The sequence below is a fragment of the Gossypium hirsutum genome, chromosome D09, assembly GCF_007990345.1.
Source record: "Gossypium hirsutum isolate 1008001.06 chromosome D09, Gossypium_hirsutum_v2.1, whole genome shotgun sequence".
Classification (NCBI taxonomy): Eukaryota; Viridiplantae; Streptophyta; class Magnoliopsida; order Malvales; family Malvaceae; genus Gossypium; species Gossypium hirsutum.
Genome location: NC_053445.1, coordinates 32,059,032 through 32,131,120, shown reverse-complemented (window position 1 = coordinate 32,131,120; position 72,089 = coordinate 32,059,032). Strand labels below are relative to the sequence as shown.

At 32.9% G+C, this 72,089-nt stretch overlaps 6 protein-coding genes and 1 long non-coding RNA gene across 7 annotated transcripts in view; 5 read left to right on the top strand and 2 right to left on the bottom strand.

Moving 5' to 3' along the window:
* The window catches only part of LOC107892107 (acetate/butyrate--CoA ligase AAE7, peroxisomal), a 3,606-nt gene extending 1,341 nt beyond the window's left edge, over positions 1-2,265 (top strand). The window contains exons 2-3 of the mRNA XM_016817100.2: positions 189-779; positions 1,249-2,265. Coding sequence (XP_016672589.1) covers positions 189-779; positions 1,249-2,148 — 1,491 coding nt within the window. The 3' untranslated portion in view covers positions 2,149-2,265. The remainder of the gene's footprint in view (positions 1-188; positions 780-1,248) is intronic.
* A 15,456-nt stretch (positions 2,266-17,721) lies between these two features.
* On the top strand, positions 17,722-19,665 carry LOC107892719 (uncharacterized). The gene is made up of 5 exons (XM_041100205.1): positions 17,722-18,081; positions 18,205-18,696; positions 18,981-19,275; positions 19,378-19,514; positions 19,606-19,665. The coding sequence occupies exons 1-5, from the start codon at positions 17,722-17,724 to the stop codon at positions 19,663-19,665; spliced, it is 1,344 nt and encodes a 447-aa protein (XP_040956139.1).
* Positions 18,730-21,243, top strand: LOC107892106 (uncharacterized). The gene is made up of 6 exons (XM_041100326.1): positions 18,730-18,864; positions 18,981-19,275; positions 19,378-19,514; positions 19,606-19,681; positions 19,776-20,875; positions 21,115-21,243. Exons 4-5 carry the CDS (start codon positions 19,672-19,674, stop codon positions 20,840-20,842), a joined length of 1,077 nt encoding a protein of 358 aa, XP_040956260.1. The 5' UTR covers positions 18,730-18,864; positions 18,981-19,275; positions 19,378-19,514; positions 19,606-19,671; the 3' UTR covers positions 20,843-20,875; positions 21,115-21,243.
* A 71-nt stretch (positions 21,244-21,314) lies between these two features.
* On the top strand, positions 21,315-27,628 carry LOC107892998 (uncharacterized). The gene is made up of 7 exons (XM_016817993.2): positions 21,315-21,629; positions 21,724-21,767; positions 23,529-23,591; positions 23,665-23,712; positions 26,636-26,698; positions 27,293-27,355; positions 27,455-27,628. The coding sequence occupies exons 2-7, from the start codon at positions 21,732-21,734 to the stop codon at positions 27,461-27,463; spliced, it is 282 nt and encodes a 93-aa protein (XP_016673482.1). The 5' UTR covers positions 21,315-21,629; positions 21,724-21,731; the 3' UTR covers positions 27,464-27,628.
* Positions 27,629-28,015: 387 nt separating this feature from the next.
* On the bottom strand, positions 28,016-29,561 carry LOC107892105 (3-oxo-Delta(4,5)-steroid 5-beta-reductase). The gene has a single exon (XM_016817099.2). It carries the CDS (start codon positions 29,411-29,413, stop codon positions 28,271-28,273), a length of 1,143 nt encoding a protein of 380 aa, XP_016672588.2. The 5' UTR covers positions 29,414-29,561; the 3' UTR covers positions 28,016-28,270.
* A 23,495-nt stretch (positions 29,562-53,056) lies between these two features.
* Positions 53,057-54,041, top strand: LOC121220812 (uncharacterized). The gene is made up of 3 exons (XR_005917996.1): positions 53,057-53,121; positions 53,706-53,768; positions 53,868-54,041. It is a non-coding gene; the product is annotated as an uncharacterized lncRNA (long non-coding RNA).
* A 579-nt stretch (positions 54,042-54,620) lies between these two features.
* Positions 54,621-56,196, bottom strand: LOC121220811 ((S)-8-oxocitronellyl enol synthase). Its single transcript, XM_041100325.1, has one exon. The coding sequence runs from the start codon at positions 55,820-55,822 to the stop codon at positions 54,680-54,682; it is 1,143 nt and encodes a 380-aa protein (XP_040956259.1). The 5' UTR covers positions 55,823-56,196; the 3' UTR covers positions 54,621-54,679.
* Positions 56,197-72,089: the final 15,893 nt, after the last annotated feature.

The window sequence follows — 72,089 nt, the reverse complement described above, 5'->3', positions numbered from 1 at the left end:
TCTGCGTATCATAAATTATTGGATGTTTTTGGCTGTCTGTCAGACATTCTTCAATTCATATTTTTAAGATGGAATTAGGATATGCTTCCGATGATTTTGCATGAATGGTTTACAACTTTACATAATGGACTGTTGTATGCAACTTGAATGGTTATTTACTGTTTTTCTTTTCTTTCTACTACCGGCAGGTAGCAGTAATCGCGCCAAACGTCCCTGCTGCATACGAAGCTCACTTCGGAATTCCAATGTCTGGTGCTGTTATAAACCCTGTCAATATTAGGCTAAATGCATCAACCGTTGCATTCCTTTTGGGTCACTCTCAATCAGCCGTCGTCATTGTCGACCAAGAGTTTTTCACTTTGGCAGAGGATTCTTTGAAAATCATGAAGGAGAAAAGCCAAGGCAATTTCAAGCCCCCACTTTTGGTTGTTGTTGCCGATGAAAGCTGTGATCCGAAAACACTCAGGTATGCTTTGGGACAAGGAGCTATTGAGTACGAGAAGTTCTTAGAAAGCGGTGACCCTGAGTTTTCTTGGAAGCCTCCACAGGATGAGTGGCAAAGCATTGCTTTGAATTACACTTCTGGCACGACAGCCAGCCCTAAAGGGGTCGTGTTACATCACCGTGGTGCATATCTCATGTCTTTGAGTAATCCTCTTATATGGGGCATGAATGAAGGAGCCATATACTTGTGGACACTACCCATGTTCCACTGTAATGGATGGTGTTTTACTTGGGCACTTGCAGCTCTTTGCGGAACAAACATATGCCTTAGACAGGTAATTAGTAGGCAAAATAATTTTGTCACTTTCACTTTGGTTTATGAAACAGATTGGCTTATTTGTTCTCGAATCATCTATCGATCTAGCTCAAGGCATAATTATGTCAAAATCTGGAAGGTGTATATTCGGTATAATCCTACCGTGCTACAAGGCCTTCCGATTTTCTACTCTCATTCATGTCATCATTTGAGACTCGGAGTTATTACATCCCTTGTACTTCGATGTTCGATGCTAATGTGCATAACTATGTTGAAACCTGGAAGCTGTGTATTCAGTATAGTCCTATTGTGCTATGAGGCCTTCCGATGTTCTGCTTTCATTCATGTCATGATTTGAGACTCTGAGCGTTCTTTCATCCCTTATAAATTCAGTCTTGATGCTAATGTTTTTGCTCTTAAATCTCCATTAGCTATGGTCATCGCGTCTTACTTGCTTATGTCCGAGTTTGTTCCTTTTGCATTTGCAGGTAACAGCAAAGGGCGTCTACTCAGCCATAGCGAAGTATGGCGTGACTCACTTCTGTGCTGCACCTGTGGTGCTCAATTCCATAGTTAACGCCCCATCCGAGGACACAATTCTGCCCCTTCCTCATGTGGTTCACGTAATGACAGCCGGTGCTGCCCCACCCTCTGCTGTTCTCTTTGCAATGTCTCAAAAAGGTTTCCGTGTCACCCACACATATGGTCTCTCAGAAACCTATGGTCCTTCAACGGTGTGTGCATGGAAGCCTGAATGGGACTCGTTGCCACCTGAAACCCAAGCTCGCTTAAATGCACGTCAAGGTGTCCGATACATTGGCTTAGAGGGCCTAGATGTCATCAGTAGCCAAACTGGTGAGCCCGTCGCCGCTGATGGAAAAACGATCGGAGAAATAGTGATGCGCGGTAATCTCGTGATGAAAGGTTACTTAAAGAACCCAAAAGCTAACGAGGAAACATTTGCTAACGGATGGTTTCACTCCGGGGATCTGGGTGTGAAGCATCCAGATGGCTATATCGAAATAAAAGATAGGTCAAAAGACATAATCATCTCCGGAGGCGAAAATATCAGCAGCGTGGAGGTAGAAAATAGCCTCTACTTACACCCTGCAGTTTTGGAGGCATCGGTGGTGGCGAGGGCAGACGAGCGGTGGGGAGAGTCTCCTTGTGCTTTCGTGACATTGAAGCCGGGAGTAGCGGATAAATCCAAGGAACAAGAGTTAAGTGAGGAGATAATGCAGTTTTGCAGGTCAAAGATGCCTGCTTATTGGGTTCCAAAATCAGTGGTATTTGGTCCATTGCCAAAGACAGCCACAGGGAAGATTCAGAAACATATATTAAGAGGCAAGGCAAAAGAGTTGGGACCTGTGAAGTTGAGCAAGTTATAACATATAAGATAAGGTCTCAACTACTTCAAAGTAATACAACATTGATTGTCTCTATTCACATCCGAAACTGTAAACTACTATATTTTATGTCAATTATTTTAAATTTGCTACTCATAATTATTAGTGTTGACACCATTTTTTGGATAAAACGGGGTCAACTTGGGTTTTGAAAACAAAAACGAAAATGGGAGTCGTCACCAATCCTTTTTGATAAGATGTGGTCGGATCATCTCGTAAAGTAGTTATTTTAAAAAAAATTAATTTTATTAAAACAACGGTTTTGGTCTACGAAATTTAGAAAAATAGGTTCGAGAGTCGGTTACGTACGAGGAAGGATTAAAATTCTCGTAACGCCCAAAAATTGGTACCTAGTTGATTAATTAAAGTCTTAGTGTCGAAAGATTGAAAACTTTGAAGAAATTTAAAATACGATCCTTTGTTTTAAAAACTTATATGAGACGAGATACTCGTTAAGATCCTCTCATTTCGGAAAGAGAAAATGTCACACTCAATGCATTAGGGCACGATATTTTACCTTTTCAAAAATGAGCTGGTCTAAAGACTTGCACAATAAAATTTAAAAGAGTATTCAATTGTTTAAGTCAGATGAAAATATTGCAACCCAATATGTTAGGGCACAATTTCTCAAAATATTAAACATTAAATATTACCTTTATTATTTTTTAGAAAAATTCTCATCTCGAGAAAACGTGTCATGTCCAATGCGTTAGGACACAACATATTGAATTCCCGATAATGAGCTTATTATTTTTTTTTAAAAGAGTAATCTCGATTATTTAGATTCAACGAAGAAGATCGAAACCCAATACATTAGAGCTCGATTCTCTCGAAAATCTCAAATACCGAGTATTACTTATATTTTTAAAATTTCTTTTTTTGAATCTAGGTAAAAATTGATGTGGAGTAACGATTGTGATAATATAAAATATAAATAGCATGAGCAAGAACAAAAATAATAAAACGATAAATAAAAACAAATCAATTGTGTATACATAATATCAAGTAAATAAACAAATAAAACAGAAACATTTAAAGAATATAATAATGATAATAATGAACATGTAAATAAATATAATAATGAACATCAAGTAGAACAATAATAATAACAAAAAAATAGATAAAATTTATGAAATATAAAAATATGTATATGTACATATAAGAAAAAATGTAGATGTATGTGAATTATAATAAAAAATATATATATACATATTTTAATATGAGAAATTATAAATATATAAGTATGTACATATAAATATATACTTATAAAAATTTAGAAAATATGTATATAGATATAAGTATGTGTATGTATTCATGAAAATAAAAGATATGTATACGTATATTTAAAAAAATATACAATATAAAAAAAATATGCACATATACATATGTATGTATGTAAATTTAGATACGTATATGTATATAGATATATATAAGAATTATGAAATATATGTAAGTATATATATATAGGTTTATAAAAATTAGAAATATAAGCGTATATAGATATATAGGTTATAAAATATGAAGTGCACATATAAGTATATACATGTATATAGATATGTGTAAAAAAATATAAAATATAAATATACATAGATACGTGCATGTATATATAAAAATAAATTATGGAACATACACATGTACATATATATAAAATAAAGCTTAGAATTAAAAGATATGCATAATAATAATAACAACAATAATATTTATTATTATTAATAGCAGTAAATAATTGATTTTAATAGAAGAATAACCTAAAGCAGATTGAGGATTAAATTAAAAAAATAAACAAAGTTTAGGGTCGTAATTAGAAAAACAAAAGCACATAAAGGACCAAATCACAACACGCGTGAAACGAAAAGGACTGAAAAGGGAAAAATTCCCTCGCTGATCAAACGGCGTCGTTCCAGTGAGGCGTGTGTACATGGTCTGGGGACCCAATTAAAACAAAAGAAAATTTTGTGGCCAAAATTGCAAATATAATAAAGAAACCGCATTGAATATACCGCAAAGATGGAGGGGCTTCTCGCGCAAATATCCCCTGAATACTAAACACGCGGATCCCCAACGGTCGGGTCACCGTGCGGGTCAGGGCCAAAACGACGTCGTTTTGGCACCTGACCCCGAACTACAAAACGGCGCCGCTTTCCCTTATTATTTAAACCTAACTACAAAACGTCGTTTCTCTTCTTCCCTTTTTATTTCTTTTTAGTTTTTTTTAAATAGATTTAAAAAAGAGAAAAATGATAAAAAAATAATTGATTGAAAAAAAAACGAAGAACAGTAACCTTTTTTATTTTTGATGTTCGTAAAAAAATGAAAAAAAAGGCAGTTACAAAGATGATATTCGGCCTCTTTATAGCTGATTTTGCTTCTACTTTTCTCTGCTATTGCTGCTTGCGTGTTTGCTTCTTTGTTGCAGGCAATTGATGGCGCAAGTGGGGTGATGGGACGGCGTGGAGAGTAGGTGAGCGGCGATGGGACTAGGCAGAGGCAGGAGGCGTAGCAGAGGAGTGGGTACGGCGCCAAAAACCCTAGGGTTTTTGGCCTTCTGCAGTATTTGGGCCGTTTGGCATATTGGGTCTATTTTTTTTGGGCTGTGAAATTTTTGGATATTTTTTTCTAATCCTCTTAATTTTTTCTTTAGTAAAGAGAGGGATTTCTGTTAATCCTCCTCTTGTATCTTTAGCGACTGTGTTACCGTTAATTTTTTCTATATGTCTCTGAGTCCATATTTTAAACTTAGAGATCTTATATATTTCTTCTTTAGAAATATGATTTTTATTTATCTTTTCTATCATTTCATCAGAAAAGTCTTTTTCTTCTCCGATTAAATATGACTTCTTTTTATTTCAGTAAATTATATAGTAAGGTCAGTTCTGTAGAAGAAAAAGTAAATAACTTAAGTAATATAAAAGAGTTAGACTTAAATCATGAGTCTAAAGAAATATTAACTAATGTTAATAATAAATTAGATCAGGTTTTTAATAATAATAATATTGAGTCCGATGTAGATTTAGGTCCTTTATATTATGGTAATGGTAAAGATCATATTTTAGTTTTATCTGAAGAAGAAAACACTTCTTCTGATGAGTCAGCTATTTGATATGGCTGAAAAAATTTTTCTTTTTCAGAAATACCAATAAGAGTACTTATTTGTATATAGAAATAATAGAAAAAGTCATCGTTTTTTACGATGGTTTGTAATAAAGATTTTACTACAGCTGGAAAATCTTTTAAAAGATGAAAAGAAAAATTTTGTATTACAATTTCTCTAACAAAACCCCATTCGATACTTGTTATATCAAACGGTTCTGTTGGAACATTTTCAAATATTTATAGTATTCCAATAACTATAAATGAATGGGTGTAATTAATCAAAAGATAAATCTTTTGGTCATTGGTCAAAAGTTATATCATTTGATTTTTTAAAAAAGAATTATAATTATTCAAAAAATATTATTTGAATAGTTACAAAATTAAATGAATAATTATTATTATATATTTATTCGTAAAGACACCTATTGAAAGATGTCTCTATGAAGAGACAAGAAAATTCCTATAAATAGGAATGAGTTTTCATTTGGAAATATATCAACAAATTCTAATATTATTTTCTTCTCTTCCTTCATTTTCTAATATTATTAGATTATTCTATAAAGTATTACTGCAGAAATCCTTTGTAGAAATTGAGTTTTTGTTACACATTACTCAGTGCATAGTGGACTATTCTCGTCAGTGCAAAACGCAAATAGTCATTGGCTTCATTGTATCCTCGAGGTTAATTTGCTTGGAACTCATTTGCACACTGAAGATAAGTGGGGGCGAATATAACCTTAAAGATAGTGTCTTGATACACGCCTTGGAGCCTTGTCCTATTTCTTCTTTTTCTTTTCGAGTTCCGATCGTGTGTTCGAGATTTTCCTTACTGGAGTTTTGATAATAACAATTTTAAGGTTATAATTCATGATGACTACCACAACACATGAAAGTGGAACACTAAGGGAGTTGGCTTCTAACTTAGTTAAACTTGATCGTTTTGATGGTGGCAATTTTCGACGATGGCAGAAAAAGATGCACTTTTTGTTATCAACTTTGAAGATTGCTTATGTTTTGGATACTCCAAGACCTGAAGAGAATGAAAACGAATCTGTTGCTGCAACCCGAGAAAGACAAAAATGGAACAATGCTGATTACATGTGCATGGGCCACATATTGAATGGTTTATCTGATGGTTTGTTCGACACCTACCAAAACGACGTCACCGCTAAAGAATTATGGGACAAATTGGAGGCAAGATACATGACCGAAGATGTTACAAGTAAGAAATTTCTTGTCAGTCATTTCAATAATTATCAAATGGTTGATGGTCGTTCTGTTATGGAACAATTTCGTGATATTGAAAAGATGCTGAATCAATTTAAGCAATATGATATGAAAATGGATGAAATGATTGTGGTATCCTCTATAATAGACAAACTTCCTCCATCTTGGAAAGACTTTAAAAGAAGTCTAAAACATAAGAAAGAGGAAATATCTCTTGAGGCTTTGGCAAATCATCTTCGTATTGAAGAAGAGTATCGAAAACAAGATCAGAACCTAAATTCTGAAAATGCCAAAGTACATGTTACGGAGGAAGTACAGACTACTAAACCATTCAAAAGAAAGTTCAATCAGGCTGATAGAGCACCTAAGTTCAAAAAGAAATAAAAGGGCTCATGCTATCATTGTGGAAAGTCGGGACATTTCAATAATGAATGTCAATTTTTAAAGAAGAAATCATCTTCTAAGGCTGATAATAACGAAAAGTTCGTTGCAATGATATCTAAAATTAATATGGCACAAGATGATAATACATGGTGGATTGATACCGAAGCAACCAAACATGTGTGCAAAGACAAAAGCATGTTCACAAAGTTCACACAATGTGAAAATGACAATGTCTTGTACATGGGAAATTCTTCCACCGCAACAATTAAAGGCAAAGGGTCCGTTGAACTACAATTCACTTCTGGAAAGGTTTTAACCTTAAATGATGTATATTATGTACCAGAAGTTAGGAAAAATTTAATGTCTGGAAGTCTGTTGAATAAGTTTGGTTTCAAACTTGTTTTTAAGGTAGATAAGTTTATTTTGTCTAAGGGAGGAATTTTTGTGGGAAAAGGGTATATGTATGAAAGCATGTTCAAACTTAATATTATTAATAAGAATAAAAATACTATTTCTGCTTATATGGTTGAATCATTTTGTTTGTGGCATTATAGATTAGGTCATTTGAATTATAGAAAATTGAATGACATGTATAAATTAGATTTAATTCCTATTTTAAATAATAATATTGAAAAATGCAATACCTGTATGTTGACTAAAATTACAAGAAATCCTTTCCCTAAGGTTAAAAGGAAAACAAAATTGCTTGATTTGATACATAGTGATTTATGTGACTTGCATAATACTCCTACATTAGGTGGAAAGAAATATTTTGTTACTTTTATTGATGATTGTTCTAGATATTGTTATGTATATTTATTGCATTCAAAAGATGAAGCGCTTGATAAATTTAAAGTTTATAAATCTGAAGTTGAACTTTAGTGTGAATCATTTATCAAGTGCTTAAGATCGGATAGAGGTGGAGAATATTATAGTCCAAGTTATTTTGAACTCACTAGAATTGTCCATCAAGTTTCAGTCCCTTACACACCACAACAAAATGGTGAAGCTGAAAGAAAAAATAGAGTCTTGACTGAAATGGTAAATTCAATGTTATCATATTCAGGTCTTGGACAAGGTTTTTGGGGAGAAGCTGTTCTAACAGCTTGTCACATATTGAATAGAGTTCCTAATAAGGAAACTAAAATAACCCCTTATGAACAATGGAAGAAAAGGAAACCAAACCTTAATTATTTGAAGGTTTGGGGTTGTAGAGCTATTGTAAAAGTTCCAACACCTAAACGTAAAAAGTTAGGTGAAAGAGGAATTGAATGCATATTTATAGGTTATGCACATAATAGCAAGGCATATAGGTTTATGGTAATTGAACCAAATGATTCAATTTCAATTAATACTGTTATTGAATCAAGAGATGATATTTTTGATGAAAATAGATTTAATTCTATATCAAGACAATTACAACCACAACAATTGATTCATTCTTCAAATGAGAATGAGATTCCATTGAATCAAATTGATAATAATGATGAATCTTGTCAAGAATTAAGAAGAAGTAAGAGGATTAAAAAGGTAAAAGATTTTGGACCAGATTTCATTATGTTTCTTGTAGAAGGAAAACATGAAAGTATATGCAATAAGATACCTTATTGTTATAATACCGAATCTGATCCTATTACATTTGAAGAGGCAGTGAAATCTCAAGACTCTGCTTTTTGGAAAGAAGCAATAAATGATGAGATGGATTCAATAATGGGAAATCAAACTTGGATCTTAGTTGATCTTCCACCAGGTTCCAAACCAATAGGTTGTAAATGGATCTTCAAAAAGAAAATGAAGGTCGATGGAACCATTGATAAATTTAAAGCAAGGTTGGTAGCAAAAGGTTTTACACAAAGACAAGGTATTGATTACTTTGATACCTATGCTCCAGTAGCTAGAATTGCTACAATTAGACTATTAATATCATTTACCTCTATATATAATTTGGTTGTTCACCAAATGGATGTTAAAACTGCATTTTTAAATGGTGAATTGGAAGAGGAAGTGTACATGGAGCAACCGGAAGGATTTGTTGTTCCAGGACAAGAGCATAAGGTATGTAAGCTTGATAAATCTTTATATGGGCTTAAACAAGCACCAAAACAATGGCACCAAAAGTTTGACAAGGTTGTTTTAGCTAATGGCTATAAAATAAATGAATCCGATAAGTGCATATATAGCAAATTTGATAATGGAAAGGGTGTCATAATTTGCTTATTTGTAGATGACATGCTCATTTTTGGCACAGATTTGGAACAAATAGAAAACACAAAGAAATTCTTGTCAAACAACTTTGCTATGAAGGATATGGGTGTAGCAGATGTTATTCTTGGGATTAAAATAACTCGAGATGAAAGCACTATAGCTTTATCACAATCACATTACATTGAAAATGTGCTTAAAAAGTTTGATCTCTTCAACTGTATACCAGCATCTACACCCATGGATCCTCAATTAAAATTAGTATCTAATGCTGGTAGGAAAATTGATCAATTGAAATATGCAAGTCTAATTGGTTGTCTTATGTATATAATGACTTGTACAAGACCAGATATTGCATATGCTGTTGGAAAATTGAGTAGGTACACAAGTAATCCAAGTAGTTTGCATAGACAAGCTTTGAATAGAGTACTTAGGTACTTAAAGAAAACTATTAACTATGGATTGTGTTATAATGGATATCCTCCATTTTTAGAAGGGTATTCGGATGCTAGTTGGATTACAAGTTTGGAAGATCATGCATCTACTAGTGGATGGATCTTCATTCTTGGTGGAGGAGTCATTTCTTGGGGTTCCAAGAAACAAACATGTATTATTGATTCCACCATGGCAGCAGAATTTATTGCATTAGCCGCTGCATCTAAAGAAGCAGAATGGTTAAGAAATTTGTTGTATGATGTACCTTTATGGCCTAAGCCAATTTTACCTATTTCTATCCGTTGTGATAGTGAGGCTACTCTAGCAAAGGCATATAGCCAAGTATATAATGGAAAGTCTAGACACATTGGATTAAGACATAGTTATGTCCGACAATTAATCTCTGATGGAGTGATCACTATTAATTATGTGAGGTCAAGTGAAAATTTGGCAGATCCTTTGACAAAAAGTCTTGCTAGAGATGCAGTAAAAAAGACCTCAAAAGGGATGAGACTCAAGCCTATTAATTAGAGTCACCCATGATGGAAACTCGACTCAATGCTTGGTATAACGTCAAGTCTTGAGTTCAATGAGACAAAGTACATCATTAGTATGTGACTGTTAGCACTATAAATAAATTCATCCTAAGATTAAAGTGCTAGGTACCTGTAATGATAAGGGAAGGATGAGTAATATACTCTTAATGGACCCATAACATAAATATGTTAGAGTGTTATAATTACGGGAACACTTTTGATGGGATCTACCTATGTGAGTGGAAGTGTGGCCGCTTCTAGGAGCTTAAGGGCTTGGCTCTGACAGCACTCATGAAAAGAGGACATAGACACATGGCCATAATAGTGTCCCTAGATACTAAGCATTGACTGATGTTAAAATCATTCTGTGAGATGTGTTCAGTTAATCAAATGGAATAGTTGGTTCAAAGCTTAGTCTACCATGCAATTTCGATTAACTTTAACATGTTTTTCACTAAGTGAAGGTTCAATCGTAAGACACCTTTATTTATGCAAATTGATTTCCAAGAATATTAAAATTTAAATATTTTGAAAATGGGGGGAGATTGTTGGAACATTTTCAAATATTTATAGTATTCCAATAACTATAAATGAACGGGTGTAATTAATCAAAAGATAAATCTTTTGGTCATTGGTCAAAAGTTATATCATTTGATTTTTTAAAAAAGAATTATAATTATTCAAAAAATATTATTTGAATAGTTACAAAATTAAATGAATAATTATTATTATATATTTATTCGTAAAGACACCTATTGAAAGATGTCTCTATGAAGAGACAAGAAAATTCCTATAAATAGGAATGGGTTTTCATTTGGAAATATATCAACAAATTCTAATATTATTTCTTCTCTTCCTTCATTTTCTAATATTATTAGATTATTCTATAAAGTATTACTGCAGAAATCCTTTGTAGAAATTGAGTTTTTGTTACACATTACTCAGTGCATAGTGGACTATTCTCGTCAGCGCAAAACGTAAATAGTCATTGGCTTCATTGTATCCTCGAGGTTAATTTGCTTGGAACTCATTTGCACACTGAAGATAAGTGGGGGCGAATATAACCTTAAAGATAGTGGCTTGATACACGCCTTGGAGCCTTGTCCTATTTCTTCTTTTTCTTTTCGAGTTTCGATCGTGTGTTCAAGATTTTCCTTACCGGAGTTTTGATAATAACAGGTTCATGATCAGAACCCATGGATACTGAATCACCAGATCCATATAGAAAAAGAAAAATAGAATCAGATAGTCAAACAGATGATTATCTTAGATTTTCTAATAAAGATTTTGAATTTGATAATGAAAAATTTAGGGTTTTTGGTAATAAAATCGAAAACATAGCTACTAATGATGTAAAACCTGAATACCCGGGAGAAACATCAAATCAACCTATTCAACCAAGAATAGATGATCCAGAATCCCAATTTACAATCAAATTTACTAAAGTATTTAGCATGTTTAGCCTGATTGATTAATACTTCTTTTCGTGGAATAAAATATCCATCGAAAATAGTATTTTGATTTAATCTCTTATAATTAATTACCATCCTAGCTTTTCCTCTTTTAATTTCAGCATGGTTTCAAACAATGTTAAATTTATGATTCCTAAAATAGTATGTTTTCCAAAAATGAAAACAGATTTATTATTAGGGAATAATTTTATTTGTAAGTATTTACCTTTCACTATTGATAAACATTCTATTTGGTTATCAATAAAAGAAGATTTTGTGGAAATTCCACTTGAAGAAAATAATATAAAAGTGTAGAGAGGGATTTCTGTTAATCCTCCTCTTGTATCTTTAGCGACTGTGTTACCGCTAATTTTTTCTATATGTCTCTGAGTCCATATTTTAAACTTAGAGATCTTATATATTTCTTCTTTAGAAATATGATTTTTATTTATCTTTTCTATCATTTCATCAGAAAAGTCTTTTTCTTCTCCGATTAAATTGCATTCTAACTGGAATTCATCCCATTCTCTATATAAAATAGATTTTAATAATAAATCTTCAGCTTCATTTTCTTTAGTTATTTTTTCAACTAAAAATAATGAAAATCTGGTAAGAGCTCTTCGGAAATTAACTCTTTGGTTTGAAATATGAGTTTTCCATATCTCATTTATAAAATCATAATTTTCTGGTGATAAACCAGGGTTATAAAAATCTTTAATTTTTGAAAGATCTTTTAATTCTTGAATTTGTTGTTGATTCAACAAATTCTCAGCTCCCTTAATGACTTCAGAAGAAGTGTTTTCTTCTTCAGATAAAACTAAAATATGATCTTTACCATTACCATAATATAAAGGACCTAAATCTACATCGGACTCAATATTATTATTATTAAAAACCTGATCTAATTTATTACTGACATTAGTTAATATTTCTTTAGACTCATGATTTAAGTCTAACTCTTTTATATTACTTAAGTTATTTACTTTTTCTTCTACAGAACTGACCTTTGATTGGGTTGTTGGGCCTCGGGTCAAAAATTGAGCCCTACAGCTGCCCCTCTTTGCTCATTGTCGTGTAACGAGAATAGAGCAAAGATATTAAGAGGGACCAATTTTTGCCCTGTGTCGCTGAATAATGACTTCTTGGTGCTTCTCCTCTTCAAGTAGCTTTATCCCAGTCCACTGTGTCTCGTTGCTTCGATCCACTTCACTGCACTTCAGAAAGATCTGACTTGTAGCTTCAATCTTCTTTACAGTAACTTCAGGGGGACGAGATTTGTGGTTTTAGTCTACTCCACTGCAACGTCAGGGAGATAAGACTTGTATCTCAACCTGCTCCACTGCAACTTCAGGGAGATAAGGTTTGATATGATAAGATCTAATTTGACCTACTGCAACTTCAGAGGTATATGATTCATCGTTTTAATCTGCTCCACTACAACTTTAGGGAGATAGGATTAGTAGCTTCAGTCTGTTCCACTGCAACTTTAGGGAGATAAAACTCGCTATCTTCAGTCTACTCTACTGCAACCTCAGTGAGATAAGACTTGTATCTTTAACCTGCCCCACTGCAACTTCGGTGAGATAAGGTTTGAAATGATAAAATCTAAGTCGACCTACTGCAACTTCAGAGGTATATGATTTATTATTTTGGTCCGATCCACTGCAACTTCAGGGAGATAAGACTCATCGTGATCTACTCTACTGCAACTTCAGAGAGGTAAGATCTGCTATCTTCAGTCTATTCTACTGCAACCTCAGTGGGATAAGACTTGTAGCTTCAATTTGTTTTACTGCATGTTTAAGAAAATAAAGTCTGATACGATCTGCTCTACTGCAACTTTAAGGGATGAGGTTTGTGGTTCTAGTCTACTCCACTGCAACATCAGAGAGATAAGACTCATGATTTTGACTTGCCCCACTTCAACTTCAGGGAGATAAGACTCGTATCTTTAACTTGCCCCACTGCAACTTCAAGGGGATAAGACTTGTAATTTCAACTTGTTCTACTGCAACTTCAGAGAGACAAAGTTTGATATGATCTGCTCTGCTGCAACTTTAGAGAGACGAGATCTGTTATGATAGATTTAATCTGTTCCATTGCAACTTCAGGGAAATGCGATTTGCTATCTTTAATATGCTCTACTGCAACTTCAGGGAGATAGGATCTATCATTTTAATCCGCTCCACTGCAACTTCAGGAAGATTGGACTAGTAACTTCAATCTGCTCTACTACAACTTCAGGGAGATAAGACTTGTATCTTCAAATTGCCCCACTGCAACTTCATGGGGATAAGGTTTGCTATTTCAACTTGCTCTACTGCAACTTTAGAGAGACAAAGTTTGATATGATCTGCTTTACTGCAACTTCAGAGAGACGAGATCTGTTATGATAGATTTAGTCTGTTCCACTGCAACTTCAGGGAAATACGATTTGCTATCTTTAATATGCTCCACTGCAACTTCAGGGAGATAAGATTGGTGGCTTAAATCTGCTTCCTACTACCTTAGGAAGATAAGATTTGTCATCTTCGATTTGCTCCACTACTGCTCAGGGAGACAGAATCTGTAATCTTCAGCCTACTCTACTACTGTTCAGGGAGATAAGGCTAGTGCTTTCTATCTGCTTCACTGCCAGTACAGAAAGACCAGATCTACTGCTTTTAGTCTACTCCTCTGCAAACTCAGGGAGATCAGGCTTGTGTCTTTGATCTACTTCGCTATCGGTGTAGGAAGACAATATCTGCCATATTCAGTCTGCTCCGCTGCAAACTCAGGGAGGTCAGGCTTGTGTCTTTGATCTACTTCGCTATTGGTGTAGGAAGACAAGATCTTCCATATTCAGTCTGCTTCGCTGCAAACTCAGGGAGGCGAGGCTGGTGTCTTCGATCTGCTTTGCTGCCGGTACAGGAAGACAAGATCTGCTGCTTCTAGTCCACTCCTCTATAATTTCTGAAAGATAGGACTTGATATGACGACTTCAGTTTATCCCACTGCAACTTCAGGGGTATGGGTAACTTCATTGATCTGTTCTCTAGGGAACATGACCTGTAAAGTCCATTTTATGAACCTATTTATGCCTAATGATTAGGATGTTATGATCAGAACGAATCAAATGCTCCTAACTAGGTGTGTATGATATTTGCATTGAATGATATTTGCATGAATGCAGAATGTCACTTTTCGAGAATGATCATCTTTTAATGTTTAGGTTGTCATTACTCGTTATTCAATAAGGTTTTATTACCAACACGTCAGAATGTTATCTTGCTCGGCTGGTAACACTCATCTCTTACTTAGCCGGATTGCCCCCACTGTAATCTTCAAAGTTCAATTCGCTGTGATCTTCAAGGTTAAGTCCGCTGTAATTTTGGGACATAAAATTCGGGCCATCTTCTTCCCACTGAGTATAAGATCTGGCTCTTTCTTAGTCCTCTCCCACTATAATTCAGGGATATAGAATCTGAATCTTTTTGGCTTTACCCTTCCCAAGGTGTCATGCCAAATGTTTAGGCACAATTTTGGAACTTTCTCTTCCAAAAACCTCTTCTTATCACCCGGTGATCATTGCTTGTTTGTTTTTTGAAGCTTTGTCACCAACATGACATTTCGTCGTTTTGTTCAATTCATGCTTGGACAACAAAATCCGCCGTTAGGGAGGTAATGGAGCCAAATGGTAGAGCGACCACTTCGTAACAAAACGATAACGTAAGTGACTAAAACGTAACATTTCAAATATAAGTGACTAAAATGTAATCCGAGGCAAACAAAAGTGACTATTTTTATAGTTTACCCATATATGTAATATAAATTAAGTTTTAATTAGAAATTATTTATTATTAAATTTATATATAATAGAATAAATTTTGATGGTTAAAAAGAAATGTTATAATATGTTATAATATATATTTATATATATATGTTGTGTTTGTTGTATTAAAAACAACTTTTAAAAAATTACTTCAGGAAAGTTTGTCAAATAATAAAAAATATTTTACGTAAAATCGTTGATTTCACCAAAAAAAGAATACCACTTTTAAAAAAAATCTAACTCGTTTTCTAAAAACCATTAATTCAACAAGCAACACCACCAATAATGCATTATATATAGTTGCCTGCTTCTTACGACCTATCATTATCAGGGATTCAAATAACAGAACGTTTTTAGAATAACGGCCGTTATATAGCGGTAGCGCCGTCGACCGAAACCGCTATTGCTGAAAATAACGGAGGGAAGCGGATTCACACCGATAACGGTGGATAGCGGCCGCAATTTAACGGATAACGGACAATTGCGGCAATAACGGGCCGCTATTCCCGTTATTTTCCGTTTCCGTAAATTAAAAAAAAATCAAGTGCTGTAGATGGACATGGATGATGATTCTGGTGAATGAAATATTGAAGTGAATAGTGAAAAGTGAGAAGAAAGACTGAATAATTGTACTTCATAATAAAACAAAAGACAAGGGAATATATTCCCTCCCAACCTGCAATCAAAACAAAGTAAAGTAAAAGACTGAATCTGAAAGTCGATTAAAAAAATCAAAACTCACTCACAAACTCACATTTCACAGAATCACAAGCAAACGAAAAGGCAAAATATATTTCTTCATTCTCCATATTTCGGCAAGGCAAAAAACACAGCCACAGGGCACAGGCAGCAAGCAAAGCAATAGATCAAGTAAGTAGAGAAAACTAACCCAGTAAAGTACTTGCATGTCTTGAATCTGCAACATAGAGTGATTTTTTGATATTTTTATCCCTAGATCTATATTCTACACAAAAAGGGGGGTTAAAATGTTTTCGGCGATTTCCGACCACCGTGCACGGCGGCGCCGTCGCCGGTGATCGGCGGCTGCCACGGTGGCCGATGGCCGGATTCTGGGCAACGGCAGAGAAGAAAGATAATTGAGAGAAAAAGGCAAAAAAATTATTTGAAGAATGGCTGAAATGAAGATTCTGAAAATTTTTTCATTTAAATAGGCCTTCAAAACGACGCCGTTTTGGGCAGGCCACTCTGGCACCAAAACGACGCCGTTTCGGCCTAACCCGCGCACTTACCCGACCCGTTTCCTAGGATCCGCGTGTTTTTAACAGAAGGGTTAATTGCGCTTTTAGCCCTTCCTATTTTTTATTATTTACAATCAAGCTTATTTCTTTTTTAATTTTGTCCTATAATTTATTTCGTATTTCAATTTGGTCCACCTTGAAGCTGTGCGTTTTGAAGGATGGGGATTATTTCCCATTTGATCCATTTTTGTTATTTGTGCATTCAATTTGGTCCTTTTTCTTTTTATTTATTTCGGATTTGCCGCAAATTTATGTTTTAAGTTTGATTTAGTCCCTTTTTGTTATTTTTGCTATTTTATTATTAAATTAATTAATTTAATATTACTATTACTATTATTATTTTTCCTTTTTATTTTATTATTTATTTACTTGTTATTATTACCATATTATTAAAATTTAATTAGTTTTGCATTATTATTTCAATTATATTTCTTTTCATATTTATTTACCTAAATATTTTAAATACATTTATTTTATTATATCATTTTATTTATCTATATAGTATATCCTTTCATATAATTTTTAATTTTAAGATTTTTATTATTGTTATTATTATTATTAATACCATCATCATCATCATCATCATCATGATTATTATTATTATTATTATTATTATTATTATTTATTACCATTATTATTATTATTATGAAATTTTTTTACACAATATTTATTTATTTCTATAATATTAGGTCTTTACTTTAGCTTTAAATTTTGTTTACTTTTTTTGGTATTATATTGTTGATAATATAACTATATAAGTAATGAGTTGCTTATATTTCTAAATATAATTTTATGTTTCTTATATAAATAAAAATAAAGCATGCTACCACGTGAAGAGTTCCCGACTAAAGGATTGGAGGGTGCACCAAGTAATGATATAGGTTGGCACTTTGGAACTCTAGTGCCAAATGCGAGAGGAAGTATCGTATGTAAACTTTGTGGTAAAGTTGTGAAAGGAGGAATAACACGATTTAAAGAGCACATTGCTCATAAAACCGGCAATGTTGCACCATGCCCTAATGTTACTGGTATGTGATACTTTATTATTATTATTAAATGTTATTGTAAATTTATCAATAAAGATTATATATAATTGATAATAATATAAAGTGTGAATTATTTTTATTTTATTAACAGGTGTCATTAGAGAAAGTATGATGAATGTACTAAAAGAAAGCAACACAAAAAAAATAGACAAAAAGAGGAGAAAAGATGAATTCTTATCTCAATTAACAGAAGAGGAGGATGAGCATGAGGGATTCATTGATGAGGTTTCTGCTATAAGGCAAGCAACTCGAGAAAGTATCCAATCACAACACGAGTGGCATAGAAGGGAAGAATTCAGACGAAGTACTGGTGGTTGGGATAACATTTATGAAGAAGGGCGATCTTCTCATGGATCAGCTAGAGAACATAATAGAGAAAGAACAAGTAAATCTATTCCAGGTGAGTCTGAGTTTACCTTAAGGGGAGCTATACCTGAATTGGTTAGAAGCAAAAGTTCAAAGCAACCAAAGGTCAATGACTCTTTTTTAAAGAGTTTTCGAAGGAAGATAGGTGAAGCGGTATCTAAATTTATAATATATGAAAGACTTCCTTTTCAATTAGCAAGCTCTCCATGGTTGTATAACTTAATTCAGGTGGCAACAGAAGTTGGACAAGGTGTAAAGCTCCCAACACCTTATGAGGTTTCAGATGTGTATTTGGAGTCAGAGTATCAACGAGTTCATGATTGGGTAAATGTACTAAAGACTCATTGGAAAGAATTAGGTGCAACTCTAATGTGTGATGGTTGGACCAACAGTTTGAATCAAATGCACATCATTAATTTCCTTGTTTATTGCAGTAAAGGAACCATTTTTTGGAAATCGGTAGATGTCTCAAGTGTCCGTAGTAGAGATGCTGAATTCTACTACCGTTTGTTAGATTCAGTTGTAGAAGAAATTGGAGAAAATTACATTGTCCAAATAGTGACTGATAATGAGGCAGCAATGAAAGCTGCTGGAAAAAAGTTAATGTTGAAAAGACAACATCTATATTGGACCTCATGTGCAGCTCACTGTTTAGATTTATGCCTTGAAGATATTGGGAAAAAGCCCAGTGTAGCAAAAGTGTTAGATGAGGCAAAGAAAGTGACTTGCTTTATATACAATCACATTTGGACTGTTGATTTGATGAAGAAGTATACACAAGGGAAACAAATACTTCGACCCGCTCTTACTCGATTTGCAACTCATTTCATTCAACTTGAAGAGATAACAAGACAAAAGCAAGGTTTGAGAGAAATGTTTAATTCAAAGGTCAGTATTTTATAATTAGTTAATATAATTACTTAAATATAGTAACCTTTAGTGATTTTATTAGTTCCAAATAATTTAAATTATATTATTTTAAAATTTTTCTTATGAATATATAGGAATTTAAAGAATCAAAATGGGGAAAGCAAAAGTCAGGGCCTGCTTATGAAGCCAAAAAAATTGTTTCGGGAAAAGATTTTTGGAAAAAAGCCAATGACCTCATAAAAGTTTATGAGCCCTTAGTAAGAGTATTGAGACTTGTGGATAGCGATGAAAAACCAACGATGGGCTTTATTTATGAGGCTATTGATAGGGCTAAACGAGCAATTCAACAAAATTGTCGATATTTCACAGAGTATGAAAAGATTATTGACAATAGATGGAATTTTATGCATTCCGACTTGCATTCAGCTGGTAAGATAAAATATTTCATATAATTAAGAACTATTTTTATATTTTATTATTTTAAGCTTTAGATTATTATTATTTGATGATATTCTTATAAATTATACTTAGGTTATTTTCTCAACCCTCAATTTCAATTTGGGGTGGAGCATTCTGAGAATGTATTAATAGAAACATTAGAAGGTACACGATCAGTAATTGAAAGATTAGAACCTTCTATGGATACTCAAGTCAGAATGGTTAATCAGGTTAGATTCAACTACTATTATTTGTAACTTAGTTAAATAATTTGAAATAGAATTTTTATTTTTATTTTTACTCTATCTTTTATTTATGCAGTTGTTATTATTTAGAGATAAACATGAGACATTCGGTACTCCACAAGCACAAAGAGCTTGAAAGCAAATGAATCCGGGTAAACAGTTAATTAAATTATTTAATTTAATTTATATTATTTAATTATATTGTACATTTTAAAGTTATTTTGAAATTTAAATAATATTATGCAGCTGAGTGGTGGATGATATATGGCACATGTGTTCCCGAATTACAAAAATTAGCAATTAAAGTGCTTAGTCAAACAACTTCAGCATCAAATTGCGAACGAAATTGGAGCACATTTAGTTATATTCACACCAAGGCAAGAAATAGGTTAAAGTATAAAAAACTTGAAAAACTAGTGTTTACCTATTATAATATGAGGCTTAAGATGAGGCATCAACAAAGAATGAGCACTGATGATATAAATGTTAGTTTTAATCCTATCAGCCTTGATTATATCTTTGAAGATGTTGATCCACTATCAGAATGGCTTCATGAGAAAGAGAATCCATTGTTAGATGGTGAAAATGCCGGTGTGTTGCCTGTGGATACCTCTGATGATGAAATGGATGTTGATCAATCGCAACAACAAATTTTGTCTCATTCAAGTTCTAGTTCAACTCCAAGTCAGAGTGGCGATGGACCCGATGGTGGTGGTTTAAGTCCAATTGATGAGGATGACGGATATAGTGGTGATAGAGGTGAAATTAGGTCTTCTAGTCAGTATGGAGGAGAATATGAGGGTGGTACCACTGGTGGACATTTTCGTGACAGATCAGAGTTTGATGGAAATATGTTTCCTGAACCTAGGAGAGATAGAAGTGAACCTAGAGCTCCATCAAAGGGAAAAGGCAAGAAGCATACTTCTATAGGCTCTTCATCTGGTAGTGGTAGGAGATCGAGTTCTAGTAACCTTGGGTATAGTGATTCATCTACTAGCACTCAAGGTTTTTATCCACCAGAACAACCTGCACATGGTTATCCACAACCATATGGTTATTATCCACCATTTCCTAATTATGGTGTGCCATACCAGCCTCAAATGTATCCTCCTCCACCAATGTATCACCCACCTCCACCTTTCATGTATCCTCCTCCTCAAATATATCCTCCATATCAATTGAATGAAAACCAAGGTGAAAATGTTGCTTTTTTTGGATATATTTTTGGACAAAGGCCAAGAGAATCAAGTCAAGAACGCTCCCAAAGTGAAGGTGAAGGATTTGATCTTCCTCGTCATTCCACTAATTGGTGAAAACTAAATCGTGCCACTATCATTATTTGTAAGGTATGTTTTTTTTAAAGAAATCCTTTGTTATTGTTCTTAATTTTGATGATAATAAAACATTTAAATAATATATATCTTTAGATAAATGAATGAAGTATATTTTATGAAAAGATAATGAAGAATCGAAGCATGTTAAATTATATATGAAAGTAGAATGAGATGAGAATAAGTGGTAGGAAATAAGAATAATTAATGAGAATCTATTCATTAATTTATCTATTCCTTTTTTCCTTTTGCAGCGTATTTATATCTTCACTATCTTCAAAGCTGTCAAGAAATATTGAAGACATCTCTCATGTATGAATTCTCAATTCTTTTATTTATAAAAACTTTCAAACTTATTAAATATGATAAATGTTTAATATTTCTTTTTTTTTACTTTGTTATTAGTTAATATAACATTCTTAGAAAATTCGTAAATAAATATAAGAATAATTAATGATTATAAAAGTTGTGTTCTCATGTCATATTAATAAAGGTTCATAAGTGTTAGAAAACACTCTAAAAATCATTAAAAGTGACTTTTTATAATTATAATTATAATTACTATGTTTTACAGTAAGTTGTGCGAATTTGAAAAAAATTCACGACTGCGATACCCGCAGTGACCGCAATAGCGTCCGTTATGTCCGCGACCGCGACAAACGCGACGCGACCGAAAACGCGACCGCGACCGCAATTTAAATCCCTGATCATTATTGTTCCTGTCTCACATCCCTTTCTAGCTCTTCTTCTTTCCCTTCCCTTGTGTAAGGTAATGCCATAAATCCATCCTCATGATATGAATATAATATTCTTCATTGTTATTAATATGTTAAGAATCAATGGCGTTTCTCTTGTTTTAACAGGTTTTAAAATGGCGGACTTCAAACATGCTGAAGACGACCACGAGGTACGATTCACTACCACACACTGTTTTCTTCTTCCAAAGACCCCCCCTGCCGGAACGCCGCTTGCAGTGAAGGCGGGCAGGGACTAAGTATTATTTTTATTACTACGTTTTCAAATAAGAAATATTTAAATTCCATGTTTTCACGAACAGAGCTGAGTCCCATACTGTTTTTTTTTAATAAGATTGATGAATGTATCAACGGTTCTGATGTTCCACGTGTGAAGCTCACACGGAATTGGGTGTATCCTAAGATAAACTCTCTTTTATTAGGTAATAAATTATTTAATTATATAAAAACCCTTATTTAATATTTTTACTATCGCTAAATCGATTCACTTTAATTAGAATTCATATTTATCAATTAATAAATTATATTGCAATTTTTTTTATAAAATATTTTCAAACAAAATAACTATAGTCACCTATTATTATGAAAGAAAACTGTAACAGCTACCTTAAAATTTCCCTTCTAAAGAAACCACTTCAACAAAAAAAAAAATCCTTTAAATTTATTTAAATTAAAATAAAATCCGAAATTGGGAAAACTCTGAAAACGGCTATTTGTGATTTTGTTTGGTATGATTTATGGTCGCAAAGCAATTCAATTTGCAATCATATCTACTACATTTAGGGCCAGCCAAATCAACGGCTATAATCATGACACGACAGTTCTGAAGGGATGACGTGTATTATGAGACATTATTTTCTGGAAATGGTGGCAGTGATTATACGTACTACAACAACCACACGTTTATATGGTGCTAGTTAACCTGTCACCCAATCTCACGCCATCCTTTCCTATTTTTTACCCTTTTTTTTTAATTATAATTGATAAATAGTGTTTTAAATAGCTATAGTGTTTTAAATAGCTATAATCATAAATTTAATCTGTTTAAATTTTTTTTTGTCAATTTTACTCTTATTCTTTTGTTGAACTTAGTTAATCCTCAACCTTATAAAAGAAGTTTAATTTGATCATAAACCTTTTAAAAAGAGTTAATTTATTTTTTTAACGAAAATATTGATTAAAATATTAAATTCTTAAACATGAGAATCTACTTATACTTGATGCTTTTTATGAACTTTTTAATTGTTTTATTTTTAAATTATTTGTTGGCATGACATATAAGACAAATAATACCATATTAGCATGCAGTACACGTGAATTGTCATGTAGGTTGCCACGCTAACATCATTAAAAATTAATGTTTTAGTCAACATTTTCAAAGTGTTGTGTGATTCTTTTTGAAAAGTTAGTGGTCAAATTTAACAAAAAGAATAAGAATCAAATTAAATATATTCATAGCTATTTAAATATCTAATAAAAAGTAAAATTTTGAGTTTTATCATATTAATAAAAATAATATCTTTTTGATATATATATATATCCAAATACTTTATTTCTTTTGTTACTAACAACTTGATATAGTCGACAAAGACTGAGGTTCTAGATTTTAAAATTTTGAGTTTAATTGCCGTCATTTGTAATTGTAATGTTTGTATCTCTCTCATCTTGTCGATTAATCCAGCTTTGGTCTAATTCTTCATCTGTATGTCTTAATTAAGGTCGGTCCATTTTGTCACACATTATTATTTAATCATACAAATAAATAAGTGTTAATATGTATTTTTAATTTGTAATAATATAGAAAATAAATAAAAAGTTGAAACCCCACAGTCAAGTTTGGCCAAAATAAAGAAGATCATGATATTTGTTTTTTAGAATTCAAAAAAATAGTTGAATGCTGATTTATATTACAGGGAAAAGCAACGGCCAAGAAATATGGAGGCCTGGTGCCAAAGAAGCCGCCTTTAATCTCAAAGGTATAAATAAATAAATAAATAAATAAATAAATAATATTTGTTTTTGAAGGTTTATTAAAATAAATATATGTAGGACCATGAACGTGCTTTCTTTGATTCCGCAGACTGGGCTCTGTGTAAGGTATTTGTCACATTTCAGATTTATATCTTCTCCAATTTATTTACAATAATTATCGTTTAATATTTAAATGATATATCATCTTCCTCATGCAATGCAATGATCAAAAATATAAGCGGGAGAAATTTTTATTGAGTTTGTGTCATGAGTTAATTAGACACTAGTTCAATTGAAAAAATATTAAAATATTTATTTTTATAAAGTAATAAATATATCTATGAGGTTTTTGTTTTTTTTCCCAAAATAAATTTAGAAGTTAATCACAGTGATTTGGATATCTCAAAATTTTGGTTTTACCCATTTCAACTAAACTTATCTATGAGTTAATTTGAACCGAATGCCCACACGAAAAATGAGAGGGTTTGAGTAAAAATATAGACCTAAAAAATAAGCTTAAACAAAAAAAAAGAGAGGCATGTTTAGAAAACGGGCCAGACTTCAAGTAATATTTTTTTGGCCCCTGAGTTTAGCTTGACCCAAATTTGCTAAAAAAAAATTGTCCTTTTTGTTGTTTTGCTGTTATTTTCTTGTTGTTTTCTTATTACTTTTGCTACTATTTCACTATTATGTTTCTACTGTTTTGTTGTTATTCTTTGAATATTGTATAACTCTTATTTTATTGTTAATTTTGTTATTATTTTAAAGACATTTGCTTGTTAATTTGCACCTATCTTAGTGTTATTTAAGTATACACATTTTTTAAATTTATTTTCAATTTGTTGGGAAATATTTATTTTAATATTTTTCATATTTTTGATGTATTATATATATATTTAAATTTATATAAAAAATTTAATATGGATGTATTGGACCCAAATTTTAGCATTTTTATTCGGGTCGAACTTGGGTAAAATTTTAGACCAATTTTTTAAGCTGAACCGAGTTAGGCCTAAGATTTATAAATATATGTTGTATATAATTTTTCATGCACATCGTAGGTGCGTTATATTGAATTGGTGAAATCGAGACTTTAAAAACTATCATGACTTTGTTTTCAAATCATTATCATATATTGATTTAAATTTATATTTTTAAAATCATATCATTTAACAACGTAGGAGAAGAATTTTTAATATAAAATAAGCTTTTAATTCAAATGATATAATTTTAAATTTTTAAACAAGTTTTCTAATTTATTTTTTAAAAAATTTATCTAATTATCTTAGGAATTTTATTTATTTTAATCTAAATAGAATAATATATATTTTAAATTATCTAAAAACATATAATACTTAATAAAACTTAAAAAAAATGTATTTATTTATCTGGCTTGGTCTATATACATTTTAATTTATTTAAAATTAGATAAATTATCTAACATTTATAACAACTATTATGTTTTGCATTTATGAAATCTTATTTATCCCCTTATAAATATGTGCATATGTTAAAATATGGTATAAAGATAATTTAGACCCCACGTTTATTCGTTTTTATCGGCCATCAACTTTTAAATTTTAATTAAATTACTTTTTTTTACGAAAAAATTAACTAAACTGTTAAAATTTTAATGGCATTGATGTGACATTTCATGTGGCATTGATGTGACATTTCATGTGACGTTTTACGTATACTTCACTGTTAAAATGAATAAATATTCTTAATGTTCTTATAAACTTTTTTGAATTTTTTATTTTTTAAATATATTTTTTTTGAATTTTTGAATGATATTTTTATTAAATAATAATTTAATACTTATTTAATATTTTACTTAAAATAATAATATTTTATAAGTAATATAATAATATATATAAAAAGAAAAGAAAGGATGAAGAGACTTTTATCACATTTCTTCTTCATATTGGTGCCTAGCAAGAAAATAAAAAAAAATCTTCATCATTTTTCCTCCAAATTTTAAGTATAAGGTATGTTTTCTTCAAACTTTTCATAGATTTTGAATCTTTGAAGCTTGTTTTACATGTATATACCAATATATTTTTTTATCAAGTGTATTAAAAGTTGCCATTAAAGGATATTGATGGAAACTTATAAAATTAAGTGAGATGTGTATCTTTTTGGATGAAAAATGATTAGGAGACGATTTCTAACTTGTTAGAAGTGTAAAAATGACACAGAAATAGCGAGATAACGTTATAGTAGGTTTCGGCCAAAGTGAAGGGGAGGAAGAAAACTTTGGTCACTTTATTTAAAATTATGTCAAATGATAACTTGTGAAGCAGTAAGCATTCTGGTAAAAACGGAATGATTAACCAAATCGAAAGTTATGTGAATTTTGGATCAGGAAACTTAAGTTGTCAACTTGATAAACTATGTATATACAAGCTTGTTATTAGTAGTTGATTTACTATATCTAGCTATATCAATTTCATTTTTATGACTTTTGAATGATTTAATTAGTACTTAAAATATTATGTTTCGAATTGAAAATTATTATTTCAATTATATGTTTAAATCGATAGTCAAGTTGGAATACTACTTCTTTTGAATCGATTGTTTATATGTTTAAATCTATTGTTACATAGCAAGTCTAATTTTGCTTCCCCCAAAGATTAACAACTTGACTCTGCCGCTGCCTGGAATTTGGTGACGAGACCAAGTCTTAGTTTTTAGGATTTTTCTTAGGATTAGTCCTAGAACTTTAGACGATAGATGCATGTCTAGCCAACCTAGTTCAATTTGATTAGTGACGACTCTATTAAATTTGATTTGTAAGACATGTCTCGTGTCTAGCGTACACTTTAGGTCCCCATACTCTGTGTGTGGACGTTATAACATTATATTTTTATTTATTATTATGCTTTACGTCCACAAGTCACCCAAATATGTTTTTATTATTAAATAGTAACTTGAATCAAACTGAATAAACTCAATCGAATAACTTAATCTTTAGACATGTTCAAATTGCAACATTATAATTTTATACTGTTTTTGCTCTGATATTGTTTTCCTCTTCTTGTTTGAATAGCAAGGTGCAGGAGTTAATAAAATATCAAGAGTGGCAATAGAGACTTTGAGACCAAAGCTTAAGGTATTATATATATATATATATCATCACCTAATTAAAATTTTTAAAAAAATTTAAGGATCTTAGTGAGAACTTTCACAAATTTTGATAGATCTAATTAAAATTTTCAAAAATTTTAGAGATTTTATGAAAGTTTGAAAAAAAAATTGAAATATAACTATAATTTTGAAAAACTTTGGAGAGTCTAATGAGGATCTGGCTCTATATATCATTAATATATATGATATATAGTTAAAGTTCGGACCGACTTTCGTACTAAAAAAAAAAGGTTCAGCCCGACTTGAAATATAATTCTCAAAATTTATCAAAACTAATTCATATTTATAAACAACCGATTTAAATCCATTTAAGCCGCTCATTATTTTTATTGATTTAAGTTTATTTAGCATAATGAAACTTAAATCAACAAATATTTTTTATATTTTTTTCATCCACATCGTGAATATACAATAATTTTGTGTGTGTATATATATATATATGTATGTATTAACACAGACAAAAGAAAAAAGAAAACAATCCGCCTACATAAATAAACATATAATATATAAGATTGTATTTTATTTGAATTATGTCATATATAAAATTACATAATTGTAGAGAACACCACACCCTCAGTTACCTCCAAGAAGACCTGCTTGCACTTCTGGTGGAGATAACACTGTGAGTTATTGATAATTTATATGTATGCACATATTCTCTTTTCTTGAATGAGTTATTTTGGATACATGATCAATAACTTGTGATTGATTTTTGTTTCAGGTGCCGTAGATCTGAAGCAAATAATTTGATGATGTATGCTTTTTTATGGTGATGAAATTTGATACATTGCTATGATCACTACTATCTTTTAATAATAATAATAAATGTCTTCAATTTAAGGTTAAAATATTTGTTTCCATGGACAAAGTTAATTTATTATTTAATATTTAAAAATATGGTTGCCGATCGAGTCTTAGCTTAATTATTATGAGTACTATTGTCAACGTAGGAGGACGTGAGTTTGAGTATGTTGAAGCGCATTATCTTCCTATATATGAGTTGGAAGAGACAAATGGGTAGTTCTAAATATTATGTCAAAAAAAACCTATTATTGATCCCTTATTTGATTTTAACGGTAAACGTGATTAAAGGCGAAAATTGTTAAAGAAAAAGTTTAATTAAATTTTTTATTAATCACAAAAATTCAATTGGATACAAATTAAGGTGGACTTGAGTGCTTTTTTTTTCTTTTTCTTTTTCTATCTCTTAATACCAATGCAATCAAGGATTTGATAATGATTAGATAAAATATGAAACAATCAAATTAAACAAATATAAAAGTACAAAAAAATAAAGCTAGATTAATTAAATGTAAATATATACATATATTTTAGTACCAAGAATCTCATCCCTAAAACCTTCCCTCACAAGGATAGGTTTTGCATACCCATTTCTATTATTTGCTTCTCTTTGACTTTGGTTTAAAATTGAAAATCAAATCAAATAGAGGAACACAACCCAATCACAATAAGAAGGATCAGGTAACAACCATATGATTTATTTCTAAAATACTTATGGAATACATGAACCACATGATTAAGGTATAATCTTCATGTCTCTCAATCTCTCAACCCACATGGGAATACTTTTGAGGGTATTTGCATACCCAAAGAACCCATAATCTCTACTCTTATTCATACTACAAACATGTTGAAACCCAAAATGTAACACGTTGTTAAGAGCTACTGCACATGTAATTTCCTCCAATTTCGTCTTGAACAATCCATGCATTTCCACTATTTCATCCCATACCTTGCTTTTCTCCTTCATCAGCTCAACAAAATCAAAGTTTTCCAACTCCACGGAAGGGATAAATTCGAGATCAAATATGTCGCACAATTTTTTCCATAAGCTTTTCCAAGTGAACATATCGCCGTTAGTGCAATTAAAGGCTTGGTTCTTGGCACTGGGAGTCACTGCGGCCCATATATGCTGCTTGGCGAGCACGCGTGCATCGGACATGTTGCAAAAATGCTCCCATGTGTACCGGCTACCTGGGTATCGAAATGGTAAACCCTCGTATCGACATATCAATGCGTACACTGCTAATGTAAGTAGCGCGTTGTACACGCTTCTCGACGACGCGCCTATTATGATCGACGAGCGGTGCACAGAGTAGGTCAATGATGGCGCGTATGACTCTAAAAGATCTTCTAGCGCGTAGTAAAAGTTGGGGTAAGGCAAGCGGGGCAAATCCTCCCTGAACGGTGGTTCATGGGGTTCGAGACCCTGGCCCGATTCCGTCGGATTATGGATTGGAACCATGTAGTGTTGGGTACCTGTCTGAACCGTGACATGGCTGAGCCTTGAACCGGTTCCGTTGCCGCCCGGGCCGCTCTTCAAAACATCGAGAACGTTGGATAACATAGTTGCGTTAACTGTAACATTTACTTGTTCACTTTCACGAACTTGGATTGCCACCCAGAAAACATGGGTGACTTCGCCGGAGATTGGAGTGAGCGTATCAGCGGTGTTTCCGGCGTCGGTGGCATCAAAAGCGATGTATTTATCGAGGAGCGAGGAAGGGAACCAAGTTGGTATGGGACGTGAAGCAGAGCCATAAACTTTCCAAGGACCGCCGAGGGCATTGGGGCTCTTCAAGGCTTCAGCTAGGCTCAACCCCGCCATGCCGGTGGCGCCGACGATGAGTGCAACAAACGGTTGGTAGGAATTGGCCATATTGGGAGCTTAGAGAGATAGAGTTGGAACAGTGAAAACAAAGTGTGGATCAAGAGGCAACACGTATATGAGATAACAATAATTGCTAATAGACAAATTAGTGCTAATGGGTTAGGTCGTTGGGGCTAGATTCAGGTTAAATTAGAGTCAGTTCTTCCTTTCTTAAAATATATATATATTTTTGACTCCAAAAAGTCTTTTAAAAGAAAAATTATGAAGAATAAATTATTTTTGGTCGAAATTTTTAGATTTTCAAAAACACTCTTGAAAAGGAGTTGAAAAGGAGAAGCTAAATATTTTAACTTTTCCTCTCTGAAAAGTACTTTTGGTGCTTAATTACTTTTTCACCCCTCCAATAAATATTATTTTTCTTTTTTTTCTTGGTGCTTAATTACAATTGTGTTAAAATCATTAATTAAAAATAAAAAAATATTTTTTAAAATATTAATTACAAATATTTAATGGTTATATTTAAATATTTAAAATATAGTTTATATATTCCAATTAAATTTTATAAATAATTAATATTTATTAATTAAAAATATTTACAATTTATATTTTATATATTAAAATATTAACAACAAGTTATAATATTTTTTTATATTATTACTAAAATATAATAATATTAACTAATTTAAATATTATTTAAATACATATTTATTACTTGATAATAACATGTCTAAAATGGACATTTTATTTCTCAAAAGCAGTTTTTGACAGCAATGCTAAACACTCAAATTTTAAACCAAACTTTTCAAAAGCACTTCTCAAAATCACTTTTCCACAGCACTTTTCAAAAGCACTTTTCAAAAGCAATGAAGAACTGGCCCTTAGTGCTAATGGGTTATGTCGGCGGGGCTAGATTCAAGTTAAATTAGTGCTAATCGGTTAGGTCGGGTGGGGTTAGATTCAGGTCAAGTATGATATTAACATAATTTATGTATATTTAAATTCGGTCTGGTCTGAAATATGAGTCTAAAAGTTTATCCAAATTCACTCGTAATTGTAAAAGATTAACTGAAACCCATTTTAGTCCCGCCTATATTATTTTTTAAATTTAAAAATATATATTTAATTTAATTTATTTTAATATTTATTAAAAGTGTATATTTTTTATTTATTGAAAGTTTTTATATACTCATCTTAACATTATTTTAATGTTTATATTAAAATAGTATTATATATTTAGTATATGTTTATTTTTAATGTGTTCTAAATTACATAATATTTTAAAATAACATAATATAAAATATTATAAACTTAAAAACGGATTGGGTCAAGCTTGAGCCTTGAATGTTCAAGCCCGAGGTTGACTCATATTTTAAACGGATCTAATTTTTTTACATAAGCCTAATTTGTGGATTTAACATTTTTACCGAAACTCTTTCAAATTTCAGATGAACCTTCATACCTCAACATATCAACCTACCTATGTAATATATACCACACATTACTATCCCTTGTCGCGGTTAAACAATGACAGCAGGTAAGAAGAAATCAAAGAAAACAAATATATACTATTATTTATATTTGATTGAATTGTCGAAATGACTTTTATAAAGTAAGTAATTTGTATTATGAATATATTTTTGTTTTTTTATAATTGATACCAACATTGGCAGGTGAGTATGGAGACAGGATATCTGAAATTAATATATCATAACAGCAGGTATGCTATGCCAAAACAAATGCCTTCTCCTCTTTTCCTCTCTTGCTCTGTAGTACTTTAATTCCAGCTGTTCAATTCTTTTTTCTAGGTCATCAGGTGGTGTCATTTCATGAACATCTTTCCATCTTGATGTGTCTTAATGTATATCTCTTCATGCTGACGTGTCTTGAACTGCTTGGCTGCAAAACATTGGATACTCTTGTGACCACTCCTTTGGATCTGGTATGTTGGAGTGATATTCTCTCAAAGCTTCTTTTAACTGTTCTTGGTAAGGTGTCTGTGGATTTCTTTGGACATCCCATGGTGCTAGCAAGTTTCCTGAGGGCCCTATTTCTGAGGGAATAATTTTGTTAATCTGGCATAAGTATTTTTGCAAATCCTTAAGATCATAAGGATTTTCATATACTTCTGAGAAATACATCTTGTGGATCCATGCACTAGGGAAGGCTCCTAGTTGTGTATCTAGTCCATTTTGCATGAAATATTGGGGCTTATAAAAGATAATCACTATCCATTGGACCCTTGTGTTCTTGAGGAATTCGAACATGATCATGTCAGCCCATTGTTCCAAAGGATAGAACCATTTGAAAAAGTTTGCCAGATTTTTCATTTCAGGACTAATCACATCTTGTATTGCCATTGTCAGGAAATGTTGGAGATCTGGAATAAAGAACTCAATTCCTATGTGGAATAGATGAGTTAAATACCAGAACATCCATTTCAATTCTTCAGGAAATTCACCAAATTGGAACTTTAGTGGATTAATGAATGGATAATCAGGGTGAAGTCTTAAAGGTTTTAAGAATAATCCTCCAAAATCTCGAAAAACACTTAAGTGGTATGAAAGCATCATGTTCATGGCTTCTTTGTGAAAACGTTTTTCTAAGATTAAACTTAGAACTTCTCGAGGATGATCAGGATGAGAATTTGGTTGACAAGGAATGGAAAATGGTGAGGGTTGGTTTTGAGGATTTTTCTTTTTTCCTTTTCCTTTGGAGGATGAAGGTTGGAACATAAAAACTTCAATTGGTTTGGAAATGGTGATTTTAGGTAGTCTGGTAAGAATGTCAGCAAGAACATTGGCTTTTCCTTTTATGTGAATGACATTAAAGGAAAACTTGGAAAACCATTCATCCCATCTGAGAAGTTGGGGGTGAGGTACTTCTTTTTGTTTGAATTTCAGCATTTTGAGGAAGGAAGACATGTCCATTTCAATAAGGAAATGATATCCAAGTAAATGGAATTCAAATTTGGAAATACCTTTTTTGACTGCAAGGATTTCTTTGAAAGTGGAGTGATAATGAATTTCAGCATCAGTGAATCTTCCAAAGCAATGTACGTTTCTTGCTGGATTTCTCCCATGGTCAAGTTGAGAATATTTTTGTTTTGCCTGTAAATGTTTTGATTTATGGCTACCTGGAGAGGATCTGGAATAGATGCAACAACCACTTGCTTCAAATTGGGATCCAATCCAAGGGCACAAAAAAGCTTTGTCATCACATAAAAATGCTTGGACAAATCTTTTTTCTTATAAGAGAAACATCTTCTTTTAAAGAACTCTCTTCTTTTTAGGGTTAACAGATCATCAGGATTTCCAATAAAATGATTATGGATAATCCTAATTGCTTGAGATAAATCCGTTAACAGTAAGAAGTGCATCTGGTTTGTTTGATCAATGGAATTCCACCAGTCTTTTAACATTTCTGTGAACCGTGAAACAAATTCAACCAGGACGTTATAATGGCTTTCTTCATTCAACTTTCTGGTTTCAAGCCATGCATGGAATTCTTGTAGCCTTTCTGGCCATCTGTTTGTTGGAATGTCATCAAGAGTAAAGATCATCTTCCCTGTCGAAACATGGGATGCAGATCTTACATTTGAAGGTTCTCCGCTTCAGTGGTTTCTTCTTCTGACATTTCATCAATTTTGACATCTGGATGTGTTGTGGCCATTATTTCCGGGGTTTTTGAGTCTGTTTCTGCTTCAGAACAACTTGCTAATGTCTCTGAATCTTCTGAAACGGATTCTGAAGATTCTGATACCTCAACTGGGGATTCTGGAGATATTTCAGTTTCACTTAGAACAGATATCTTTGGGAGTATTTCTCTACCATAATCCCTTAAAAAGTTTGTCAAGGGATTTTTAGTAGACTGTTTCTCTTTTTGGACCATCAATGACTTTGATACCTGTTTAGGTGGAGATGGAAAGGACTTTCCTGTTCATCTTCTTGTTTTTCTACTGGTCTTTTCCCCAAAGCTTTTTCTTTTTGTTTATTTTCTTCTATAAATTTCCTTTTTTCTTCCTCCTTTTGAGCCTTGATTTGTAAAAACAAATCATAAGTGCTTGGTTTTTTTTTCTCTTCTGGTGGAGGAAAATCTATCTTTACGTTTCTGGATGATCTTGGTTTATCTAACTGACTTATCAAGGAAAATAATTCAATACCATTTTTTGGTGGTTGAGGAGATGGTATTTTCCCCGCTTCTAGAGCTTTGATATGTTCATTGAGTCTCTGAATTTCTTTTTCTCGTTGGGCCATATGAGAAAAGAAATCTTGTCTGGAGCAGCTGGTTCAGTTGTAACCTTTTTAAGCCTTTTTTAAAAAAGCTTAATAAGATTCTTGATCATCTCAGAGTTTGCATCAGTTGTCTTTTCTATTTTTGATACTTTAGTATCTATCTGACTGACTTTCTGGTCTATCTTTTTTAATGCAGAATTTTGGGCCAATGCATTTTCTATCTGCCAATTCAAGGTGGCTTCCGCTGCTGCTATCTTCACTTGCTGGCCATCTGCATCTACTTGCAATTTTTAAGGAATCTTCGGAGCATGAAGATATTCTTTTCTTGAGAATTCTTCTAATGGTGGAAATTTTTGTTCACAAGAGGAAGTTGCCTCATACATTTAGACTTCTGGAATGTTTTGTATAGGCGCGCAATTTTCTCTTCTTCTTGAGTGCACGACTGCAATTGGTTGTGTTTTTGGACCCATCAATTAATTCTTTTATAACATGGCTGTTTTAAAGGCTTAGCCAACCATATTTGATTTGGGTCTTTCTTTGGTGGCGACGGTGGAGGTATATGGGGTTGATCCTGGATCTTAAGAGGCTGTGGTTTTGGTTTCCTTGCAGAATAATCTACAAGGTAAACATATTTACCATTGTCTTCTCCTAAGAGACAATGTCTGGATCTCCGTTCATCCATCGCTTATAAAACTCTGTCTGAGTTGATTTTTTACGGTTTTTCTTCCTGCGATTCTTCTGGATTTCTTCATCTACATCCTCAAAGGCTGCGTTTTGACATCCATCACATGAACAATTTATATCCCAAGGACAGTGTCCTGAGGGATCTTTGAAAATATACGAAGGCTTCCCATTGGGCTGGAAACTCTGTATGAGTGGTGCTTCTGGGCCAGGTTCTGGACTATCAGAGGGTATTGGTTGTAACATTATCTGAGTAGAAAAAATGGAGGAGTCGGAAGTTACTTCAAATGGCTATGATCAAACTTGATCTCACTAGTTCCATCAACCCTAGTGATAATCTGACTTTTTGTGGAATGGATCGGCTGGTCATGTTGGTGGACCTGTTCATAGTTAGTTACCCATTTTTCTGGCAAAAGCTTTAGCAGCTCCTGCTTGGGTATCTGTTTTAGGACATGAACACAGTGTGGCTCTTCTCTTGTGTTTACAGAAATGAGAAGAGAATCTTCAGATCCTTGGTTTGATAATTTGAACGCACGATCTTGGACTCTGTACACTATCTGATAGTGAAGAGTCGCTGTAATTGCCGATTCAACCATCTCAGCTTCAATAATTTGGATCTGGACCTTTAGGGCATCCATCAGGTTGGTATCTTGTAAGGACATGGTAAAATTAGAAAACAGAGTTACCATGGCCATTCCTGAGCTTAGAATGGCGTCAACTATTCCGAGGCAGGTATCTTGATAATGCTTGTATGTGGAGTCTAAAAGAGAAATTCTGGATACAACAAGTTTCCCTGAAGTTCCATGATAGTTTAGAGCCAATCCAACTGTGCCAAAATGGATATGAGAGTATCCATGTTGACTCCATTCCTGAGGAAAATTTGGAGGAATTTCGAGAGTGACAAACTGTTCTTCTTGACCACCATAAATAAGATTCTTATCAAACTTAGATGACTGTACATGCTCACGAACATTTTTTCTGCTGGTAGTAATCAAAGATTTTATGCTTTTAATGGGAAGAAAACATGCTTTTGGTATGTAGAATATGGATTTACAAGAGGCAAATCTGTGGCTTGAACTTTTTCTTCTTCAGTGAAGTACTCAACTTCATATAAAGAAGAAAATTTTCTAGCTGATTGGGATTTTAAAGGAAAACTAGGTAAAGACAAATGCGCTTTAGTGGTAGAAGTTTTAGGAGAATTCATTTCTGAAAAACACTCTCTTCCTTTCTGAATCTGGGTTTTCATATGAAAGAAAATCTTGGAGTCGAGGCTTTAATACCAACGCTGGTAGGTGAGTATGGAGATGGATATCTAAAATTAATAGATCATAACAGCAGGTATGCTATGCCAAAACAAACGCCTTCTCCTCTTTGGCCACTTAAAAAGGCACTGCCTTTTAGCTGTTAATACCGTTAATTTAGACTACTTCTCCAAACTCATCTGAGCTTAGTATTCCTAGTCTAAGCTTAATTTCTAATGTGCAAGATCCATTGTATGACAAGCACAGAGCATACTCTTAAATTCACGGGAGATTTTCTTTCACAGATATGCCATACTCAGGCAGGAAGAGATCAGAGAGATTTAGCAAGACATAATTTTTTAAAAACATTCTGAATATTTTATTTCTCAAACTGGTTATATCTTACAACTGAGCTTCCCTGTTCCTTATATAGAGAAGGAAAGCTAGGTGAGCAGATAAGAAGGAATATGCTTTTCCTTTTAGTACAGTGACTCATCACACCTTTTCTAAAAGGAAAGTAAAATAATTTACATAAGGACAGAGCAGATAAAAAGGAATCTACTTTTAGTACAGTGACTCACCCTTAACTTTAAATAAAGACATATATCAGGACAAAACTCTTAGTCTTTAGTCAGTATCATAGTCTGTACTTATGTCGGAGATGATATTCAATTTTTCTACTTTTGTATCCACATAATCGTCTTTTACCATTCTCTTCTTCAAATAAGATAGCTCCCCAATACTTGTCACTGGCATCTTTTGCAAAATTCATTTTCCTTTTGAAGGAATCTGCAAAGTTGGTAGATGAGCTAGCTTTTCTTTAAGGTTCTTGACTGCCAAGGTCTGCTTGTTTTTCCAACGAGGAGGATACTTTTTTAACATTTTTCTTAAGGGATTTATAAATTTTGAGATCTTTGGGACAAAGTCTCTGAGATAGTTTACAATCCCTAAGAATTGCTGGACTTGTTTCTGGGAAAAGTTTCTAGCTGGAAACTTTTTTAATTCTTCTGCAATGCTTGGATGAGGCTGATACCTTCCTTCATTGATAATCATACCAAGGAATTCTATCTCTTCTTTGTTGACTTGCATTTTTCTTTCCGGAAGCATAATCCCATATTGTAGAATGATTTGCTTGAATTTTTCAAGAAGGATGGCATGACTTTCTTGATCTGGGCTGTACAGGAGAATGTCATCAATGTAGATCAAAGCATGGTCCACTATAGGCTGAAAATTTTTTATCATGGCCTTCTGAAACAATGAGAGGGCAGTTTTCAACCCAAAAGGCATAACTGTCCATTGGAAGTGCTTATTTGGGATACAAAATCCCGTCTTGGGCCTATCTTCTGGATTTATTCCCAATTGCCAAACTCCCACTTTTAGATCAAATTTGGAGAAAACTCAGACTTTTGCAAGGCTTGAGAATAATGAATTTTTGTTGGGCAAAGGAAATTTGTCATCTTGTAGGAAATGATTGAAAGGCTGATAATTGATTACCAGTCTTAACTTTACTTTGGCTTGTTTTGATATTTTATTGAAGTAAAATGCTTCACATGTCCACTGTGAATCTGAAGTTTCAATCAATACTTCATCTTGTAATTGTTGGCATTATTTTTCAGCTAGCTTCAAATGTTCTGGGTTCATACCCATGTGACTAGCTTTGGTCGGATTGATGTCTTCATTTTTCTTAAAAGGAAGTCTGATGAAGAATTCAAAATTTTTCCACAAAGGATTCTTGCATTTTTGAATGAATTCTGAATGATATTCTGCACATGACTTCTCTTTTAATTCTTCCACGATCTCGTGGATCTTTTCAGAATGTATTGAAAATATTTTTGGAATAGGCACAAAATGTTTGAACATCTGTTTGTACCTTAATCCATCCGGTAAGATTCTTAATTTTTGGCTTTAACGTAAAGATCAAAGCCAACAATTAGATCTTTTCCAGGAAGCTTTGATCTCAAAACTGTAGTAGTAACGGAACATGTTGGGACGAATTGAATTTGATAGGTTTGCTCTTCAAATGTGTTGTGAGGACCTTATTTGCTGCTGAGCTAAAATGTCTGGTATGAGGCTCCCACCATCCTGATGGTAAAACATTTGGATTCATAATGGATTCTGCTACGCCGGTATCAATGAACGCAATTACAGTAATAGGCTTACTGTATTTGTCTAGGTAGATCGAGACAGTAATATGGGGCACCAATACTTCTGAGGTTGAAAGAATTTGAGAGTTTAATAGCAGAGAATAGAAGGGCGTTTGAGGCGACGTCTGAGGTTGTGTCATAAGTATCTCACTTGATGAAGATTCTGAATCGCTGTATTCTATGATTTGGATTGCACATACTGATTGATCATTAGGCTCATCATCGATAGAAAATAGGGATTCAATATCATCTTCTTCAGTGATTCTGATTCCTGAATTTTGTTGTATCTGTTGGATCATCTTGGCACATTTCTAATTGTTTGGGCATGATTTTGCGAAATGACCCTTTTAACTGCAGATGTAACATCGAGTGGCTTTCGTTCCCTTGGAAAACTTCTTCTTTTTCTTGAGATATCTCCATTTGTATCTTTTTCTGGGAGTCTTTGGAGAAAATCTCTTCATTTTTCTGAAGTGCTTCTTTTTCTTGGTATGACAATAACACGACTTGTCATGTCCACACTTAATCTTGAGGTTTGAGTCATTACAGGCTTTGTCTAATCTTCTGTCACCATGGAGATAATCTTTGAAGACTTTTCTTCTGTTGCATAAATCTTCCAAAGCAATGTACGTTTCTTGCTAGATTTCTCCCATGGTCAAGTTAAGAATATTTTTGTTTTGCCTATAAAGGTTCTAATTTATGGCTACCTGGAGAGGATCTGGAATAGACGCAACAACCGCTTGCTTCAAACTGGGATCCGATCCAAGGGCACAAAAAAGCTTTGTCATCGCATAAAAATGCTTAGACAAATCTTTTTCTTATAAAGCAACATCTTCTTTTAAAGAACTCTCTTCTTTTTAGGGCTAATAGATCATCAGGATTTCCATAAAATGATTATGGATAATCCTAATTGCTTGAGATAAATCTGTTAACACTAAGAAGTGCATCTGGTTTGTTTGATCAATGAAATTCCACCAGTCTTTTAACATTCCTGTGAACCGTGAAACAAATTCAACCAGGACGTTATAATGGCTTTCTTCTGTCAACTTTCTGGTTTCAAGTCATGCATGGAATTCCTGTAGTCTTTCTGGCCATGTTTGAACTTAAGCCTATAAGGACTAAGCTTTTAGTTTTATCACAAGAATCAAAGTTTCAATTTTACTTTAAAAATAAAGCTTCAATTTTTATTATTATAAAGTTTTAGTAAATATATTTTATATTAATTTTTTTCACTTATATAATGAGTGTACAATAATATAGAAGCTTGCTTATAGAGGGTTCGCATATAACTATAAGAGGGGCTATAGGGGGTTCGCATATAAGAGGGGTTTGCACGGGGGAGAAAAGAGTTGAGAGAGTTTTTTTTAGGGTGAAGAAAAAAAATGAGTTTAATTTTTTTTTGACTTATATAAATGTGCAAAACGGCGCCGTTTTGAGCTAGGGTTCACAGGCGCCAAAACGACGTCGTTTCGGCGCGACCCGCGCGCCGACCTAACCCGCTCTTAGGACCCGCGTGTTTTTGAACGGAAGGGCTAATTCACTTTTAGCCCTTCCGCTTTTTTATTATTTACAATCAAGTTTCTTTCATTTTAATTTTGCCCCATAATTTATTTCAGATTTCAATTTGGTCCACTTTGAAGCTGTGCGTTTTGGAAGGCGGGGATTATTTCCCATTTGGTCCCTCCTTGTTATTCGTACATTCATATTGGTCCTCTTTTTTATTTATTTCTGATTTGCCCTCAAATTTATGTTTTAAGTTCGATTTGGCCCCTTTTTTTGTTATTTTTGCTATTTATTTATTAAATTAATTAATTTAATATTACTATACTATCATTATTTTCCTTTTTCTATATATCTACTTGTCATTATTACCATATTATTAAATTAATTAGTTTTGCATTATTATTTCTATTATATTTTTTATTTATTTACCTAAATATTTTAATTACATTTATTTTATTATATCATGTCATTTATTTATATCCTTTTATATAATTTAAAACTTTAGATTATTATATTATTTTTAATATCATCATCATTATTATTAATATTATTATTCTTAAATTGTTTGATACAATATTTATTTAATATTAGGTCTTTAGCTTCAAATTTTTAGTTTGTTATCCTTATTATTTGTCTTTTTGTTTTTGGCTCGTTTATTTTATTTTATTTTTGTTCTTTATATTATCGTTCACATTAATGCATTTATTGTTATTCTGCTATGCATATAACACCGTACTTTATTTCTACCAATTCGTGTTACATTAATCATTACTAGACCTGTTCATGGGCCGGGCCCGGAAAAAAATTTCGGCCCGCCTCTTAGGCCCGGGCCCAGCCCTGGCCAAAATATAGGCCTAAAATTTTGCCCAGGCCCGGCCCGGGAAAAAAATAATAAGCCCGAGCCCGGCCCGGCCCGATTTTTAATAAACACAAAAAAATATTTTAAAAATAAAAAAATAAAAAAAATATTTTTAAAGTATTTTAAAATTAAAAAATTAAAATATATATTTATTATATTCGGGCCGGGCTGGCCCAGGCCAAAAAAGTTAAGCCCGAGCCCGGCCCATTTTTTAAACGGGCCTCATTTTTTTGCCCAAACCCATATTTCGGGCCTATATTTTTACCCGAACCCTCCCATACGGCCCGCCCGGCCCATGGACAGGTCTAATCATTACCCAATACATAAATTTTTTAAATAAGCGATATGTCGTATTTTGAGATTCGAAAAGTCATTCCCTGACTTACGGGGTTTCAATTTTCTCGATAAATCTGATACACGAACCTTTTAAAACATAAGTTTTTTTAAATATTCTCAGAAATTAAAAAAGATTGTGTTTTAACTTACAGAATATGATTTTTTTCTAAAACGAGATAATCAAATATCTTTTAAAATAAAAAAAATTTGTGTTTATTCTCGTTTCGGGGATTTAAGACATTGTGTCCTAACTCACGGGATATAATTATTTTTTTCGATTGACGTGAAATACGCTCTTTTTCTAAAAAAAATTCAATTAAGTGATATATTAACAAAGGATCGTATTTTAAATCTTTTCAAAGTTTTCAATTTTTGACACTAAGACATTAATTGATCAATTAGGTACCAATTTTGGGCGTAACGAGGGTGCTAATCCTTCCTCGTACGTAACCGACTCCCGAACCCATTTCCTGGATTTTTGTAGACCGAAAATTGTTGTTTTAGTAAATCAAATCTTTTATTAAAACGATTAAATCACAAGGTGATCCGATCACACCTAATAAAAAGGATTGGTGGCGACTCCCATTTTTGTTTTCAAAATAAAAGTCAACCCCTTTAAAAAAATGGTTTCGATAGGAGTTTTTCTTGAAAAAATCTCTAGATAAAATTTATAGGGCTTGAAAAGATTGACTATTTATAAAACTCTTTTTCCCTAATTGAAATAGGTTTTAGAAATTCATGTAGAATTAGGATTGGTTTAAATTAAGGACTAAATTAGAAAAAAAACAATTTTTGGGTTGGGATAGTTGGAATAATTCGGCACTTTTATGGGATAAAAATAAGAAAATAAAATATTTTGGTTGAAAGGTGTACAAAGGGTTTCAAACTTGGGACCTATGGGTAAGTTAAAGCTTTACCAATGAACCAACAAGCTTATTCTTGTTAAATCCTTAACAAAAAATAATTTTTAAGACATACTAAGTTCTGTACACTATGCTTGAAAAAATAAAATCTAAATTTTATCATTATTTCTTCTAACACTATTTTTGGGATATGACAAATCTCTCTCCCTTAAAAAAATTCGTGCTCGAATTTTAACTTACCTTATCAAAACAAGTGAGGATATTGTTGACGAATCAACTCCTCAGGTTCTCATATTGTTTCTTTGGTTCCATGGTTTTTCCATAAAACTGAACTAGAGGAATTTGTTTATTTCTAAGAGTTTTATCCTCCCTATCTATTATTTTAATTAGTTATTTTTCAAAAGATAAGTCTGGTCAAAGCTCAATCTCTTCAATGTGAATGATATGGGAAGGATCAGAACGATAGAGTCGTAACATGGACACATGGAACATATTGTGGATTCGATCTAACTCAGGAGGTAGTTCAAGTTGGTAAGCCACTGGGCCAATTCACTTCTGTACTCGATAAGGACCATTAACTCAGGAGGAATAAAATTTGGTTGTCAGCATCTGAAGCTTGGTTGTATTGGTCCTTTCATGAGCCGTCTCTAGCATTTCCAAGGCTTCATTGGCTTCAGTAAACTTTGAAATCCTTTTGAACTCTTGTGCATTTACCCCATGGGAAATAACATAAAGTGTTTTGGAGTTGATATTAACAACCCTTTCTTCTTCAGTAGTCCAGGTTACCTCAACCTTAAGAGTTTCTACTCCTTCAATTTCAATAAAGAGATAGGTCTATCCAATTAAAACAATCCTCTAGTTTCGATCATCTATTGATTTAATGAACGCGTTCTTCTTGATTTCCAATATGCATAATTTACTCCATCGAGCATAAGGGGTGTGAAACTGAAGATCTTTCCATTGCAAGCAAGTATATCAACCAAGAAAATCAATATTTATGTTAAGTGAAAGGCTCTAATACCAATTGTAGAAATGATTTGGTACTTGTTTAGCAAACAAAAATTGTGGCTAAATTAGTGCCCACAGTTTCAACCACCAAACCAAAAGTACGAAAAAAATAAAGAAGGCCGAGATTGTTACGCAATTCAACCTCAGTCTACTTCTACGGGGCCTTGCCCAGAGCAATGATCCAATATCTTTCTCACAGTATAACAAATTTATTTAAGTCCTAACACCAGTCTAACTTTCACCAATTTAGCGACCTCACCATTGTACAAAGACTAGATCACTCTCGCATTAAGATTCCCCGTCAAAGGCTTAGTCTTACAATCCAAGAGATTCTCTTACTTATAAAAACAATGCAACATACATGTTCCTAACAAAATGTTTTAATTATTTGCTGAAAGATTGTAGTTATAATATGAAAATTAATAAGTTATATATTTTAATTATACTAAAAATCAAATAATAAATATTATTTTTCGTTAATTATTGTAATTAAAAATAAAATATTAAAAAACTAATTAAATATTAAATGCATAAAATCACATGCAATGGATGTAACATTAGAACCTAGTAAATATTAAAGAATTATTACATATATTAAAATTTAAAACATCACTTTTCGACCACATGAACGGATATTTGTAATAAGAACTAAGAAAATTTAATAATTAAACCTTTTTTTACCATTAAGTTTCAAAAGTGTTTTTCAAGTCAAGAACTTTTTAATCCAAACGCATTAGTAGCTGTCCAAGTCAACTCAAAACGCTAAAAATTATAGCTTTTGACTTTTTAAAATGTAACATCCCTAACCCATATCTATCACCGGAACAGGGTTATGAAGCATTATTGGAGTTACAGATTTAAAAATAGTTTACACATATCATTTATTATTCATAACCGAAATTAAACATATTCAATCATAATGTCCCTTGAATGGGCCCTCGAGACACAATTTATGCTTTAGAAACAAGTTAGGAATAAATCAGGAACTTAGAGATTTTTTCGCAAAATCTCAAAATTTTTCTTAGGTACAGGGACACACACCTGTGTGGCTAGGTCGTGTGGCTCACACGGCCAAGTGACACGCCCATGTCCCAGGCCATGTGGGCATTCGATGTGAGACAAGGGCCGTATCCCAGCCCGTGTAACTCTCTGACTTGGGTCGCACGGCCAGCCACACGCCCGTGTGCCAGGCCGAGTGGACAATTTAATTTTCAAAAATTAGGTGTAGATGTAACACCCCTTACCCGTATTCAACTCCAGAATGTGTATGAGGCATTACTAGAAACTTACACATGTAAACGTATTAAACCGAGTTACAAAATTTCATTCAAATTTAAACTCTTCAAATTTTTAACATGCTTTTATAATTCTTTACAACATATCCTCAAAATATTATATTCATAACAAATAGGGCCTACAAGACCCGATACTTACTCATGTAATTCAATGCTTCATTTACATTTTATTCAATCACAATCTTTCATGTTCACAATTCAAATCAATTTCTCAATCCAATATATATATTTCAATACCACAATAATTCTTTTAATTCAAATCATATCACTAGAAACTTCCATTTAATTCATGTACACTTCAATATCGTTAAGTTCAATACTAATACGTATTCACCATTTAACTCAACGTTTATCGATTATACCATTCATTAACACTTTTATAAAATTCTTAGTATTACAATGAAAACATCACTTAAGCTTAAATAACATCAAATCAACTCATCATCCCCTTTTTGTCATTTTATTCTTCAAGTATGAAATTAGTATTTCATTTCCTTTCCACACCCATTTCCTACGAATATCACACAAAACAATAACATATCATTCAACCATAGTCACAAGCTAGTACATTTAAACATAATTCTTTTTGGAATTAACCACATGATAAACCATTTCAAGTAAGTTTACATAATTTAAACATTACCACCCTTTCCATGAACACAAGCATATTCCCATCTAGGCACTTACCATTTCAATTCATAACTTATAAATTTAACGTGGCATAATTCAGCCACCACTTGGCCAAAGCTTAAGCGTGTACACTACACATGTTAGCCAAATAAACATATAGCGTAAGCATTATAAGTATGGCCGAGTTCAACATTTATTCATGTATCAAACTTACCAACATGAGTTAATCCATAAACAATTCATGGCCTTACTTCATACCAAATCATATACCAAATATACCACACTCACATACTATGAAACTTTATTTTCCCATATGAGCTTAAATCAGATCAATAATACGCAAATGTAAGCATCATTTTATTTTAATGTTTATCGATTATAATCGAGCATATAACCAATTATACACAAATCATTCATATATATAATTCATTTTCCTCCTCCTCCTCTCCATTCCACATCCTTTATGTATAAAACATGCTGAAATAGCATTATACATAATTTCACTTTTCACTTATATTTAAATTCAAAGCTATCTATTTGAGTTAGAGTCACTAAATCATTTTTATCCGAAGCTACAGAGCTCCAAATTAAGATCAGTTAACTTTCCCAGAAACTAGACTCACATGTCTCCATAAAATTTTAGAATTTTTTACTTGGCCAATTAGTACAGTTTATTATTTAAAGTCACCCCTGTTTCACTACTCAACATTTCTGACCTCTCTTCACTAAAAATGAACTATCTCATTGTACAGAATTCGGATGATATTTCTGTTTGTTTTCTTTTAAAACAGACTCATTAAGAATTCTAAGCATATAAATTATAACTTGTAATTATTTTTTTACAATTTTTAATGATTTTATAAAGTTAGAAAAGGGGATTCCAAAATCAATCCAACCCTGCCTCACTAAAATTCAAATATCTCAAAATGTATAACTCTTTTGCTTGCTTTGTTTCTTTTATATAAAAATAGACTCCTTAAGCTTTCATTTCATATCTCATTCACTCTCTAATTAAATTTCCATCATTTTTGGTGATTTTTCAAAGTCACACTATTGTTACTGTCCAAAACTATTTTGTTGCACATTTTACTTTTTCATAATTTCATTACTTCTTTTCATCTTACTCAAGGGTCGATAAATATCGAACCCAATATTATCATGTAACCTTATTTGATTCACATATATTTTCACTTATCCAATTTGCTTGATGAACACTTCGAAATATTAACCGTTACACGGTGGAATCAGCACTTAGCAACCACCTCATGTTCAAAGGATCCTGGTGGAATCAGCACTTAGCAACCACCTTATAATAATTGATACGTGGAATCAGCACTTAGCAACCACCTTATAATCAATGATACGAGGAATCAACACATAGCAACCCCTTTCACAATCAAGGATACGGTGGAATCAGCACTTAGCAGCCACCTTATAATCAATGATACGGGGAATCAGCACATAACAACCCCTTTCACAATCAAGGATATGGTGGAATCAGCACTTAGCAACCACCTTATAATCAATGATACGGGGAATCAGAACATAGCAACCCATTTCATTCAAAGAATCCCGGTCAAATCCGAGTGTTCAATCAGGAACCTTACTTCACAATATTTTACCAACTTTTCCAATTTATTCACATTTTGTAATCTACATCAAATATTTATTCTATATTCAATCATATCTCAACAATATATTAAATAAAATTAAAACAATGTATTATTCACAACAAATTTACCATCATGCTTTCAAGGTCAATTCCTCAACTTTCTTGGTTTATAATAACACATTAACTTATTTAACACTCACATTATTCAATCTAGTCCTAAAATCACACTTTGGCAAAAATTACATATTACCCCTAAAGTTTCACAAAATTACGATTTTGCCCCAAAGCTCGTAAATTAAACTTCATCCCTTATTCTTATGTATTATGACATGCTAAACATTTTTCCTTCTATGGCAACATTGAATTCCCACTCTAACACTTACTTATGAACATTAGGTATTTTTACCGATTTTTTCATTTTACTCGTTTTCACTTAAAATCGCTTAGAAAAGTTGTTTAACATAATTTCAAGCTTCATATTCTACCATAAAAAATCAAAATAAACACATTTCACCTACGGGTATTTTTCCAAAATAAACCCTAGATTAAATTATTGCTAGAATAAGCTAAATCAAGTTACCGGGACTCTAAAAACGTAAAGAACATTAAAAACGGGGCTTGGAATCACTTGCTATTGAGCTTAGAAGCTTGAAAACCCTAGAATGGCTTCCCCCTTGTGAAATTTGGCCAAGGCTTGAAGATGATGATTTTTGGCCTATTTTGTCTTTTTAATACATTTTAATTACCAAATTACCAAAGTACCCCTAACTTAAAAATTTCCTATTTCACTTATCTCATGTCCATTTTTGTCCACAATGTAAGAATGGTATAATTACCATTTAAGGACCTCCAATTTAAAATTTCATAACATTGGACACTTCAAACATGTAGAATTCAACTTTTCACTTTTTACAATTTAGTCCTTTTGGCTAAATTGAGTGCCCAAACGTCGAAATTTTTGAACGAAATTTTCACGAAATCATTCCGTGAAATTGTAGACCATAAAAATATAATAAAAAATAATTTTTTCCTCGTCAGATTTGTGGTCCCGAAACCACTGTTCTGACTAGGCCCAAAATCGAGCTGTTACAATAGGGGTCACACGGCCAAGTCACACGCCTATGTGCTAGGCCGTGTGACACACACGGTTGAGACACATGCCCGTGTCTCTACCCTATGAGCAATTCGAAGTATTCTGTTTCTCAAATTTTAAGATGCAGGGGATACACTGCCAAACCACACGCCCGTGTGGACAAAATAAGACCACTTCCAAGCCTTATTTCTCACCCAAATTGCCTTCCACCTACAAAAACACTTAAACATGTTCACCAACCAATTCAAACCATTCAAATCAAGCCAACTTCATGTATTAAGTATGACATAATATCACCTATACCCATATTGGACTTAATGTGTTAACTAAATTTAACCATCAATATAACGATATGCTTTGCATCACTTAACCATTTCAAACACAATCCAAGTATGATAAAGCTACACACAAATATATACACTTTTACTTCAAAATATAACTATTACAAGTCATTCCAATGGCTAGTTCCAACCAAAATATTTCCACTTTATGCTTAACCTAGCTTATACATGACATTATACCAAAAGTTAGTTTGCTTTATATACTAAGAAGTCCAAAGGATAGTGTGATGTGTCTCCGACCAAGTTCCAACCTTCACGAGCTCTCGAGTACTATAAAACAGATGAAGTAAAATAGAGTAAGCATATTATGCTTAGTAAGTTCGTATAACAGAAAATTAACTTACCACTCATTTACATTTAAGATAAGCATACAAAATTCATCCAAAGAAATTTAGCAATTTGCCTAAACACATATAATCTCAAGAAACTTGTTAGTCATGTATTACATGTAAACATCAAGAATCAATGATGAGCTCATCATGTAATAACTTTCATAGACATATGCTTTTCATATCATATTTCCATTTAACATGTGCATTTCCATAACAAATCATCTTAAGTTCAATTCAACCTTGTCAGAACTTTACCCGTTAAATTTATTTGAAATATCAATGGATACACATGTAGTACACTCGAAGTGTACAAAATTGTAATATGCCAACTCATATTCAGGGGTACCCATTAGGGCACATAATTAGGAAGCACTCTCTCAAGCCATATACAGGATGCTCATGTGAGCCATGTAACAGGAAGATTATCTGGGCTATAATAGAAACTCATAAGAGTTTAAAACAGGAAGCTCATTGAGCTTAACAGGTAACTCCGAAGAGTTATTATTAGGGAGCTCCAAATAGCCATATAAAAGGAAGTTCAAGCGAACCATATCTTGAAGCTCGCAAAGAGTCTATATCAGGGCGCTCATAAAGAGCTGTAGTATGTCCACATTATTTGCAGGATCCATACCGATCATATAACAGGATGCTCACAAAGAGCTGCAGTATGACTCCAACACATGTAGGATCAATACCGACCGGGATGCTTGCAGGAACCATGTAACGGGAAGCTCGAGAGGGCTTATAAGTGGATGCTCGTAAGAGCTATGGTTTGTCTGCAATATATGCAGGAACACAACCAATATGGGAAATCCTGTATCCGTCGAATTTCATTTATTCAAATGGGGCTTAACTTTTATTGGGTATTATTGGATATGTGACTAATTTTCATACATAATACATTTATACAATTCACACATATACAACATTCAATTCAAGCATATTAATATACATAATTTAGTTACACGAACTTACCTCGATAATTTTTCGTGTTCGTATGCTACTACTACGATACTTTTTATTTTCCTCGATATAATTCTGAACTAGGTTTATGCGATCTATACGAGTAAATTTAACTCATTTTAATAAAATTCACATTCAATTTCATCCACTTCACATCCTAGGTAAAATTACCATTTTTCCCCTACAATTTTAATAAATGGCGATTTCATCCTTAGGCTGGAAAATGAATTCATGCAATTTAATCCTTATTCCAGTCTAACTGGATTTTCATATAACATTTACAGCCCATATAATTCATAAAATTCAAAAATTTTCATGAATTTTACATCTTTATAATTTAGTAGTAAATTATAATTTTATCAAGATTCACTTTACAAAAGTTGTTTATCTATCAACAACCTTTAATTTTCTACCATAAATTTCAAAATTTCAGCATACTCATCCATGGAAAACTTTTAATACTTTGATAACTTTACAAATTAATCCCCAAAATAGGTAGATTAGGTTACTACGATCTCGAAAATATAAAAATTACTAAAAACGAGACAAGAATGCTTACCCAATTAAGCCAATTTAGCTTGCTTGAACTCTTTTCTCTTAGCTAGGGTTTTCCATGAAAATAATTTGGGGAAAGATGATGAAAAAGATGATATTTTGTTATTTAATTTAATTAAAATTTTATTTAATTATCCTTTTCTTTTCTTAAATTTCTATAATTGAATCATCATAAATACCTACTAACTTCTCTTAATGGTCTATTTGCCTTATAAGGAACTCAAATTTTGAATTCCATAGATATTTAATCCTTCTAGCTATTAGAATTCAACTTTTGCATTTTATGCAATTTGATCATTTCTATAATTAAACATGAAATCGGTAAAATTTTCTTATTTAAATTTTCATACGTCTTTCCTATAATAATGCAGACCATTCATTATTATTAAAATAAATTTTCTTTCTAACTTGAATTTGTGGTCCCGAAACCACTGTTTCGATTTGATTGAAAACGGGCTGTTACAACTCTCCCCCTTAAAGAATTTTCGTCCTCGAAAATCTTACCATAAAGAGGTTCAGATATTGCTTTCTCATTGTTTCCTCTGGTTCCCAAGTAGCTTTTTCTATTCCATGTCGTTGCCAAAGAACTTTCACTAAAGCTACCTTTTTTATTTTTTAACTCTTTAGTTTCCCGAACAAGAATTTTGATCGGTTCTTCACTGTAAGTCATGTCAGGATGAATCTCAACTTATGTCGGAGAAATAATATGTGAAGGACCTGACTAATATTGTCGCAACATTGACACATGGAAAACATTATGAATTCTGTCAAGCTTTGGTGGTAATGCTAATCGGTACACAATACGTCCGGTTCTTTGATGATCTCATATGGCCCAATGAACCGTGAGCTTAGTTTTCTTTTACGACCAAACCGAAGAACTTTCTTCCAATGTGAAACATTCAGAAATACTTTGTCACCAACTTGGAACTCTATTTCTTTACGTTTTAAATCCGCATAGGATTTCTGACGGTCAGAAGCTGCTTTTAAATTGTCTCTAATCACTTTCACTTTTTCTTCAGTTTCACGAATTAGTTCAACTCCATGTATCTTTTTCTTACTGAGCTCTGTCCAATACAACAAAGTTCTACATTTACGACCATACAAAGCCTCGTACGATGCCATTTTAATACTGGACTGATAACTATTATTATATGCAAATTGAATTAAAGGAATATACTTTTCCTAGTTACCTTCGAATTCCAGCACACAACACTGAAGCATATCTTTTAAAATCTGTATCACACTTCCGATTGTCCATCAATCTGAGGATAGAATGCGATGCTAAAATGTAACTGTGTACCCAGAGCTTCTTGCAACTTATTCCAGAATCAAGATGTAAACCGAGGATCCTTGTCTGATATAATAGGGACCGGCACTCTATGCAGTCTGACAATCTCAGAAACATATAACTCTGTGAATATATATCCAGAGAGAAATCCATACGTGCCAAAATAAAGTGTACAGACTTCGTTAAATGATCAACTATTGCCCAAATAACATATTTCTTTTTTGAGGATATGGGTAATCCCGATACAAAGTCAATGATAACTTTTTCCCATTTCCATTCCGGTATTGTTACTGGCTATAATAATCCCAAAGGTACTTGATGTTTAGCTTTAACTTGCTGACATATCAAACATTTGGATACAAATTCAGAAATATCTTGTTTTATTCCCGGCCACCAATACATCTTTTTCAAATTATGTACATTTTGTTACTCTCGAATGAACAGATATAATACCATTATGAGCTTCGTTCAAAATTTTCTGTACAAATTTTGAATTCTTCGGTACACATATTCTGCCTTGAATAATAGACAATCGCCAAACCCAATCTAAAATTCTGAATCAGAAATTGACTCACATTGTACCATTTAGCTTGTAATTCATCATCAATTTTCTAAGCTTCACAAATTTGCTGTAGAATGTCGGTTTAGCTTTTAACTTAGCTATGATTGAACCATCATCAGATAACAACAATCAGGTATTCATTGCTCACAAAGCAAACAGAGACTTTTTGCTCAAAGCATCTACAATTACATTGGCTTTTCCCGGATGATAGTCGATAACCAAGTTATAATCTTTCAATAATTCAAGCCACCTATGCCGTCTCAAATTTAAATCCTTCTACGACATCAAATATTTTAAACTCTTGTGATCATGAATATGACACTTTTCAGCAAATAGATAGTATCACCAATTTTCAATACAAACTCAATGGTTGCCAACTCTAAATCATGTATCGGGTAATTCTTTTTATGTGGTTTAAGCTGTCTAGAAGCATAGGCTATTACTTTACCTTCTTGCATCAAAACACAACCCAAACCATTCAATGATGCATCGCTGTAAATTACAAATTCTTTACCCAATTCAGGCTGAACTAGAACTGGTGCTTCAGTCAATAAAGCTTTCAATCTGTCAAAACTCTGCTGACATTTATCAGACCATTCAAACTTTACATCTTTCTATAACAACCGTGTGATTGGGGAAGCTATCATCGAAAATTCTTTTACAAATCTCCGATAGTAACCAGCTAATCCCAGAAAACTTCTAACTTCAGATATATTTTTTGATTGTTTCCAACTAACAATTGCTGAAATTTTATTCGGATCCACTCTGATGCCTTCAGCAAATACTATATGCCCAACAAAACCAACTTCCCGAAGCCAAAATTCACATTTACTAAATTTGGCATATAATTGTTTCTCACACAGTGTTTGCAAAACAAATCTCAAATGATCAGCATGTTCATTTTCATCTCGGGAGTATACCAGAATGTCATCAATAAATACCACCACAAATCTATCCAAATACAGTTCGAAAATTATGTTCATCAAATCCATAAATACTGTAGGTGTATTGGTAAAGCCAAACAGCATCACAAGAAACTCATAGTGCTCGTACCTAGTTCTGAAGGCTGTCTTTGGCACATCTGAATCTTTCACCCGTAGTTGATAGTAACCGAAAAAAGATCAATCTTTGAAAACACAGTAGCACCTTTCAAATGATAGAACAAGTCATCAATACGAGGCAATTGATATTTATTCTTAATAGTGACTTTGTTGAGCTGCCGGCAATCAATGCATAATCTCAACGACCCATCTTTCTTTTTCACAAACAAAACTGGCGCACCCCAAGGTGAAGAACTAGGTCGAGTAAAAATTATGTCCGGTAGTTCTTGCAATTGAGCTTTCAAATCCTTTAATTCAGTAAGAGTCATTCTGTAATGTGCTATAAATGATAACACTTGTGAAACAGTGAGTATTCTGGTAAAAACGAAGTAAAAAATGGTTAACCAAATCGAAAGTTATGTGAATTTTGGATCAGGAAACTTAAGTTGTCAACTCGATAAACTATGTATTTACAAGCTTGTTATTAGTAGTTGATTTACTATATCTAGCTATATCAATTTCATTTTTATGACTTTTGAATGATTTAATTAGTACTTAAAATATTATGTTTCGAATTGAAAACTATTATTTCAATTATATGTTTAAATCGATAGTCAAGTTGGAATACTACTTCTTTTGAATCGATTGTTTATATGTTTAAATCTATTGTTACATAGCAAGTCTAATTTTGCTTCCCCCAAAGATTAACAACTTGACTCTGCCGCTGCCTGGAATTTGGTGACGAGACCAAGTCTTAGTTTTTAGGATTTTTCTTAGGATAGTCCTAGAACTTTAGATGATAGATGCATGTCTAGCCAACCTAGTTCAATTTGATTAGTGACAACTCTATTAAATTTGATTTGTAAGACATGTCTCGTGTCTAGCGTACACTTTAGGTCCCCATACTCTGTGTGTGGACATTATAACATTATATTTTTATTTATTATTCTGCTTTACGTCCACAAGTCACCCAAATATGTTTTTATTATTAAATATAACTTGAATCAAACTGAATAAACTCAATCGAATAACTTAATCTTTAGACATGTTCAAATTGCAACATTATAATTTTATACTGTTTTTGCTCTGATATTGTTTTCCTCTTCTTGTTTGAATAGCAAGGTGCAGGAGTTAATAAAATATCAAGAGTGGCAATAGAGACTTTGAGACCAAAGCTTAAGGTATTATATATATATATCATCACCTAATTAAAATTTTTAAAAAAATTTAAGGATCTTAGTGAGAACTTTCACAAATTTTGATAGATCTAATTAAAATTTTCAAAAATTTTAGAGATTTTATGAAAATTTGAAAAAAAATGAAATATAACTATAATTTTGAAAAACTTTGGAGAGTCTAACGAGGATCTGGCTCTATATATCATTAATATATATGATATATAGTTAAAGTTCGGACCGACTTTCGTACTAAAAAAAAAAGGTTCAGCCCGACTTGAAATATAATTCTCAAAATTTATCAAAACTAATTTATATTTATAAACAACCAATTTAAATCCATTTAAGCCGCTCATTATTTTTATTGATTTAAGTTTATTTAACATAATGAAACTTAAATCAACAAATATTTTTTATATTTTTTTCATCCACATCGTGAATATACAATAATTTTGTGTGTGTATATATATATGTATGTATTAACACAGACAAAAGAAAAAAGAAAACAATCCGCCTACATAAATAAACATATAATATATAAGATTGTATTTTATTTGAATTATGTAATATATAAAATTACATAATTGTAGAGAACACCACACCCTCAGTTACCTCCAAGAAGACCTGCTTGCACTTCTGGTGGAGATAACACTGTGAGTTATTGATAATTTATATGTATGCACATATTCTCTTTTCTTGAATGAGTTATTTTGGATACATGATCAATAACTTGTGATTGATTTTTGTTTCAGGTGCCGTAGATCTGAAGCAAATAATTTGATGATGTATGCTTTTTTATGGTGATGAAATTTGATACATTGCTATGATCACTACTATCTTTTAATAATAATAATAAATGTCTTCAATTTAAGGTTAAAATATTTGTTTCCATGGACAAAGTTAATTTATTATTTAATATTTAAAAATATGGTTGCCGATCGAGTCTTAGCTTAATTATTATGAGTACTATTGTCAACGTAGGAGGACGTGAGTTTGAGTATGTTGAAGCGCATTATCTTCCTATATATGAGTTGGAAGAGACAATGGGTAGTTCTAAACATTATGTCAAAAAAAAACCTATTATTGATCCCTTATCTGATTTTAACGGTAAACGTGATTAAAGGCGAAAATTGTTAAAGAAAAATTTAATTAAATTTTTTATTAATCACAAAATTCAATTGGATACAAATAAGATGACTTGAGTGCTTTTTTTCTTTTCTTTTCTTTTCTATCTCTTAATACCAATGCAATCAAGGATTTGATAATGATTAGATAAAATATGAAACAATCAAATAAACAAATATAAAAGTACAAAAAAATAAAGCTAGATTAATTAAATGTAAATATATACATATATTTTAGTACCAAGAATCTCATCCCTAAAACCTTCCCTCACAAGGATAGGTTTTGCATACCCATTTATATTATTTGCTTCTCTTTGACTTTGGTTTAAAATTGAAAATCAAATCAAATAGAGGAACACAACCCAATCACAATAAGAAGGATCAGGTAACAACCATATGATTTATTTCTAAAATATTTATGGAATACATGAACCACATGATTAAGGTATAATCTTCATGTCTCTCAATCTCTCAACCCACATGGGAATACTTTTGAGGGTATCTGCATACCCAAAGAACCCATAATCTCTACTCTTATTCATACTACAAACATGTTGAAACCCAAAATGTAACACGTTGTTAAGAGCTACTGCACATGTAATTTCCTCCAATTTCGTCTTGAACAATCCATGCATTTCCACTATTTCATCCCATACCTTGCTTTTCTCCTTCATCAGCTCAACAAAATCAAAGTTTTCCAACTCCACGGAAGGGATAAATTCGAGATCAAATATGTCGCACAATTTTTTCCATAAGCTTTTCCAAGTGAACATATCGCCGTTAGTGCAATTAAAGGCTTGGTTCTTGGCACTGGGAGTCACTGCGGCCCATATATGCTGCTTGGCGAGCACGCGTGCATCGGACATGTCGCAAAAATGCTCCCATGTGTACCGGCTACCTGGGTATCGAAACGGTAAACCCTCGTATCGACATATCAATGCGTACACTGCTAATGTAAGTAGCGCGTTGTACACGCTTCTCGACGACGTGCCTATTATGATCGACGAGCGGTGCACAGAGTAGGTCAATGATGGCGCGTATGACTCCAAAAGATCTTCTAGCGCGTAGTAAAAGTTGGGGTAAGGCAAGCGGGGCAAATCCTCCCTAAACGGTGGTTCATGGGGTTCGAGACCCTGGCCCGATTCTGTCGGATTATGGATCGGACCCATGTAGTGTTGGGTACCTGTCTGAACCGTGACATGGCTGAGCCTTGAACCCGTTCCGTTGCCGCCCGGGCCACTCTTTAAAACATCGAGAACGTTGGATAACATAGTTGCGTTAACTGTAACATTTACTTGTTCACTTTCACGAACTTGGATTGCCACCCAGAAAACATGGGTGACTTCGCCGGAGATTGGAGTGAGCGTATCAGCGGTGTTTCCGGCGTCGGTGGCATCAAAAGCGATGTATTTATCGAGGAGCGAGGAAGGGAACCAAGTTGGTATGGGACGTGAAGCAGAGCCATAAACTTTCCAAGGACCGCCGAGGGCATTGGGGCTCTTCAAGGCTTCAACTAGGCTCAACCCCGCCATGCCGGTGACGCCGACGATGAGTGCAACAAACGGTTGGTGGGAATTGGCCATATTGGGAGCTAAGAGAGATAGAGTTGGAACAGTGAAAACAAAGTGTGGATCAAGAGGCAACACGTATATGAGATAACAATAATTGCTAATAGACAAATTAGTGCTAATGGGTTAGGTCGTTGGGGCAAGATTCAGGTTAAATTAGAGTCAGTTCTTCCTTTCTTAAAATATATATATATATATTTGACTCCAAAAAGTCTTTTAAAAGAAAAATTATGAAGAATAAATTGTTTTTGGTCGAAATTTTTAGATTTTCAAAAACACTCCTGAAAAGGAGTTGAAAATGAGAAGCTAAATATTTTAACTTTTCCCCTCTGAAAAGCATTTTTGGTGCTTAATTACTTTTTCACCCCTCCAATAACATATTATTTTTCTTTTTTTTCTTGGTGCTTAATTACAATTGTGTTAAAATCATTAATTAAAAATAAAAAAATATTTTTTAAAATATTAATTACAAATATTTAATGGTTATATTTAAATATTTAAAATATAGTTTATATATTCCAATTAAATTTTATAAATAATTAATATTTATTAATTAAAAATATTTACAATTTATATTTTATATATTAAAATATTAACAACAAGTTATAATATTTTTTTATATTATTACTAAAATATAATAATATTAACTAATTTAAATATTATTTAAATACATATTTGTTACTTGATAATAACATGTCTAAAATGGACATTTTATTTCTCAAAAGCAGTTTTTGACAGCAATGCTAAACACTCAAATTTTAAACCAAACTTTTCAAAAGCACTTCTCAAAATCACTTTTCCACAGCACTTTTCAAAAGCAATGAAGAACTGGCCCTTAGTGCTAATGGGTTATGTCGGCGGGGCTAGATTCAAGTTAAATTAGTGCTAATCGGTTAGGTCGGGTGGGGTTAGATTCAGGTCAAGTATGATATTAACATAATTTATGTATATTTAAATTCGGTCTGGTCTGAAATATGAGTCTAAAAGTTTATCCAAATTCACTCGTAATTGTAAAAGATTAACTCAAACCCATTTTAGTCCCGCCTGTATTATTTTTTAAATTTAAAATATATATTTAATTTATTTTATTTTAATATTTATTAAAAGTGTATATTTTTTTATTTATTGAAAGTTTTTATATACTCATCTTAACATTATTTTAATGTTTATATTAAAATAGTATTATATATTTAGTATATGTTTATTTTTAATGTGTTCTAAATTACATAATATTTTAAAATAACATAATATAAAATATTATAAACTTAAAAACGGATTGGGTCAAGCTTGAGCCTTGAATGTTCAAGCCCGAGGTTGACTCATATTTTAAACGGATCTAATTTTTTTACATAAGCCTAATTTGTGGATTTAACATTTTTACCGAAACTCTTTCAAATTTCAGATGAACCTTCATACCTCAACATATCAACCTACCTATGTAATATATACCACACATTACTATCCCTTGTCGCGGTTAAACAATGACAGCAGGTAAGAAGAAATCAAAGAAAACAAATATATACTATTATTTATATTTGATTGAATTGTCGAAATGACTTTTATAAAGTAAGTAATTTGTATTATGAATATATTTTTGTTTTTTTATAATTGATACCAACATTGGCAGGTGAGTATGGAGACAGGATATCTGAAATTAATATATCATAACAGCAGGTATGCTATGCCAAAACAAATGCCTTCTCCTCTTTTCCTCTCTTGCTCTGTAGTACTTTAATTCCAGCTGTTCAATTCTTTTTTCTAGGTCATCAGGTGGTGTCATTGCATGAACATCTTTCCATCTTGATGTGTCTTAATGTATATCTCTTCATGCTGACGTGTCTTGAACTGCTTGGCTGCAAAACATTGGATACTCTTGTGACCACTCCTTTGGATCTGGTATGTTGGAGTGATATTCTCTCAAAGCTTCTTTTAACTGTTCTTGGTAAGGTGTCTGTGGATTTCTTTGGACATCCCATGGTGCTAGCAAGTTTCCTGAGGGCCCTATTTCTGAGGGAATAATTTTGTTAATCTGGCATAAGTATTTTTGCAAATCCTTAAGATCATAAGGATTTTCATGTACTTCTGAGAAATACATCTTGTGGATCCATGCACTAGGAAAGGCTCCTAGTTGTGTATCTAGTCCATTTTGCATGAAATATTGGGGCTTATAAAAGATAATCACTATCCATTGGACCCTTGTGTTCTTGAGGAATTCGAACATGATCATGTCAGCCCATTGTTCCAAAGGATAGAACCATTTGAAAAAGTTTGCCAGATTTTTCATTTCAGGACTAATCACATCTTGTATTGCCATCGTCAGGAAATGTTGGAGATCTGGAATAAAGAACTCAATTCCTATGTGGAATAGATGAGTTAAATACCAGAGCATCCATTTCAATTCTTCAGGAAATTTACCAAATTAGAACTTTAGTGGATTAATGAATGGATAATCAGGGTGAAGTCTTAAAGGTTTTAAGAATAATCCTCCAAAATCTCGAAAAACACTTAAGTGGTATGAAAGCATCATGTTCATGGCTTCTTTGTGAAAACGTTTTTCTAAGATTAAACTTAGAACTTCTCGAGGATGATCAGGATGAGAATTTGGTTGACAAGGAATGGAAAATGGTGAGGGTTGGTTTTGAGGATTTTTCTTTTTTCCTTTTCCTTTGGAGGATGAAGGTTGGAACATAAAAACTTCAATTGGTTTGGAAATGGTGATTTCAGGTAGTCTGGTAAGAATGTCAGCAAGAACATTGGCTTTTCCTTTTATGTGAATGACATTAAAGGAAAACTTGGAAAACCATTCATCCCATCTGAGAAGTTGGGGGTGAGGTACTTCTTTTTGTTTGAATTTCAGCATTTTGAGGAAGGAAGACATGTCCATTTCAATAAGGAAATGATATCCAAGTAAATGGAATTCAAATTTGGAAATACCTTTTTTGACTGCAAGGATTTCTTTGAAAGTGGAGTGATAATGAATTTCAGCATCAGTGAATCTTCCAAAGCAATGTACGTTTCTTGCTGGATTTCTCCCATGGTCAAGTTGAGAATATTTTTGTTTTGCCTGTAAATGTTTGATCAATGGAATTCCACCAGTCTTTTAACATTTCTGTGAACCGTGAACAAATTCAACCAGGACGTTATAATGGCTTTCTTCATTCAACTTTCTGGTTTCAAGCCATGCATGGAATTCTTGTAGCCTTTCTGGCCATCTGTTTGTTGGAATGTCATCAAGAGTAAAGATCATCTTCCCTGTCGAAACATGGGATGCAGATCTTACATTTGAAGGTTCTCCGGCTTCAGTGGTTTCTTCTTCTGACATTTCATCAATTTTGACATCTGGATGTGTTGTGGCCATTATTTCCGGGGTTTTTGAGTCTGTTTCTGCTTCAGAACAACTTGCTAATGTCTCTGAATCTTCTGAAACGGATTCTGAAGATTCTGATACCTCAACTGGGGATTCTGGAGATATTTCAGTTTCACTTAGAACAGATATCTTTGGGAGTATTTCTCTACCATAATCCCTTAAAAAGTTTGTCAAGGGATTTTTAGTAGACTGTTTCTCTTTTTGGACCATCAATGACTTTGATACCTGTTTAGGTGGAGATGGAAGAGGACTTTCCTGTTCATCTTCTTGTTTTTCTACTGGTCTTTTCCCCAGAGCTTTTTCTTTTTGTTTATTTTCTTCTATAAATTTCCTTTTTTCTTCCTCCTTTTGAGCCTTGATTTGTAAAAACAAATCATAAGTGCTTGGTTTTTTTTTCTCTTCTGGTGGAGGAAAATCTATCTTTACGTTTCTGGATGATCTTGGTTTATCTAACTGACTTATCAAGGAAAATAATTCAATACCATTTTTTGGTGGTTGAGGAGATGGTATTTTCCCCGCTTCTAGAGCTTTGATATGTTTATTGAGTCTCTGAATTTCTTTTTCTCGTTGGGCCATATGAGAAAAGAAATCTTGTCCTGGAGCAGCTGGTTCAGTTGTAACCTTTTTAAACCTTTTTTCAAAAAGCTTAATAAGATTCTTGATCATCTCAGAGTTTGCATCAGTTGTCTTTTCTATTTTTGATACTTTAGTATCTATCTGACTGACTTTCTGGTCTATCTTTTTTAATGCAGAATTTTGGGCCAATGTATTTTCTATCTGCCAATTCAAGGTGGCTTCCGCTGCTGCTATCTTCATTTGCTGGCCATCTGCACCTACTTGCAATTTTTAAGGAATCTTCGGAGCATGAAGATATTCTTTTCTTGAGAATTCTTCTAATGGTGGAAATTTTTGTTCACAAGAGGAAGTTGCCTCATACATTTAGACTTCTGGAATGTTTTGTATAGGGGCGCAATTTTCTCTTCTTCTTGAGTGCACGACTGCAATTGGTTGTGTTTTTGGACCCATCAATTAATTCTTTTATAACATGGCTGTTTAAAAGGCTTAGCCAACCATATTTGATTTGGGTCTTTCTTTGGTGGCGACGGTGGAGGTATATGGGGTTGATCCTGGATCTTAAGAGGCTGTGGTTTTGGTTTCCTTGCAGAATAATCTACAAGGTAAACATATTTACCATTGTCTTCTCCTAAGAGACCAATGTCTGGATCTCCGTTCATCCATCGCTTATAAAACTCTGTCTGAGTTGATTTTTTACGGTTTTTCTTCCTGCGATTCTTCTGGATTTCTTCATTTACATCCTCAAAGGCTGCGTTTTGACATCCATCGCATGAACAATTTATATCCCAAGGACAGTGTCCTGAGGGATCTTTGAAAATATACGAAGGCTTCCCATTGGGCTGGAAACTCTGTATGAGTGGTGCTTCTGGGCCAAGTTCTGGACTATCAGAGGGTATTGGTTGTAACATTATCTAAGTAGAAAAAATTGGAGGAGTCGGAAGTTACTTCAAATGGCTATGATCAAACTTGATCTCACTAGTTCCATCAACCCTAGTGATAATCTGACTTTTTGTGGAACGGATCAGCTGGTCATGTTGGTGGACCTGTTCATAGTTAGTTACCCATTTTTCTGGCAAAAGCTTTAGCAGCTCCTGCTTGGGTATCTGTTTTAGGACATGAACACAGTGTGGCGCTTCTCTTGTGTTTACAGAAATGAGAAGAGAATCTTCAGATCCTTGGTTTGATAATTTGAACGCACGATCTTGGACTCTGTACACTATCTGATAGTGAAGAGTCGCTGTAATTGCCGATTCAACCATCTCAGCTTCAATAATTTGGATCTGGACCTTTAGGGCATCCATCAGGTTGGGATCTTGTAAGGACATGGTAAAATTAGAAAACAGAGTTACCATGGCCATTCCTGAGCTTAGAATGGCGTCAACTATTCCGAGGCAGGTATCTTGATAATGCTTGTATGTGGAGTCTAAAAGAGAAATTCTGGATACAACAGGTTTCCCTGAAGTTCCATGATAGTTTAGAGCCAATCCAACTGTGCCAAAATGGATATGAGAGTATCCATGCTGACTCCATTCCTGAGGAAAATTTGGAGGAATTTCGAGAGTGACAAACTGTTCTTCTTGACCACCATAAATAAGATTCTTATCAAACTTAGATGACTGTACATGCTCACGAACATTTTTTCTGCTGGTAGTAATCAAAGATTTTATGCTTTTAATGGGAGAGAAAACATGCTTTTGGTATGTAGAATATGGATTTACAAGAGGCAAATCTGTGGCTTGAACTTTTTCTTCTTCAGTGAAGTACTCAACTTCATATTAAGAAGAAAATTTTCTAGCTGATTGGGATTTTAAAGGAAAACTAGGTAAAGACAAATGCGCTTTAGTGGTAGAAGTTTTAGGAGAATTCATTTCTGAAAAACACTCTCTTCCTTTCTGAATCTGGGTTTCTCATATGAAAGAAAATCTTGGAGTCGAGGCTTTAATACCAACGCTGGTAGGTGAGTATGGAGATGGGATATCTAAAATTAATAGATGATAACAGACGGTATGCTATGCCAAAACAAACGCCTTCTCCTCTTTGGCCACTTAAAAAGGCACTGCCTTTTAGCTGTTAATACCGTTAATTTAGACTACTTCTCCAAACTCATCTGAGCTTAGTATTCCTAGTCTAAGCTTAATTTCTAATGTGCAAGATCCATTGTATGACAAGCACAGAGCATACTCTTAAATTCACGGGAGATTTTCTTTCACAGATATGCCATACTCAGGCAGGAAGAGATCAGAGAGATTTAGCAAGACATAATTTTTTAAAAACATTCTGAATATTTTATTTCTCAAACTGGTTATATCTTACAACTGAGCTTCCCTGTTCCTTATATAGAGAAGGAAAGCTAGGTGAGCAGATAAGAAGGAATATGCTTTTCCTTTTAGTACAGTGACTCATCACACCTTTTCTAAAAGGAAAGTAAAATAATTTACATAAGGACAGAGCAGATAAAAAGGAATCTACTTTTAGTACAGTGACTCACCCTTAACTTTAAATAAAGACATATATCAGGACAAAACTCTTAGTCTTTAGTCAGTATCATAGTCTGTACTTATGTCGGAGGTGATATTCAATTTTTCTACTTTTGTATCCACATAATCGTCTTTTACCATTCACTTCTTCAAATAAGATAGCTCCCCAATACTTGTCACTGGCATCTGTTTGGAAAATTCATTTTCCTTTTGAAGGAATCTGCAAAGTTGGTAGATGGGCTAGCTTTTCTTTAAGGTTCTTGACTGCCAAGGTCTGCTTGTTTTTCCAACGAGGAGGATTCTTTTTTAACATTTTTCTTAAGGGATTTATAAATTTTGAGATCTTTGGGACAAAGTCTCTGAGATAGTTTACAATCCCTAAGAATTGCTGGACTTGTTTCTGGGAAAAGTTTCTAGCTGGAAACTTTTTTAATTCTTCTGCAATGCTTGGATGAGGCTGATACCTTCCTTCATTGATAATCATACCAAGGAATTCTATCTCTTTTTTGTTGACTTGCATTTTTCTTTCCGGAAGCATAATCCTATATTGTAGAATGATTTGCTTGAATTTTTCAAGAAGGATGGCATGACTTTCTTGATCTGGGCTGTACAGGAGAATGTCATCAATGTAGATCAAAGCATGGTCCACTATAGGCTGAAAATTTTTTATCATGGCCTTCTGAAACAATGAGAGGGCAGTTTTTAACCCAAAAGGCATAACTGTCCATTGGAAGTGCTTATTTGGGATACAAAATCTCGTCTTGGGCCTATCTTCTGGATTTATTCCCAATTGCCAAACTCCCACTTTTAGATCAAATTTGGAGAAAACTCAGACTTTTGCAAGGCTTGAGAATAATGAATTTTTGTTGGGCAAAGGAATTTTGTCATCTTGTAGGAAATGATTGAAAGGCTGATAATTGATTACCGGTCTTAACTTTACTTTGGCTTGTTTTGATATTTTATTGAAGTAAAATGCTTCACATGTCCACTGTGAATCTGAAGTTTCAATCAATACTTCATCTTGTAATTGTTGGCATTATTTTTCAGCTAGCTTCAAATGTTCTGGGTTCATACCCATGTAACTAGCTTTGGTCGGATTGATGTCTTCATTTTTCTTAAAAGGAAGTCTGATGAAGAATTCAAAATTTTTCCACAAAGGATTCTTGCATTTTTGAATGAATTCTGAATGAGATTCTGCACATGACTTCTCTTTTAATTCTTCCACGATCTCGTGGATCTTTTCAGAATGTATTGAAAATATTTTTGGAATAGGCACAAAATGTTTGAACATCTGTTTGTACCTTAATCCATCCGGTAAGATTCTTAATTGTTTGGCTTTAACGTAAAGATCAAAGCCAACAATTAGATCTTTTCCAGGAAGCTTTGATCTCAAAACTGTAGTAGTAACGGAACATGTTGGGACGAATTGAACTTTGATAGGTTTGCTCTTCAAATGTGTTGTGAGGACCTTATTTGCTGCTGAGCTAAAATGTCTAGTATGAGGCTCCCACCATCCTGATGGTAAAACATTTGGATTCATAATGGATTCTGCTGCGCCGGTATCAATGAAAGCAATTACAGTAATAGGCTTACTGTATTTGTCTAGGTAGATCGAGACAGTAATATGGGGCACCAATACTTCGGAGGTTGAAAGAATTTGAGAGTTTAATAGCAGAGAATAGAAGGGCGTTTGAGGCGACGTCTGAGGTTGTGTCATAAGTATCTCACTTGATGAAGATTCTGAATCGCTGTATTCTATGATTTGGATTGCACATACTGATTGATCATTAGGCTCATCATCGATAGAAAATAGGGATTCAATATCATCTTCTTCAGTGATTCTGATTCCTGAATTTTGCTGTATCTGTTGGATCATCTTGGCACCTTTCTAATTGTTTGGGCATGATTTTGCGAAATGACCCTTTTAACTGCAGATGTAACATCGAGTGGCTTTCGTTCCCTTGGAAAACAACTTCTTTTTCTTGAGATATCTCCATTTGTATCTTTTTCTGGGAGTCTTTGGAGAAAATCTCTTCATTTTTCTGAAGTGCTTCTTTTTCTTGGAATGACAATAACACGACTTGTCATGTCCACACTTAATCTTGAGGTTTGAGTCATTACAGCTTTGTCTAATCTTCTGTCACCATGGAGATAATCTTTGAAGACTTTTCTTCTGTTGCATAAATCTTCCAAAGCAATGTACGTTTCTTGCTAGATTTCTCCCATGGTCAAGTTAAGAATATTTTTGTTTTGCCTATAAAGGTTCTAATTTATGGCTACCTGGAGAGGATCTGGAATAGACGCAACAACCGCTTGCTTCAAACTGGGATCCGATCCAAGGGCACAAAAAAGCTTTGTCATCGCATAAAAATGCTTAGACAAATCTTTTTCTTATAAGAGCAACATCTTCTTTTAAAGAACTCTCTTCTTTTTAGGGCTAACAGATCATCAGGATTTCTAATAAAATGATTATGGATAATCCTAATTGCTTGAGATAAATCTGTTAACACTAAGAAGTGCATCTGGTTTGTTTGATCAATGAAATTCCACCAGTCTTTTAACATTCCTGTGAACCGTGAAACAAATTCAACCAGGACGTTATAATGGCTTTCTTCTGTCAACTTTCTGGTTTCAAGTCATGCATGGAATTCCTGTAGTCTTTCTGGCCATGTTTGAACTTAAGCCTATAAGGACTAAGCTTTTAGTTTTATCACAAGAATCAAAGTTTCAATTTTACTTTAAAAAATAAAGCTTCAATTTTTATTATTATAAAGTTTTAGTAAATATATTTTATATTAATTTTTTTCACTTATATAATGAGTGTACAATAATATAGAAGCTTGCTTATAGAGGGTTCGCATATAACTATAAGAGGGGCTATAGGGGGTTCGCATATAAGAGGGGTTTGCACGGGGGAGAAAAGAGTTGAGAGAGTTTTTTTTAGGGTGAAGAAAAAAATGAGTTTAATTTTTTTTTGACTTATATAAATGTGCAAAACGGCGCCGTTTTGAGCTAGGGTTCAGAGGCGCCAAAACGACGTCGTTTCGGCGCGACCCGCGCGCCGACCCAACCCGCTCTTAGGACCGCGTGTTTTTGAACGGAAGGGCTAATTCCTTTTAGCCCTTCCGCTTTTTTTATTATTTACAATCAAGTTTCTTTCATTTTAATTTTGCCCCATAATTTATTTCAGATTTCAATTTGGTCCACTTTGAAGCTGTGCGTTTTGGAAGGTGGGGATTATTTCCCATTTGGTCCCTCCTTGTTATTCGTACATTCATATTGGTCCTCTTTTTTATTTATTTCTTATTTGCCCTCAAATTTATGTTTTAAGTTCGATTTGGCCCCTTTTTTTGTTATTTTTGCTATTTATTTATTAAATTAATTAATTTAATATTACTATACTATCATTATTTTCCTTTTTCTATTTATCTACTTGTCATTATTACCATATTATTAAATTAATTAGTTTTGCATTATTATTTCTATTATATTTTTTATTTATTTACCTAAATATTTTAATTACATTTATTTTATTATATCATGTCATTTATTTATATCCTTTTATATAATTTAAAACTTTAGATTATTATATTATTTTTAATATCATCATCATTATTATTAATATTATTATTCTTAAATTGTTTGATACAATATTTATTTAATATTAGGTCTTTAGCTTCAAATTTTTATTTGTTATCCTTATTATTTGTCTTTTTGTTTTTGGCTCGTTTATTTTATTTTATTTTTGTTCTTTATATTATCGTTCACATTAATGCATTTATTGTTATTCTGCTATGCATATCAACACCGTACTTTATTTCTACCAATTCGTGTTACATTAATCATTACTAGACCTGTCCATGGGCCGGGCCCGGAAAAAAATTTCGGCCTGCCTCTTAGGCCCGGGCCCAGCCCTGGTCGAAATATAGGCCTAAAATTTTGCCCAAGCCCGGCCTGGGAAAAAAATAATAAGCCCGAGCCCGGCCCAGCCCGATTTTTAATAAACACAAAAAAATATTTTAAAAATAAAAAAATAAAAAAAATATTTTTAAAGTATTTTAAGATTAAAAAATTAAAATATATATTTATTATATTCGGGCCGGGCTGGGCCCGGGCCAAAAAAGTTAAGCCCGAGCCCGGCCCATTTTTTAAACGGGCCTCATTTTTTTGCCCAAACCCATATTTCGGGCCTATATTTTTACCCGAACCCTCCCATACGCCCGGCCCATGGACAGGTCTAATCATTACCCAATACATAAATTTTTTAAATAAGCGATATGTCGTATTTTGAGATTCGAAAAGTCATTCCCTGACTTACGGGGTTTCAATTTTCTCGATAAATCTGAATACACGAACCTTTTAAAACATAAGTTTTTTTAAATATTCTCAGAAATTAAAAAAGATTGTGTTTTAACTTACAGAATATGATTTTTTTTCTAAAACGAGATAATCAAATATCTTTTAAAATAAAAAAATTTGTGTTTATTCTCGTTTCGGGGATTTAAGACATTGTGTCCTAACTCACGGGATATAATTCTTTTTTTCGATTGACGTGAAATACGCTCTTTTTCTAAAAAAAATTCAATTAAGTGATATATTAACAAAGGATCGTATTTTAAATCTTTTCAAAGTTTTCAATTTTTGACACTAAGACATTAATTGATCAATTAGGTACCAATTTTGGGCGTAACGAGGGTGCTAATCCTTCCTCGTATGTAACCGACTCCCGAACCCATTTCCTGGATTTTTGTAGACCGAAAATTGTTGTTTTAGTAAATCAAATCTTTTATTAAAACGATTAAATCACAAGGTGATCCGATCACACCTAATAAAAAGGATTGGTGGCGACTCCCATTTTTGTTTTCAAAATAAAAGTCAACCCCTTTAAAAAAATGGTTTCGATAGGAGTTTTTCTTGAAAAAATCTCTAGATAAAATTTATAGGGCTTGAAAAGATTGACTATTTATAAAACTCTTTTTCCCTAATTGAAATAGGTTTTAGAAATTCATGTAGAATTAGGATTGGTTTAAATTAAGGACTAAATTAGAAAAAAAAACAATTTTTGGGTTGGGATAGTTGGAATAATTCGGCACTTTTATGGGATAAAAATAAGAAAATAAAATATTTTGGTTGAAAGGTGTACAAAGGGTTTCAAACTTGGGACCTATGGGTAAGTTAAAGCTTTACCAATGAACCAACAAGCTTATTCTTGTTAAATCCTTAACAAAAAATAATTTTTAAGACATACTAAGTTCTGTACACTATGCTTGAAAAAATAAAATCTAAATTTTATCATTATTTCTTCTAACACTATTTTTGGGATATGACAAATCTCTCTCCCTTAAAAAAATTCGTGCTCGAATTTTAACTTACCTTATCAAAACAAGTGAGGATATTGTTGACGAATCAACTCCTCAGGTTCTCATATTGTTTCTTTGGTTCCATGGTTTTTCCATAAAACTGAACTAGAGGAATTTGTTTATTTCTAAGAGTTTTATCCTCCCTATCTATTATTTTAATTAGTTATTTTTCAAAAGATAAGTCTGGTCAAAGCTCAATCTCTTCAATGTGAATGATATGGGAAGGATCAGAACGATAGAGTCGTAACATGGACACATGGAACATATTGTGGATTCGATCTAACTCAGGAGGTAGTTCAAGTTGGTAAGCCACTGGGCCAATTCACTTCTGTACTCGATAAGGACCATTAACTCAGGAGGAATAAAATTTGGTTGTCAGCATCTGAAGCTTGGTTGTATTGGTCCTTTCATGAGCCGTCTCTAGCATTTCCAAGGCTTCATTGGCTTCAGTAAACTTTGAAATCCTTTTGAACTCTTGTGCATTTACCCCATGGGAAATAACATAAAGTGTTTTGGAGTTGATATTAACAACCCTTTCTTCTTCAGTAGTCCAGGTTACCTCAACCTTAAGAGTTTCTACTCCTTCAATTTCAATAAAGAGATAGGTCTATCCAATTAAAACAATCCTCTAGTTTCGATCATCTATTGATTTAATGAACGCGTTCTTCTTGGCTTTCCAATATGCATAATTTACTCCATCGAGCATAAGGGGTGTGAAACTGAAGATCTTTCCATTGCAAGCAAGTATATCAACCAAGAAAATCAATATTTATGTTAAGTGAAAGGCTCTAATACCAATTGTAGAAATGATTTGGTACTTGTTTAGCAAACAAAAATTGTGGCTAAATTAGTGCCCACAGTTTCAACCACCAAACCAAAAGTACGAAAAAAAATAAAGAAGGTCGAGATTGTTTACGCAATTCAACCTCAGTCTACTTCTACGGGGCCTTGCCCAGAGCAATGATCTAATATCTTTCTCACAGTATAACAAATTTATTTAAGTCCTAACACCAGTCTAACTTTCACCAATTTAGCGACCTCACCATTGTACAAAGACTAGATCACTCTCGCATTAAGATTCCCCGTCAAAGGCTTAGTCTTACAATCCAAGAGATTCTCTTACTTATAAAAACAATGCAACATACATGTTCCTAACAAAATGTTTTAATTATTTACTGAAAGATTGTAGTTATAATATGAAAATTAATAAGTTATATATTTTAATTATACTAAAAATCAAATAATAAATATTATTTTTCGTTAATTATTGTAATTAAAAATAAAATATTTAAAAAACTAATTAAATATTAAATGCATAAAATCACATGCAACGGATGTAACATTAGAACCTAGTAAATATTAAAGAAATTATTACATATATTAAAATTTAAAACATCACTTTTCGACCACATGAACGGATATTTGTAATAAGAACTAAGAAAATTTAATAATTAAACCTTTTTTTACCATTAAGTTTCAAAAGTGTTTTTCAAGTCAAGAACTTTTTAATCCAAACGCATTAGTAGCTGTCCAAGTCAACTCAAAACACTAAAAATTATAGCTTTTGACTTTTTAAAATGTAACATCCCTAACCCATATCTATCACCGGAACAGGGTTATGAAGCATTATTGGAGTTTACAGATTTAGAAACAGTTTACACATATCATTTATTATTCATAACCGAAATTAAACATATTCAATCATAATGTCCCTTGAATGGGCCCTCGAGACACAATTTATGCTTTAGAAACAAGTTAGGAATAAATCAGGAACTTAGAGATTTTTTTCGCAAAATCTCAAAATTTTTCTTAGGTACAGGGGACACACACCTGTGTGGCTAGGTCGTGTGGCTCACACGGCCAAGTGACACGCCCATGTCCCAGGCCATGTGGGCATTCGATGTGAGACACAGGACCGTATCCCAGCCTGTGTAACTCTCTGACTTAGGTCGCACGGCCAGCCACACGCCCGTGTGCCAGGCCGAGTGGACAATTTAATTTTCAAAAATTAGGTGTAGATGTAACACCCCTTACCCGTATTCAACTCCAGAATAGTGTATGAGGCATTACTAGAACACTTACACATGTAAACGTATTAAACCGAGTTACAAAATTTCATTCAAATTTAAACTCTTCAAATTTTTAACATGCTTTTATAATTCTTTACAACATATCCTCAAAATATTATATTGATAACAAATAGGGCCTACAAGACCCGATACTTACCATGTAATTCAATGCTTCATTTACATTTTATTCAATTCACAATCTTTCATGTTCACAATTCAAATCAATTTCTCAATCCAATATATATATTTCAATACCACAATAATTCTTTTAATTCAAATCATATCACTAGAAACTTCCATTTAATTCATGTACACTTCAATATCGTTAAGTTCAATACTAATACGTATTCACCATTTAACTCAACGTTTATCGATTATACCATTCATTAACACTTTTATAAAATTCTTAGTATTACAATGAAAACATCACTTAAGCTTAAATAACATCAAATCAACTCATCATCCCCTTTTTGTCATTTTATTCTTCAAGTATGAAATTAGTATTTCATTTCCTTTCCACACCCATTTCCTACGAATATCACACAAAACAATAACATATCATTCAACCATAGTCACAAGCTAGTACATTTAAACATAATTCTTTTTGGAATTAACCACATGATAAACCATTTCAAGTAAGTTTACATAATTTAAACATTACCACCCTTTCCATGAACACAAGCATATTCCCATCTAGGCACTTACCATTTCAATTCATAACTTATAAATTTAACGTGGCATAATTCAGCCACCACTTGGCCAAAGCTTAAGCGTGTACACTACACATGTTAGCCAAATAAACATATAGCGTAAGCATTATAAGTATGGCCGAGTTCAACATTTATTCATGTATCAAACTTACCAACATGAGTTAATCCATAAACAATTCATGGCCTTACTTCATACCAAATCATATACCAAATATACCACACTCACATACTATGAAACTTTATTTTCCCATATGAGCTTAAATCATGATCAATAATACGCAAATGTAAGCATCATTTCTATTTTAATGTTTATCGATTATAATCGAGCATATAACCAATTATACACAAATCATTCATATATATAATTCATTTTCCTCCTCCTCCTCTCCATTCCACATCCTTTATGTATAAAACATGCTTAAATAGCATTATACAAAATTTCACTTTTCACTTATATTTAAATTCAAAGCTATCTATTTGAGTTAGAGTCACTAAATCATTTTTATCCGAAGCTACAGAGCTCCAAATTAAGATCAGTTAACTTTCCGAGAAACTAGACTCACATGTCTCCATAAAATTTTCAGAATTTTTTACTTGGCCAATTAGTACAGTTTATTATTTAAAGTCACCCCCGTTTCACTACTCAACATCTCTGACCTCTCTTCACTAAAAATGAACTATCTCATTGTACAGAATTCGGATGATATTTCTGTTTGTTTTCTTTTAAAATAGACTCATTAAGAATTCTAAGCATATAAATTATAACTTGTAATTATTTTTTTACAATTTTTAATGATTTTATAAAGTTAGAAAAGGGGATTCCAAAATCAATCCAACCCTGCCTCACTAAAATTCAAATATCTCAAAATGTATAACTCTTTTGCTTGCTTTGTTTCTTTTATATAAAAATAGACTCCTTAAGCTTTCATTTCATATCTCATTCACTCTCTAATTAAATTTCCACCATTTTGGTGATTTTTCAAAGTCACACTATTGTTACTGTCCAAAACTATTTTGTTGCACATTTTACTTTTTCATAATTTCATTACTTCTTTTCATCTTACTCAAGGGTCGATTAAATATTGAACCCAATATTCATCATGGAACCTTATTTGATTCACATATATTTTCACTTATCCAATTTGCTTGATGAACACTTCGAAATATTAACCGTTACACGGTGGAATCAGCACTTAGCAACCACCTCATGTTCAAAGGATCCTGGTGGAATCAGCACTTAGCAACCACCTTATAATAATTGATACGTTGAATCAGCACTTAGCAACCACCTTATAATCAATGATACGAGGAATCAACACATAGCAACCCCTTTCACAATCAAGGATACGGTGGAATCAGCACTTAGCAGCCACCTTATAATCAATGATACGGGGAATCAGCACATAACAACCCCTTTCACAATCAAGGATATGGTGGAATCAGCACTTAGCAACCACCTTATAATCAATGATACGGGGAATCAGAACATAGCAACCCATTTCATTCAAAGAATCCCGGTCAAATCTGAGTGTTCAATCAGGAACCTTACTTCACAATATTTTACCAACTTTTCCAATTTATTCACATTTTGTAATCTACATCAAATATTTATTCTATATTCAATCATATCTCAACAATATATTAAATAAAATTAAAACAATGTATTATTCACATACAAATTTACCATCATGCTTTCAAGGTCAATTCCTCAACTTTCTTGGTT

Coding starts and splice junctions, on each gene's coding strand:
- LOC107892719 (XM_041100205.1), top strand. CDS start 17,722: ATGAATGTACTAAAAGAAAGCAACACAAAAAAAATAGACAAAAAGAGG. Junction 18,082..18,204: donor AAAGTTCAAAGCAACCAAAG/GTCAATGACTCT, acceptor AACTTAATTCAG/GTGGCAACAGAAGTTGGACA. Junction 19,515..19,605: donor AAGTCAGAATGGTTAATCAG/GTTAGATTCAAC, acceptor TTATTTATGCAG/TTGTTATTATTTAGAGATAA.
- LOC107892998 (XM_016817993.2), top strand. CDS start 21,732: ATGGCGGACTTCAAACATGCTGAAGACGACCACGAG. Junction 21,768..23,528: donor ATGCTGAAGACGACCACGAG/GTACGATTCACT, acceptor TTTATATTACAG/GGAAAAGCAACGGCCAAGAA. Junction 23,713..26,635: donor CAGACTGGGCTCTGTGTAAG/GTATTTGTCACA, acceptor TTGTTTGAATAG/CAAGGTGCAGGAGTTAATAA.
- LOC107892105 (XM_016817099.2), bottom strand. CDS start 29,413: ATGGCCAATTCCTACCAACCGTTTGTTGCACTCATCGTCGGCGCCACC.
- LOC121220811 (XM_041100325.1), bottom strand. CDS start 55,822: ATGGCCAATTCCCACCAACCGTTTGTTGCACTCATCGTCGGCGTCACC.